We start from the raw sequence: 70,485 nt of genomic DNA on the forward strand, positions 1-70,485 counted from the left end.
TATAATTAATTGCGATGAAAGATATAAGCATTGCCTTCCTCCACCCTAGATGAAGTTAGTCTTCTATCATTTGGATTGTATCAATTTGATCTTCACCATAATTGATGAGGCATAAATATCATATTTGAAATAGCAAAAAAAAAAAAAAAAAAAAAAAAAAACCTACTTCTCTATATCTTTGTTATAACCATGAAAATTCAATCAATGCATATTTGATTGTTGGTACTTAATGATCTGTTTATTTTTCATAAAATCCTTACCCGTAGTTAAACATCTAATTTTTTGTATAATAATTACAATTCGGTCACCCTTTATAAGCGTTATGAGTCGCTCATCTCTTGAAAACATTACGGGTCGCTCACCCTCAAAAACATCACATGCATGTTTGTTTCTCCCTTAAAAGCATTGCAATTAACCCCGAGTTACAAGGAAGACATCACATTATTTGAGAGACAGATAGTTCCAACTCGTTATTATGTACTAACTTTCTATGTGAAATGAATAAAATCGCCTACTATAAAACAACTTTAGAAACCTCAATCTAAAACTAAATGCAAAATCAAGATTTCTTTCATTCATGGACTTATTTTTCTTACTAATTTGAATTCAGTTTATTTGATTTTGGTTAAACCTGTACACATTTATTAAGCAGAAACTTAAAAGCATCATTTTCAGCATAACTAATAATGATCACTTCACATTATGTAACAATGCATACTCTTCATTTGAGCTTTTAATCAAACACTTGGCGAGCATTCTCTATATGTTAATCATGAAACCAAATAAGCTCTAAATAGTGCAAGAACCAATAGAGTCATACCTGTATGTAAGGTTCTTTACACTTCCATATCACATAGAGATCATATGATCCATCTAAAACACTTGGTCACGATTATTTACTAAATTAATTTAAAAGATAATATGAAAGTGATAATTAAATCCACAATAACCTGATATTTTTCATAATCTTAATGTCTATTAGAAAGTTTATTTTGTGTGACTAGTAATAATCTAACGGTTGAGATCAACTGAATGAAAAAAAAAACGAATTAAATGAAAGTACTTTTGGAATGATGTTGGATTTTTTCAAGTTTCCCATTTCTTTAAACATTCATAAATCATAACTTCTTATATGACATTATTATTTAAAAGAAGTTATATCATAAATCAATCCATTTTTTTTAATCTTTAGCTTGACCATTTTTTCTAAAAGAAATAACGAAAGTATAGCCATATAAAATATGTCATCTGTAGAAGAGAAAAATATATACAAAAGTTGTGTGTAGTTATATGTTGTATTACAACTTTTGCGTTGTATATTTTTGTACTATAATTTTGGGCTGATTTTATTGTGTTGCATTTTTGTACAACTTTTTTGTGTCAATTTTTTTTATTGTATTTTAAATAAACAAAAGGGTGAGAGTTTGGTTTTAGGACCAAAATTCCCTTTACTATTAATTATCTTTATTCGGGTTTTTCAGGTTCGGTTGCGGTTTTTCCGGGCCAAGTTAAATTAAATTGGGCTCGGGTTATCCTTTGTTTAGGTTCACTTGTATCATTAAAGACTTATTAAGATTCAATTGCGGTTTTTGGGGTTATGTTTTAAAACATCGACCCTAGCTAGTCCAAACACACAATAAGCGAAACTTTAGTATCCAATTAATTATCACCTGACTTGGTGTAATAAATGTGTAACAATATGTACTTTTCACCTCACTTGGTGTAATAAATGTGTAACAACAGTATGTATTAATATCTGCTTATATTATTACATCCACCACACCAGCGCTTTTACTTTTCAATTCAAAGAAACAACAATTATATATTTTATTTGAAGGTACACGTGTACAAGCACATCTATACGTGTTTCTTTACACACCAACAATGACTGGAAAACTTGCACCGGGAGCACTTGAAGATGATGTAACCTTGCAATTCTTCATGGCAGACATCCCATTCTCCATCAGAACTAAGCCCGTGTTCATAGGTGAGAGGGTGCGGGTGATCTACGATCTCAACGGTTCTTCCAAATTTGACATTTAGAAACCAGAAGACAGGCTGAACATCTGGATGTTCAGATTGCTCACAATAAATTTTTAGCGGAGCACAAGCGGTATGCATAGACGATGCACAAGCGCTGCAATGATAGAACCGGCTTCTATTCGGGTTGAATTCATCCTCACAAATCTCACAAAAATATTCGTTACTATGGTTCTCAGCTGGAAAGTATCTCAGACTAAGTGAGTGTTTATCGTACTTGTGCATAATCTTTCCAGGTAAAAACAAAGCACACTTTGTATGCAGATAGAAATCACAAGTTGGACAATGGAACCCTGGTTGTGTGTTCATTGACCGGTCACACGCCCTACAATACGTTTTTCTTAGATTGGGTGAGGCTTCATTTCTTTGGAGGAGATGGTCAGGGTGAGCTTCATGTGTGATCACATCAGGTATGAAGGCGCAATGAATATCCACATTATATTTGCATTCCACACATTCATATGTGAAACCATTGGAATATAACTCACAAATACTACACCTAAACACACCGAATGAGCAACCAAACTGTGGTTGGAGAACAAGCGTATGATTTGGATGGCCATGGTGGTCTTGTATTTCAGAGGGTAGCCTTGTGCACCACTCATGAAGAACAAAACCACAATCATCTTCGGAACACTTGTAAAAGGGCAAATCCGTAATTGGTCGCACGCATCCGTCACACAATAGTTCCACTCGTTTCATGGGATCATGAAGAGAAACTGGCCCGTTATGGAGTGTTTCAATAAGAATTAGCGGGTCCGGATGACTAAATATTTCACCATCAATCTTTCTTTCTATAGTTAATTCGCCTTTGTTGATAAAAAGGTGCTTCAGAAGGTTGAAACTTTCATTAGGAAACGGACAACGAATTAGATTAGGATGGTCATCATCTTTGAAGTTTTTAGAAGTTTTGCCAAGGCCTAAAGAATGACATATTTAAAGTTAAAATTATATTGACAAGCATAATATCTAGTATTAAAAGGAAAAGAATCAAATAACTGCCCACCTGGGCGCATGAAGATAGACATAAATGCCTCACTCATTGAAGAAGCACACTCAACATGGGCGTAATATCTACATCTATCACATCTGTAATGCCAGTTGCTAGCCTCGAAACCTAAACCACAAACTTTGCACCTGGGATAGAATCTGGCCCTTCTTTCAAATTGTGGAAATGAATAAGCAAGTGTAAGTAAATGAGTATGAGTGAAACTTTCATTCGTAAATCGTTGGATAAGTAACTTGGCTGGAAGCAAAGCACAATCCAAATGGATCATGAACCAACAGGTGATACATTGGTAGAAGGTCCCACTATGTTCTTTGCCACAAGCATTACATTGAGATATTATCCTTCTGAAATAACGTTGTAACTGGTGTGGGTGACTTGGGTGGTCCATCTTTTGTTCAGCCGCGGTAGCACATATTATGTCCATGTTGTAAGCGCAAATGGAACAATGGTAGTTGTAGAACCTTTTTCGGTAAATTCTGCATATATCACAGTACACATCACCATCAAAAGTTTCGATAAATATGAAACCGGGATCTTGAAATTGAAATCCGTCAGACAACGTAAGATTGTGACCGGGATGTGATGGGTGATTTGGCTGGGTTAGGGGCAGTTGTGCACAGAATTTGTGCAGTGAGTAGTCACAATCCTTGCAAGAGTAGTAACATAGATGAAATGAATAGATCTCTTCTTTGCACATCTTGCATTTGCCAACATGACACTCTTCCGTCACAAAATCATATTTATCTTCATCTTTACCGTCATCTTCGTCTTCCGTATCAGAGTTTTCATTCTTTTGTAGAGGCTGCAACTGGACAAGGCTGAGAACATGCTCATGACTAAAATGCTGAAGCTGCTCCATTGCAACAACATTCAATAATAAAATATACATGTGTTACAATAATCATATAACCAAATATATTCCCAATATTTAATACTAATTGGTTTAGGATAAAGTCAAATCGAAGTTTTATATAATTTACTATAAAACGATTACAATAAAGTGGCAGGCAAACGGGCAACAAGCTGCGCCGCAACCCCCTTTTGAACAGCAAAGCCAATCCTGCTAAAAACGAAGCTTTGGGACCTAGAAGCTGAAGAGGTTCCGTGTACGACGCGCTGAACCCTACTCAAAAATTTCACAGCCTCTGGAGCCAGAAACCCAAATGTATCAAAGGCAAATGGTAGAAAGACATGTTGATTATCTAAACAAGCTTTCTCGTGTTTAACAACTTTGCCCGATTCAGCCTTCAACGCAGCCTGACCCACAACAAACCCATGGTCCCTGAGCCCAACAAGAAGAGACACTCCTGTAAGATCCACACAGGCGTGTTTCCCCCCTGCCCACCCGAACACAAGAATATCAGCTGGTCGTAAAGTAGACCTCCCTTCAATAGGATCCGTGAGAAAGTTAACAAGGGCCTCCTTTTTAGCAGAAATCCCTGCCCATTTAAGAACATCACACAGAACATCCCTAACCAGATCATGTCTGTATTTAAAGCCAGGCAATTCTTTGCAATGCACCGCATGGTCACCAAAAGAATCCAAACAGACCTTACGACAAATTGGGCAAGGTTCATCCGTCGGGAACATAGGGATCATTAACCAGTACTTAAGGATAGCCCGATACTCCAAACCCGACATACGTTGGCCTAATCCTTCAATGGGGATGGCCGTTAGAAAATCCTGAGCCCGAGGAGCCCGAAGGCATTCAAACACCGCCTTTTGGCGAGGGGATAGATCAAACTTCACTTCTAAACTCTTGACGATTCCACTAAATAAGGCACTCGCCACAACATGTTGGGCTTTAGGGGGGGCGGTGTCCTTATTAGAGAACCCGCTAAGATCAAAATCTGGAAGTGAAGTACGCAAACGATCCATCGCACACCCATAATCTACTTTTTTTTTGTAAGTGTAAAAAATATGCATTTATTTTGTGACGATGTCATGTACACAATACAATAATCACTACCAGAATACTTATACTATAATTTTAGAAATAATTAAATGCCCAATTTCACTTTTCATTAAACGAAAAAACATATGTATCTATCCTCAAAATGGAAGAAAACTAGACTTATGTGCGGTAATGCAATTAATAGTGGATGGCACTTCTAATTGTTATGGCAATCAAAGGAAGACGAAGCGCTAATTCGTTAAAGATGGGGACTCTAAAGCTATTCGGTTGAACACCATCTCAATTAATATCACTTGTTTAAGCTGAATTCATATTACCATTTGGCCACCCCTTAAAAGCAATATGGGTTGACCGCTCTTAATATCGCTACACGTCGCTCACGACTTAAAACCATTACAGACCACTCGTCCCTTAAAAAGCAGCACATGTCCTTTTACGCATGGCATAACTTATTATGTACTAACTTTTATATGAAATGAATAAGAGTGGTAATGTCTCAATAATGAATTCTATATTAACAAACCGTATGTCAATGACATATGCTCAAAACAGACAAGAAATCACTAGCACCCCCCTTCACATGGTGTACCAATATATACACCTCGGTTAAGCTTTTAATCAAACACTTGCGGCGCAATCTACTTTCCTTTCATGTTACATTTCTTTCAATCCCAAATTAAAATCCCTTGTTTGTATATTAACCATCCAAACGAATAAAACTCTACCACTAGAAGAAACAGAGACATACCTGTATGTGATGTTGCAGATGAGGCTTCTTCCTCTGATCGGCAGCAAATTGGGTACATAAATTGTAAAAAAATAAAGGACTGATGTTTAGGCGATGAAGATGCGAACGGGATGGAGTAATATATAGGGATAAATAAGAAAAACATTTGGCTTACTTTTCTTGTAAGTGTCTACTGTTAATATAGAATGGATTTCTTCTACACATATATAATATCAACTATACAAGTCCCAAGTTAATCAGAAGACTTACTTGAAGAAGTTGTCAGCTCAATCTTCTGATTGTTTGATGATGAGGGCGAAGCCATGACGATTCTGATTAAGAGTCTAGTACAAAGCCTTAGGTAAGTCACATCAAACTTGGTAATAATTTATATCAAAGTATTATATAACTAATCAACAACTTAAAGATGCTTAAACCATATGTAATTTTGTAATTCACATCATTTATTCAGATTTGGGGATGCTTAAACTGCAATGCCTTTGTTGATTGCGGGCATTTTGGTACCACTTTAAACGATACAGTTGTATATTTGTTGGGTTCGAAGTTATACTTTTAGAGTTTGAGTAAAATACATAAACTTTCAAAAAAATATTGAAAGTCGGGTCATGATTTTCAGGTTCGGGTCGGGTATAACCAGAAAATTATCCGAAAACCCAAGCCGCTTGACACCCCTATTTATGGGTCGCTCACGACTTAAAAACAACACATTCTATTTCTTGCATAAAAAACGGATAATAGTTATTAATAGCACCCCTTTTACATGGTCTAACAATAAATTAAATTAAACTTTTCTTGTTTAAGCTTTTAATAAACACTTGGCAATGGCATGCATTAGTTCTACTTCTACTTTCCTTTCATGTTATGTTATGTTACATTAATCTTTTCATTCCTAAATGTCTGTATATTAATTAATAATCCAAACCAATAAAACTAACTCTAAAAAGTAGAAGAACTAGGTAGAGACATATATATATATATATATATATATATATATATATATATATATATATATATATATATATATATATATATACATACCTGTAAGTTGCAGATAAAGCTCTTTCCTTTGATCAGCAGATAAATTGTAAAAAAAGACTGATATTTGTTTTGGTAATGAAGATGAGAGGACGGGATGATGAATATATAAAGGAATTAGTTTGCCACCAAAAGCTAGCATTGCTTTACTTTATTTTATTTTATTTGATACTTGGAGTGAATGAATTAAAAGCAAGTTAAATTCTTTAGTTAGCTTTACGCATCCATTTGCATACTCTCTTAATTTGCATTCATTTCCTATATTGTCGGTTGCAACTCACTGTCGTTTTTTGTTTTAGTAACACTACCTTAGGATTGAAAAAGAGTATGCAGACGAATTTTAATATAAGAGGTTTGAAGAAACATGGGACGTAATTTGTCACAGCTTGTGTCTTAGGCTACTTACTAACAAGTAATTTTATTATACCTCACCATGAAGTGGACGGGTTGGGTTAGGTAATGGGTCTGAAGGAATTCGGGTCGAAATGAATAGGTTTAAAAACTTGTTGGATGGAAGTCGCAAAATTGATCAAACTTCATGGACGAATTAGACAGTTTGTTGTATATTAATATACTTTTGTGTACGTGTTTTTAATCATTTTTATTTAGTAACAAGTGGGGCTAGCTATACTCGCATCAAGTTAAACTATAGTGGTTTTACTTATTTTTTATGAGGGCATTCCATTCATTTTACAAAGCACTTAGCAAATAAGATAACGTCTAGGGACCTTTTGTCACCAGCGTGCAAAGTTTTTTACCAACCGTGTAATTTTCAGATTTATGCAGCAAAAATCAAGAAGTAAACATTAAGGCTAAAGTGAGACAACAAGTGAATTGGTGTAGTTAAGATGATTTATTATTCTTAAACTCAAAAACAGCTAGTTAATTAGTATCTACACAGATTGGAGCATAAAACATGACCCAAAACCCAAACCATATAAATCAAAATGTTGATAATTAATCAATTAATCTTATTATATATTTAAATCAGCCCATATGAATAAAATTACAGATACAATGATTTACTTAAAACACCGAAATGCAAATATATTTAAGGTACAAGGCTAGCACTTGAACAAACAACTATGGAAATGGATGGAGGAATAAGCATCAACCTCTTTGTGTAGCGCGCGCTAGGACGCTCTCTCTTTATCAGTATATCTATCTTCAACATATATTATTTACTCATGAAAACCATATTTAACATTATAACATAAAACAAGTTGTACGTGTTTGAAACAAATATAAACGACTCTTAATGTGAAACTAGACTAATTATTATTGCTATATTTTATATGTGATAGTGTAATTACTATAGTACAATGACATTGCATTACTTTTGTCAGTTTGTGTATGTTTACGACAAAGTAATTAATGGGAAATGTTTAGCATGTTGCATAAATAAAAGAAGCATCTATGTTTTTGTGGCGGTTCTATAAAGATGTCTTAGGTTAAGGATATTCAGCCTCTTGTTTGTTACAAACGAGTTTTTCTACCCGGCGCAGTTGGCAAAACCCCATCGTTGAAACCCGAGCGTTGGTAAAACCCGAGTGTTATGACGATAAGTTAACATAAATTTGGTCGGTGTTACGTATGTTATAATATAGACACCATTGGTAAAATTTGAGGGTTATAACCCAAAAAATTAATTCGTCATTAACATATAAAAACATTAACATATAAGAAAATAAAACAATTAAGACGGTTTATATTTGTTTGACAAACCTGGGCGGTGGTAAACTCAAGCTTTGTCGGTCTTGCGCATTAAGGCGGTAACTTGACACGAATTCGATCAGTTTTGATTACGTACCTTACGGTACCAGAACTAAAATACGAAAAAAATATAAAACTTGAGGTGAACCAACAACCAATGGGGGGGGTCGGTCGGTAGCGCTGTCGGTTATGTGCTTTATATAAGGCGACGAGTCTGCGCGAACTCGGTCGGTTTCTTTCAAATTTGTTTTGGTACCATAACTAAAACAAAAAGAAAATTAACGTTTCGTCGGTTTTGATTACGTTTATTTTGGAGCAGAACTAAAAAATCACCGACTAATACGGTGTCGCCAAGTAGCCTAACAGCACCAAACTCTTTAATTATATATAGTAATAATTTTGGTGTTCATCAATTATCAAAAGTTGGGAGTGCTGAAGTATACAATATCTGGAAATTGGTCCAAAAACGAGGGGTGTTGTTCGGTTTTGTTTTTTTTTCAGGAAATGAGTTTTTCGGGCCAGGTTCTTTGGGTTTCAAGATTTTAAAACCGTATTCAAAACCCGACCCTGATCTCTGTTGGGCTTATCGGGTTCTTTCCGGTTGGGTACATCACGTTTTAGGGTTAAGATTTTGGACTGATAGAATATGTTTTGGATTGCAACAAAATCAATTTTGGGATTAAACAAAGTCAACAATTATAATTTATAAACACACACAAACCATATATTGTGACGTCGATGAACTGTTTAACACAAGAACAAAAAATTAATAAGAACGAGATTTAAGCGCAAACCTAGTTTATTCGGGTTACCAGAATCTCAAAAACCTTTACCCGAAGACTAAAAACCAGGTAATGACTTATTGGGGTGCGGGTGCGGATTTTCTGGGTCGGGTTAAATCGAATTGGGTTCATGTAACCCTTTGTTCAGGATTGGTTTAGTCGGGTAACAACTTATTCGGCTTCAAGTGCGGTTTTTCGGGTGGGGTATCAGGTTACGATTAAAAATGACAGCCCTAGCTAGTCCAAACCCAACATATTCAACGTAACTTAGGATCCAATTTATTACTTCACATGGTGTTCTTCTTATGAGATTGGATCAAATATAAATTACTTTTACTGTGAGAAGTGTACAAATAACTAGAATAATTATTCTTTTAACACTAAGTAATTATTATTACAATATAACTTTTGAACTAGAGTAATTATTATCATTGTATCTTATTTTTTATAACATAATTACTCTAATAGAAAACTATAATTACACTATCTTATTTGTATATTTAGTATGTCAATTTTGTTCATACCGGATCACACCCTATTTCTTGTTTAAGCTTTTAATCAAACACTTGAATGCAGTTTCCAAAGTAATCACTTGTCCACATATTAATATTGTCAAATTTGCTTATATTATGTTCGAATGCAGTTTCAATAGGAAAGCACATTATTCTCTGAAGTTGAAAATTTATAAAAAGAAATCAGATTCTGTTATGAGATAGATCGATTTACAGTTAAAACTAAAACTACATTGACAGTCTTATTTGGCAATGAAGATGAGAGGACAGGATGAATGAACATATAAAGGAATTTACCATCAAAAGCTAGCATTGCTTTACTTTATTTTATTTTATTTGATTCTTGGAGTGACTCAATTAAAAGCAAGTTAAATTCTTTAGTTACCTTTACGCATTCATTTGCATACTCTCTTTGCATTCATGTGGTCTTTTGTCTAACTGAACACTAACTTAGGATTGAAAGACGAAATATGAATAACACATTTGAAAATTACAATTTAATAAATCTATTATAAAGGAAATTCTCAAACTTATAATTCACCAAAAATAAATGAATAAATTAAGGGGTTTGAAGAAAACACGATATTTACCTAAATTTTAAAATAACAGGTTTGAAGAAACATGAGACGTAATTTGTCACAACTTGTGTCTTAGGCTAGCTACTAACTAACAAGTAATTTTATTATACTTGACCATGAAGAGGACGGGTTGGGTTAGGTAATGGGTCGGAAGGAATTCGGGTCGAAATGAATAGGTTTAAAAACTTGTTAGATGGAAGTCACAAAATTGATCAAACCTCAAAAACGAATTAAACATTTTGTTGTACATTAATATACTTTTGTATATGTGTTTTTAATCATGTTTATTTAGTAACAAGTGGGGCTATACTCGCATTAAGTTAAACTATAGTGGTTTTATTTATTTTTGATGAGGATATTATATTCATTTTACAAGCACTTAACAAATAAGATAACGTCTAGGGACCTTTTGTTACCAATGTGCAAAGTTTTGGATCAACCGTGTAATTTTCATATTTATGAACACCTTACCATACTACTGGACCTTCCATGTAATTAATTTTTTTCTTTTTCTTCATTTCAATCTCTTATTTTATATGAGGGGTGTTTTTATAATTTAGAGGGTAATTTAGAGAGTTATGGGTGAAAAGTTTTTTATATTTTAGAAAACGTAGTGATTTTTCTGTATATTTAAAAAACTATTATTCACCCTATATAATTTTTTAATATATTTTGAAAGTTGTTGTAAGTGAAAGAAAGAGTAAATGATAATGATAAAGTGTATCTTTATAATTTAAAAAAATCATTTAATTATTCACTCCATCCCATCCCTTATTCATGTTCTCTATCTCTAAATAATGAAAATATGCTACAGTAACTCTTCATATATGCAAAACCACTATAGCACACCCCATCCCAACTGCAATCGTACTTTCACCCGCCTCATGAGAGCATTTACATCCATTCCATCATCTCTAACCCTATAATTTAACAAAAAAACCATTACTTTTTAAAATTTGCCTCTCATTTTAAAGAGCACCTCACATCATATCCCCTATATACTATTTTTTCTCTTTCTACTCATTTACAATTTCAACTACTTCATATATTGTCTTATTATATTTTTCTTATAAAAACGTTAAATAAACCTAAACTCGGCTCAAACTTGTATTATTTTAAACCAAACATTATAATCAATATGGCCTAATTAGCTTCATTCAAAAAAGTACTTCATTGAACAATTTTGTGGTACTTGATGCAATTCCACATATGCAATTCAATATTTGAAACCATGTTATCAACCAAATACGATCTCCATCACAAATTAAAAAAAATAATAAAAAATAAAAACATATTGATTTTACTTCTTTTCCAGACTCATTTACCGAAGGTTGAGCAAGAGATTGTCCACATTCAACATGACTTTGTTAGACGAACTACCATATTTGCTGCAATTTCACGAGCCGCTTCAATTTTTTTCGGTGTTTATAAATGTTGCATTGTTGGCAATTGATAGACCTATCTGCAGGCCACTTTTCGCTACACCCTGTAATTATTACCCAATTCATAGGTTAATTGGTTAATACGCAAATAGCTAACATGACCAACAATTAACTTTAGTGAGTCAAACACTCAAACTTGCTACTTTCCGAATTTTGTATTCGATGATGAAAAATTTGGAACCTAAGGTTTTGTGTAGAACTAACGAGCTACTTGATTTCAACTCAGTAAATGCTTAAATCGAGCCAAGCTTAAACGAGCTCTAGCCTAAATAAGTTCGCCTAATAAACAACGAGCTTTACTTATCAAACTCGAAAGCCAAAACGGGCATTATTTATATGATCTTAATTTAATATATTAGCATTATATTTAAAGAAAAACTAATATAATATATATATAATTACAACAAAAATTACTAAATGATACATACTATCTTGTATTAAAAAAAACTAAAAATAAAAAAATCATATATAATATAAACACGAATAATTAGCAATTCGAGCTTGAAAACCGACTCATAAGCCAACCTTGAGCTTTAGAAACTTGCTACTTATATTACATTTTATTTGAATATATATATAAGATGGTAAATGAATATAACACACATACACAGTGGCGTATTAAAAAGCTTTAGAAGGTTAAATAGTCATTACCAACCCGTTATACCACTAAAACCGAACCAACCAACTTGCTTCGATACAACTAGTTTCAACAATTTATACCACTAAAGATTCCATCTTACGTATGGCATTTTTCAGAGGTGGGTTGATTTGGGCTCTTTTATAAATGATTTGATTTAGAATATATTTGATTGCAAATGAATGACACAAATACAAAAACGCAAATTAGAAAATATCACAGGAGCATAGAGAAGCATTAACCAGTAAAACAAAAGGTTAACAAAGTGTAGTTACATAGAGAAGCATTAACCAGTAAAACAAAAGGTTAACAAAAGCAATAGATTGTTGGGTCGGGCTGGATCGTATAGTATTTTTATCTATTATGTTTGCATATGAAAACATATTTTGGCCTACAGAGACACTGTCTGGTTATTGGTGTCTTCAAAATGAGCATTACAATCACACAACCCTTTTGTATACACTATACATGTAACTTATTTTTAATACTTCATAATACTTAGGGTATGTTTGGCAAGGAGCTTTTAGGAGTTTTTAAGAGCTTAAAGCTTTAAGCTTTTAAGAAAAAACTCATATTTAATAAAAAGCTTTGTTTGGTTGGAGTAGCTTCAAGCTTTTAGATAGGTAGAAAAAGCTCCATATTTGAACGCTAGTATTGGTAGCGTTTGAGAAAAAGCTAGCTACAAGCTTTTACATTTGAATTTACAAGTTTGACCCTTGAACTTATATCAACTTTTGTTAATTTATATAATACATTCAACCCTTATTCAAAACTAACTACCCCACGACTTTTTTAGGAGCTATAACTTTTTCATACGTTAAAATTTTTTTAAACAAATTATATCATAAAAACGAGCATTTTATTCTCTTTAATTTGAGTATGATATTGTTATATTTCTTTAACTTTAAAAAAATTAACATGCTACGTGATTATCGGTTAGGATCGGTAAAAAGTCGAGTCAGATGAGCTCGAGTCATGTGTAAGACCAAATTAGGAGTCGAGTCAGATGAACTTGAGTCATGTGTAAGACCAAATTAGGGTCAGAACGCGTCGATACAAAAAGGGTTAAATTAGTTCAATTCGTGTCGGTACGCTTTTGAGTCGAAAGGGGTCAGGTCAGAACATGTTTCAGCTAGTTTTGTTAAAAGCTTCTGCTACTCTCTGCCAAACACCTAAATATTTAAAAAGCTACAGCTAACAACTACCAGCTTCCAGCCTTCAGCTTTCAGCTTCCAGCTTACAGCTAACAGCTACCAGCTAGTTTTGCCAAACATACCCTTAATGAAACAACTTTCGTTCTATTAATAATATAATTATGTATTCAAGTAATTTATAATATGGAAGCTATTATGTACTCATAAGAAAAGCTATATTCGTATACCGCTTAGGAATCAGTAAACCATTTAAAGAGATTATGCAACTGGTCCATCATTTGAAACCAAACCGTTAATAATGGTTCAGTTTTAAATTTTAATGGTTCGATTTCGGTTTTCGATAATACATAACCGTTCGACCTAAAAACCCGTTAAAACCGGACTATGAACGCCCTTAATAAGCAGTACCTAGATTCTTAATAAAACCTCAGATATTATGTTTCAGTAACTTATTTGAGTGTTGTTTTAACTTTGGTGTTCCTAATTAAAGGACACATCGGCTATGGACTTGGAAACAATAATGCACGATAAGTTACGTGAGACGATAAGAAAGCACCATCCTTAATTTAGTTATTATTTCGGTTTAAGTATGTTTTTATTTTTGCTTTTTTATTTTAGTTGTGATTTTACTAATGTTTTAAGTTTAATTTCAAAGTGTGTTTTTTTTCTAGTAATTGTTTTTTATTATTTAATTTATTTAATATACATGAAATATTAAATAATTAATTATAAAATATATAAGAGTTAAGTGCTATTTTAGTACTTGTGGTTTGGCCAACTACGCAACTTTAGTACATATTCTTTATTTTGTGCAAATGGCTACCTCAGTTTCAAAAAACTTGCATTTTTAGTACTTTTTTTCCGAACTCGTCTATTTTTTCCGTTAAATCAGGAATAAATTAGTAACTTCGTTATTTTCTTTGTTTTTTTCTTGTCTTTTAAACGCTTATATCTTGTAAACCCTAAATCCCCAAATCATAACATCAAAATCCAAATCCTAAATCCCCAAACCTTTTCTCCATATCATCATAAGATTTGAATTTTTACGATATTTGGGGATTTAGAATTTGGATTTTGATGTTATGATTTGTGGGTTTAGGGTTTACAAGATATAAGCGTTTAAAAAAAAAGAAAAAACACAAACAAAAATAACGAAGTTACCAAGTTATCCCTAACTTAACAGAAAAATAGATGGAGTTAGAAAAAAAGTACTAAAATGCAAGTTTTTTGAAAACTAAGGTAGCCATTTGCACAAAATAAAGAATAGGTACTAAAGTTGCGTAGTTGGCCAAACAACATGTACTAAAATGACACTTAACTCAAGATATAAAATTGATACAAATTAACTCAATGTTGTAAAAGTAGGTTTACAAGGCCGAGTACTCCATGATTACTCATTACAATGTATGTCACCGAAGTGATGGTCGGTTAATTTGTATATGTTTTAGTTTGTTTATTGTTTAGTTTTAACTGTTTATTCTAGAACTATTGATACTTCATACGTGTATTATTGGATTTCAGGTCACAGGCGTTAAAGTACTTAATATGGACCTGTTGTAGCACGGAATGAAGACCCGGGATGTCCAGCACGCGAAAAGAGAAGTTAAATGATGTTTGCCGATGAGGAGACCCATCGCGATACGCGATGGGCTCGCCTGAAGACCCATAGCGTATCGCTATGGGATGTTAATTATCTTTGACTTTCTGGTCCATCGCGTAATCGCTTATCACGATGGGGGGTGCAGACGGGATTTTTGGTTTATATCTTATTTTACATCTTAAGAAACCCTAACTTCGTTTTTAGAACCAAGAGGCGATTTTCAGCAGTTCTATAGGCGATTTCCACTACCCTAGCTCGTGTCAAGACTATATCTATGATCTATATCATCCGTATTGAAGACTCGATGATGTCGCGGCTCAGCTAATCTCCTAGAATTGCACCCGGGATGTATAGTTTGTAACCATTTACAGTTTTTCTCATGTGATTAAGAATACTTATGTTTTGTTATTGATGATTGATATATGATTATTGATGTTTAGTATTTCTGTGTGTTCGGTCGGTTTAGGTTTACGTTGGTCTGAACGATCTGTTACCAGTTGCTAGATAATTAGTCATATAACTGCTTGGTTAGATTGAATACGATAAAACGTACAATTACCCTTAACTGAGTCACACTGGCAAGGACTATTTGATAACCAGTGCCGTGTGTAAAGTAATTGTTGACGTCTAAGGTTTTGTCTGGTTGATCAGTTTTTAGTTAATCGTTGATAATCAATCTGTTATGTTGCATGAGATACTGTTTTGGTTGCTTACTTGAATTCCCGGGTGTGGTTTGCTTTGTTAACTGTTTACAACTCGTTTATTTGTTCGTTGCTTAGTTCTCTTAATTCAAAATATTGCTTGTGTGATCAGAACTAAAACCAGTTACTTCATAATTATAAATCTGTTACACGAATTGCATTGACCACATACTCCTTGTGATACGATACCCTACTTGTTCTATCTATATAGTTTAATTAGGTTTTTGATTGACTCAAACGACGGTAATCACGAAGCGAGTTTCTTTAATGTAACATTTCAGTTTTTTCGTGTTTCTATTTGTATTGTAAACCAGACCGGGTTTGTTATTCGGGTCATTAATGAAAAAGCGAGTTTGTTATTCGGGTCGTTCTCATTTTATGTAAATCGTTTATCAAATACCTAACTCGTACACTTTAGTCTTATATTTCAGCTACTCAAAAATTCAAGGACCAAGTATGTCGTCACGCCGCGCAGAGGACTAGGCCTCGCCTGCTGCGTAGCGCAGGGGAGCCAGATGTCAGCGGGAATATCTGAAACACTCCTTTTTATGCCATTTTCGATCCAAATCACTATGTTTTCGTCAATCACAAACCTAGACATGTTTGTTAACATTAAACATAATTCGCATTAAAACATAAAGAGTGGCTCAGCAATCTTATTTCCGCATCCCCATCTTATTTAACTCACCTACCACTCTAAGGTGAGTTATCACACTCTATTTTTACTATTTTACATTTTGGGGGTTTTATGCGTACACAAACTTATTATTTATTTATCATACAAGTATATACTCAAACACAATTCCATTATTTTGTGTAGTTGTGATATTGCTTATTTAGTTGCTAACTATATGTGTTTACAATTTGTATGGTTGGTTGGTATCTCATCTTCATCCTCATAATATGATCATACGTCGTCTAAGTAAACATGTCCAAATCTAGTTGCATGTTGAAAAGACACTTTTATTTTATGTTATGCTAGTTGATGTAATGCACATTATCGCAAGAAATTGTCATTTTTATTGTTATATATATCTCAAACTTGTGATTACTTGCTCAACATTATGTCGACAAAATAAATCTATTTTTACGCATATCGCATGTAACTATTTGAAATGAGGTGAACTTTAAAGACTTAGTTTAGATGTTAGGTTTATATTAAAATAATGATCAAGTTATTTGTGGTTAGTTTGATGTAATGATTTTGAATTATTTGTTGTGTGAAACTCTTGTATATGATGATTTTAATAAATTAACTAGTTATTGTCACTTTATTTATTTAGTGTTTTTAGAACTATAATATAAATTATGTCGCAACTCGGCATGTTCCGCCGTTTGGTTGGGGTGTAACATTTAACTACGGCTAGTTACTAAGAATTAATCGAAGAGGGTCAACCTCAACCAGAATCGCATATAGTCGGTGAACTTGGACCAATTTTGACTTAAGAAAAATAAAACATAATTCGTATTTCTATAATATTAAAGAACACCTATCGTTTTTTTAATTAATGGTTAGTAATATTTTGATAACTACATTATTTAAAAATATATTTCTCTTATTTATATTAATATTCACCTATTTTATTATAAATATTAGTAAACTCACAAATATTTGACATATATAATATCGAAAATTAATTTCTTCATATATACCATATCCGAGTACTCTTTGTGCACACCCAACTCTTCATTCGGCTGCCTAGTGACTTTTGCAACCTTGAATTAAATTAAGAAGAGAGTAAGTGATTATGTGGTGGTTTAAAACAAGAACGATTAATAACCTCCGTAGGATAAATAAAAGTTTTTATAGATTAGTTTAAAATCTGATATGGCATGTTGACTTAGCCGTTTGAAACAAAAGCATATGTTCTGCGTTGTTGACGCTCTTGTTCGAAACATTTTCTCTCAATAGTACGTCAGTCATGCCTGGCCCATGAGGAGGGCAGGGAGGGCTCAAGACCCAGACCCAGGCCCTCTCATATGAGGCCTATAGATTTTTGTTTGTATGTGTATTTTTGCCATTTATATAAGTAGTCTGATGGCTAGATGTGAGTTTGGAAAATTCTTGTTTGCCTGAGTTCGAAACCCATTGCAAACATTTGTAAGCTCTACTCTTTTTATTAAGAGTAACTTTTTTATTAGTTACTCTTTATCTTTGTCTTTGTGTGTTGTTCAATCATGTTATTCCTATGTTTTCTTTAAAGTATGTTTTTCTTAAAAAAAATACGATAATTTAACGAAATTATTTTATTTATTTTCTTATTTCTAAATATGTTAATTTGACAAAATTAGTTTTGGGTTTAGTTTGGGTACCATAACAAACGTGGCTGATAACGCCAAATTCGCGTCAACTCGCCGTTGCAACACCTATATTTTACCGATCGAATAAACGTCGTTTTTAATATGTTATGTTTTCGTATCATGTTATATTTTTTGAGTTTGTATTTTAGGGCCTTTTAGTTTTTATGTCCCGGGCCCTTCTTATTTCTTTTATTCTCGGAGACGACCCTGAAGTCAGTCTCCTATAGTGATGTTTCTAAGTGAGGAGCGTTAAAATCAGTATGGCTGGCCGACCGGCATCATTATCTAAAAAATTTTAATATGAGTTGGGTGAAAGACGACGGACTACAGGCAGCAGAACACGTGTGAAAGAGTTTCTACAGGTGGCAATGGCCGAGACTAATGAGGGTTAGGTTAATAGGTTAGATTAGATCAGAAAGAAGTAAAGAAAGAGAGCAGCAACCAAAATCGCACTTGATCTGGTACGTAACTCTTTGAAACCCTAATTCCACTTGCTTGTGTTGTGTAGTGTAAACCAATTCATCAGTTGCTGCTGAACTGAAACATGCTAGATTCCCAAATTATGTATCATTTATACTGTTGTAGCTTCCATATTTTCGTGAATTTGGTTTTCGGGGCTGTTTGGAATTGCTTATTTTATCGGAGGATACAAAATGGAGGGATTTTTCACGTTAGTAGAGAGGCGATTTTCATTTTAGGAGAGCAGTGGTGTTGTAGCCAACCCCCCCCCCCCCCCCCTCCAAACACCCCAAACACCCCAACAACGGTTGTCATTGGTCCATTTAATAAAATAATAAAAAAATGTAACCCAATTGTCGACAAATGTATGTCCCCCCCCCCACCACACTTATCGCCCCAATATCGCCTGGGGCGGTTTTGCCGCTAAAAATCAGCCCAAATTCCTTTATATGTCGCCTCACTAAGCTCTCACATTTTAATATTAACATGAGAACGTAGAAACCAATATCTATTTAAAAAAATTGAGAACGTAAGAAACAATACCAATAACAATTATTTATAATAACAAAGGAAAAAACCCAAAAATTACAATAAAATAATCAAAATCAAGAACAAAATATTAACAACAAATACTAGTAAATACTTATAACAGCAAAAAAAAATATAATAATAACAACAAAATATAAATCAGCAGCTTGGAAAAGTTATAGATTGTGAACGGATAAGTCATAACTTTTTAACTTATGACTTATATAAGTTATTATTATAAGGAGGTTAAATAAGGAATTTCAAACATCCCCGAAGAAAAAGCAGTGGCATTTTGGTGAATAGCATAATTACACTACAACAAAACCTAAGTAATATTTTTTTATTAACTAGCAAAAAACGTTAATTGTAAATACTATAGCCTAATAAAATTACTTTAGTTGGTTTTTGTGATATATTGTAATTACGCTAGTCATATAATTACCAAATTGCCACCTCGTCGTTTTGGCCCTTCAGTTTGTATGCTTAGTACATAAGGTTTCCTTTATTTACGGGGTTTTCGTTATTGTATTAAGGAAAATTACAGGGGTTTAGCACAAAGGGTAATTTCTGCTATAATGGAATTTGATTCGGGTGATGGTAAAAGTTCTGAGCCGGTTAAACCCGAAACAGTTGAAGCAGAAAACAAGGTTGAAGAAATGGATTCTGGTGATGTGAATATGGAAGCTTCTATAAAAGCTGATGATGTAATGAGGGCAGGTGGGTTTGGTGCTAGAGATGATATAAGCAGTTTTCTTCCTGTTGCTAGTGATTCCACTGATTTTGAAGCGTCTTTACGCGATGCTCGCGAGTATGAAGAGCCGCAACAAGATGTGTGCAGACCAGGGCTGGGGTGGAAAGAAGATGGGAAGAAAGAATAAGATTAGCTTCTCTTGTCTTTTGTATACTTGAATATGTGTAATTTTGTTATGTTGATGTTTAGATTCTATGGAAGAAATGCTTAAAATGTTGTGAATTTGTGAACTCAAAAGTGGATCCAGGTCAACTTTGGTATGAACTCAAAAACACATCTGGCTAAACTGGTCATGTTTGGGTTAACCTGATGTGAGTTTATCAGGTTAACCTGATATTAACCCATTCAACATATGTGTAAAGATTAAAGCAAGATAATATTTCGGGTCAAACCAATCATGTTCTTAATCAAGAAAACTTAGCGTCGTTTTTTGGCATGTGTTGTGTTCTGGTCCATGTCAAAACCGTACCGAACCTCTCATTTCCACACTCAAAAACCAGTCCCAACTAAAACCAGTTTGACCCAAACAAACAGGTGATTTCACCTCCGGTTTGCAAAAATATACAGTCAGAACCTGTCAAAACTCAAAACACACACACACCGTCTTAGCCTATAAGACGCGATTTGACCCAAATAAGTTTATTGTGCGTTTGCTTTTAAGCATATCTGCATACATCTCTCGGTAAAAAAAAGAAAAAAACTGAAACTCGTATAAGTTCCAAAGTTTAGAACATCACTTTACTTTTTTAATCCAACAGTTCACTAAAAAAACCCCAAAAATGTCCATCACTCAACTATATTTAGATTCAAGGTCGTCACTTTAAGACGGGGCTGCAGCAGCAGCTTTCAGCTTCTTTGGAGGCGGGTTTCCACCAGATATCACCACATAAGCATAGAAGCATAGCATTGCAGCACTGTCACAAAAACAAATAGCAAACTGATTTTTAGCAAATAAACATCACCAGTTAACTTAAAATTCTTCATAAATAAGCTAATAACTTGTACCTTATGACAATATTAAATCCTGTCGGTAATATTTTCTTCGTCTGCACAACAAAATACAATTGAATTAGAAAACCGCATTCGCTTTTTATTTTGTCAATTTCATCATTAAACGATTAGCGAGTAAAACATTACTAATGAGTAGGTCTGCATGTTCTTCCAAAGGAGAGCAGCAGCAATTCCTGCCAAGTTAAAGCAGTTACGAAATATTTAAATAATGTAAATTTAATGATGATATAAATTCTAGGCAACAAAATATATATTCGGTTTGACATTTATCGCCTACCTGCTTGTCCAAGTATAAACGGAAAGCTCGAATGACCTTGGCCCCACACCTTCAAACTTAAAATGCTAAGTGCCAGTAAAACACCACCATAAAGTCCACCAGATATCAAACTATTCAAATTCCTTGTGAACAGAAAACCAACAACACCCCCACCGAAAACGATCCCACCTGAAACAACATCAATACATGTTTAAAGAGTGTTACATGAATCTTTGCAAATGAAACATAGAAACTTACCATAAGGAATCCCAAAACAAAAGTCATGAATCTTTGCTGCTCTTTTTGGCTCCGTGTCAACATGTTGTGTCGGTTCACTAACGTCTTTTCCATTGACATATTCTTCTACGTTTGAGTCAGGTTTCTCTAGTAAATCATTATCTGATTTTGATGCTTTTGTTGTGTACTTTAAACCTGATTTGCTACCTGAACCGAATGCTTTTATTGCATGTCCATCACTGTTTATAGCAGTTTGTAACTGTAAAGTAACATTTGAAATAATACATGTTAGAAATAACTGCCAGATATTCATCAAAAAAACCACTTTATAGTTACATATATATAAATATCTAACTTTATAATGCATACACTATAACTAAAACAAAAAAACATCTTTATGATAAAAAAACTGAGTCAATGAAACATATTATCTAAAAAAGAGTTAGTGAAACATGCTCGCGAAATGGTGGTGAAGAATCAAGGTGGAAAAGGAAGGTTTATAGTGAAAGGTTATTTGGTCTATACACCACTCGTTGAGGTCATGGCTGGCGTTACAGTTCCACGGCCTTGGAAGCAGATTATCAATATATCAGTTGATCTTGTAAAATGGATATCAATATAATTATGTGCATTAAGCATCATGTAAAAAGCGGGAATAACTCCCTGTTTTGGTTAGATTGCTGGATTGGAGAAGAGCCTCTTATTACTGGGTTCTCATTTCTTTTATGCTCTCGAGGCTCTAAAACAGTGCTCAGTGGCACTGGCACACATTGATTATCAGGGGCGGATGCACCTTATAATCAGGGGTAGCATCCGCTACCCCTCAACTTTTCATCGGCAGTGTAAAATTTTATCTTTTTGGGTCGTTTTCGTATTTCGTTACCCCTGAAAAAAATATTATGTTAACCCTATTTGTTTAAATGCCAACCAATTTAAAAGTTCAAATTAAATAAAGCCCAAACAAATTTATAGCCCAAAACAAATAAAAACAACTAATCTTTTTTTTTCTTTTGTTTAAACTAGAAACATTAAACAGAAACGGAAACAGACTCAAATATAAATGGGCTCAACAAAATCATCATTTTTTAAAAGTTCAAATCAAATAAAGCCCAAACAAAGTTTATAGCCCAAATCAAATAGAAACCATTAACCTTTTTTTCTTTTGTTTAAACGAGAAACATCAAACAGAAACGTGCTCAACAGAATCATCAATTTGAGGTTGAAATTTTTAATACGGTTTTGGATATACAAATTCAAGAGCTTGAAAATAGATTGAGTGAGGTCTTAACTAGTTTGTTAGAAAATGTCTGGTTTAAATCTTGAAATTCATTTTCCAAGTTTGACATAACTAAGATAGTGGCATTTTCGGAAATGTATTCGAATGATTTTAGTAATCAAGAAAAAATGTGTATTTTGGGTGATCGTACGACCTTTTATCACACTTTAAAGGAAGATGATAAATTTGCAAAATTGGGTGAATGGGTGACCTTGCTCGTGTAATGGTGAAAACCGGAAAGCACACTACTTTTCCTTTGATTTATCGAATATTAAAGCTAGCGTTGGTTTTACCGATTGCAACTGCAACCGTTGAAATATGTTTTTTTTCTAAAATGAAGCTTATCAATATGGGTTTACGTAAGCGAATGCGTGTTGAGTATTTGAAAAATGCTTTATTTGTGTAGTCGAAAGAGAAACATTCGATAAAGTAAAAGAAGATGATGTAATGGGTCGATTTCAAGCTTTAAAAAACCTAATAGGAGATGTTTGCACCATATGTATCATGTTTCTATTTTTGTTTTGTTTACATTGTATGAAATACGGCAAAAAAAATTTGAACGCTACCACTGAAATTTATGTCTAGATCCGCCACTGTTGATTATTTATGGTCTATGGTGAGATATGTGGTCAGTGGGGCTGGTCGAGATCGGTGAATTGAGAAGGCTTCTTATAATGTGTCAATCGGTGGTCCTGGAGCCGGTTGAGGATCAGATGTAGAGGCTTCGGGTAACTTCTCGGTTAGAAGTATGACGAACAGATTGATAGCGTTGAATGAAGTAACTCTCGATAATAATTTTAAGTGGAACAATTGGGTCCTGAAGAAAGCGTGCATTGTCCTTTTTGTGGGGAAGGTGATTAGACTGCCGATAATAACTTGACAGATAGTTTCAAAATGGAGTAAGTTAGCCTCGATTTATTGCTTTTAGCATTCATGACTGTTGTTGGAGTCATGGTTATATAAATCAATCCCGACTAGGCACCGATTAATTCACTAGGCCCCGCCCCACCCCCAGCTAACGCCTAGCGATTACTACAACACTGGTTGGATTTGTACGAATTTACTAAGATATCTAAAAAGCCCTAAATGAGCAGAGAAAATAAGTAATAAGTAGTGCCTACCTGGAAACGAAGGAGGTTAGGGCGTGATCGATTGGCTCTGTTGTGGATCGAAGAAAAACATGATAATTGGGACGCTGCTGCCGTTGATGCCATTAATGGTCTAAATGATGATTTTGATTTGGGGTTTGTGGCAGGTTGTTGAATTGAAACTTGAGCAAGGGTACTTTGAAATCTTGACCCTTTGTTGGTTGAACAAAATTATTAATTCAACACGCAGAAAATATAAAATATGAGCATGTTTAGATTTGGTGTTAACTAATAATAATTCATTTATGTTGTCTAAATATCAATTTTTTGAAACGTAAACCCCTCATCAAACTGAAAATACGAATTTACCAGTTAGACTGATTAACGGTTTGAATCGAACTTTTGGTATCATAACTAAGTTTATAAATTAAGTATATGTTATAACAATCTTTTGGTACCATAATTAAGTTTATCAATTAAGATATGTTGTTTAAAACAAAAAATAATAAAAGCTTGTTTTTCAAAGAAATAGCGTTTAATATAGCTATCAAATATCTCTTTAGTGAAAAACACTATCATATAGTTACATAGAAATTTAAAAGAGATAAAAAAGACAATCCAAACACAGTAAGGTCATATGAGGAGAATTCAGGGTGAGAATTTTGGCCGGTATCGATGAGGATGATTTTCATGTCAACCCGATCATCTACACGTTCTTCGTAAAATATGATATCGACTAAATAAAATTCATAGCAATCCCTCATCTTGCATTCTCCTACGTGGGTGGTAGTGGCTATAAGATGTCCTACAGCAACTTAGATAAGCCAAATAATAACAATGATAATTGGTTGTACACCCCTCTCACAAGAGTCCTTGTTAAAGTCATACGTAACATATTTCACCTACGTGTATTTCATAAAGCAATCGAAAAGGATTCGAATTAGGTCAGTCACTCTTACCACAAACTACCTTAAACTCGTCCTATATTTTTAGTTGACGCGCAGCCGTCTCCGGTGATGCAGCTGTTGTTATTCTCTTTGCTGCTTTCGGTTTTTTATTCTCTATTAAACTTAATTAATTAACGGCGCTTTAAATACGAATCCAAATGTCCTTCGTAAACAAGTCTCTCCGGTCAAATCTCATGCAAACAATTACACATCAATAGGACTATTAATATAAACCGTTATTGCTCCTCAACTGCAGGTAATCACAACCTTACATTTCTTTACTTTACTTATTTTGTATCAGTTTTGCTAATTACATGATATTGAATGTAACAGCATTTTGCAGATGAATATTATTTTTTGACCTAATTTTATTATTTGATCTACTTTCTCTCATTGTGTGATAATAATACATGTGCAGTTGAAGCTGCTTCAGATGTACAAGATGATAAGCTTCACGATGAAATCACGGCTGCACAAAAGCACACTGCTCTTCATTCAGCCTTATCACAACTTGCTGGATCTTTTGATGGTGAGTCCATGTTGTTCTTGCAGCGGTTTTTTCGTGCACGAGTGAAGCCGGTAATATCCACCGGCTCGTTAAAGCTTGATCTTGCCCTTGGAATTGGAGGACTACCAAAGGTTATAATATGAACAACCATCCTTATATTATATAGTCTCTTTTGTTTTGTTATTTATTAATAATAATCAAAGTTTATGTTATGTTATAGGGAAGAATTGTTGAAATTTACGGGCACGAGGCGTCTGGCAAGACCACACTTGCGTTAACTGTAATCAGGGAAGCTCAAAAACTTGGAGGTGTGCTAAAATACTCTCTTTTTTTCCATTAATATAAGGGGTTGTTCGGTTCGTGAAATGTGTTTGGTTCATAACTTTACTAACGAAATTCGAATGTGAAAATATTATGACAAAATTACCCCTACATACTCCACTCTTCATCGCTAGAATTCACACCTGGAAACCACCATTTTTCTTCATCTTAAACGCATTAGATTCAAAGGTTTAATCAATTTGGTTTGTTTCATCGAGTTAACATCTTTAATTTGTTGTTCGTTAGATTCACATCTTTATTGATTTTAGGTTGGAATTTCGGGTACAAAAGTTAACTCAATGGAAATTTAAATATATAGAAATTTGGTGCCGAAACCAAATCTAATGAAATCATTTGTTAATTTGGATATTTCATTTGTGTTGAGATTAAACCATTGAAATCTTGTTGAATTGATAGCAGCTTCTGTGTCTTTCAATCATTTGTTTTTTTTTTAATTGTTTTAGAATCACTTTTGTGTTTAAAATCACTTCTGGATTCCTGTTAATTTATTGGTTGAGTAACCAACCAAACACGAACTCTAATGGAATGTTTTCCAATTCCATCAGATTAAGTGAACCAAACGACCCCTAAGTTTCTGTCACATTTTAAAGTTGTAGAATTGTTATTTTTGGTAGGTTATTGTGCATATTTGGATGTGGAGAATGCACTCGATCCTAAACTGCTTGAAATAATTGGTGTAAATACCGAAAGTCTTCTCATCTCGCAGCCAAATTCTGCTGAAAATGTGCTGAGTATTGTTGATACACTCACAAAAAGTGGAGCGGTTGATGTGATTGTTGTTGATAGTGTGAGTCTTTATTTTTTATAAGCAATAATCCTAGTAGAAAATCATATTTTGTATACATTTTTTCTTCATGACATTGACTCTGTTTTTGATTTTTGTAGGTTGCTGCACTTATTCCCCAAAGTGAAATTGCAGGTTTAATAAGTGACAACAGTGCCGAGACGCAGTCAAAGATAATGACACAAGCACTCCGCAAGATTCATTTTTCGTTATGTCGGTCAGAGACTCTTATTATATTTATAAATCAGGTTAGAATATTATTTAAGGGGATCTAAACAGTTATAAATGTTTTTTTTTCAACTGATTATATATTTATTCAGGTGAGATCAAATGTAAAATCTCGTCAAGAGGGAATTAAAAATGTAAGTGAGGTGACTTGTGGTGGAAATGCGTTGCCATTTTACTCTGCTGTTCGTATGCGAATTGCTAGAAAAGGATTGGTTAAGACTCAAGAAAAGGTTACGGGTCTTGGAATATGTGTAGAGGTGATGAAGAACAAGTTAGCACCCGCAATGAAAAAGGCGGACTTGGAGATTGAATTTGGAAAAGGCATATCTCGTGCATCCGAGATTCTAGAAATGGCTTGTGAACACGGGGTTGTTTTGAAAGAGGGAAATTGCTACTTCATAGATGGAGAAGTTGTTAATGGTAAAGTAGAAGCAGAAAGTTACTTAATTCAAAATGAATGGGTTTGTGATAAGTTGGTTAAGACTTTGAGAAGACAGTTGTTTCGTGTTGAAGATTCCGAATCATGATCCTGACCCAAAAGGTTGGTACCCTTGTAGCTTTTTATTTATTTATGAAAATTTTTGGTTGGTTAAATGTATCAGTTGGACAATAATAGTTATTGGAAACATGAGTTTATTAATGTAATTTGGAAAATTTACCAGAAAACCACTCCACATTATGTCTCAAAAATGCAGTTATGATTGTTCTTTACCAGCACCAGGTCCTTTTTTAAAATGACTAAAATGCCCTCACACGGAAGTCAGCTGGATCACTTTTCTGTTAAAAATAGACGGTCATCATTCGAGGGACCTTTAATGATCTTAACATGATCTTGAACAAACTTTCAGATGTAGCCTTGTACTAAATATTGTTATATTTTCTACACTAGGTATAATATTTTTTAGTACATGGGTTTTTAGTGTACCTTGCAAAACGAGCAGGTTGGGTTTGACAGGTAACAAATCAAAACATATTTGGGTCAAAATGGGTTATGAGAGAAATGTGTGGGCTAAAACGGATTGCTTTAAAAAATTTTAATTTGGTTTCAGTCAAAACGAGTTACAGTCAAGAGACGTTTTAGAACAACAAAAGTTCCACCCGCTATATTCAATTAGTTAAGAACTTTGACCTACTTTGTTTTTAGTTAAGAAGTTGTTTCAGCCAACCAAAAGTTTGAACATGGTACACTCTACTGCACCATCACATAGCACCAGAAATCTGTCACGCCATTATTGAGAATTTGTCGTGTAAAGATTGAAATTTGCTCATCCAAAAGCCAATAGTCAAACACTAGTTGATTTGAAAAGCTTTAAAAGTTAAAGGCAATTTTGTTGACTAAATTAGTCAACTGGTCCATTTTGGTAATTCTCCCTACTTACAAAACCATATAAATTTCATATAATATATATAAAAAAATATCTAAATTTTGAATAAAAACACATGTGCAGCAAATGAAAAGTATAGTATAGTGTTGGTTGGACAGTCTAAGTGGACCCACACCTTATCCCAACAATATCCTTTCTATATTTTCAATTTAACCTTATCCTCAATCCCAAAATATCAATGGTCACAACACTATGTTACATGTTACAAAACTGCAACCTGACATCAAATGAACCAACACAACACTAAAAAGTAAAAAATGGCTGCCATTTCTCCTCTACCAACAAGCCAGCTGTCCATGGTCCCACCTTGGTACCTAGACTCCGGTCTCTAAACATGAACCGGAAGCGAGGATCACTGACCGTGGTTGCAGCCGTGGGCGATGTGTCATCCGATGGCACGACTTATCTCATTGCGGGTGCAGCTGCGGTCGCACTTATTGGAACCGCCTTCCCGATACTTTTCTCCCGCAAGGACACGTAAGTTAGTTAATATCTATACTATATCAAACAAGGGTAAATTAAGACACTCATTTTTAAGTAATTTAGTAAGAGTAAATATGTCTTTTAAACAAAATTTATTCAACTTACAAGTTTGGTCCCTCATCTTTAACCGTATTATGTTTTTAATTTAACTTGTAAACTAACTTCTCACCCATGATTTTTAAACGACTATAGCCTTTTCATACGCTAATATTTTTATAAACAAATTGCACCAAAAAAAAGAATGCATCATTTTATTCTCTTTAATTTGGATATAATATTGTTGTAATTTTTTTTCATTTTAAATAAATTAATATGTTACGTATGGGTGTTCAGTGTCGGTTTTTATGGTTTTTAAGTTAAACTTGTGAGTCCAACCGTTAATACTGATTTTTTGTCGTCCAAAACCAAACTAACGGCCTGGTTCTGGTTTGGTTTCACAGTTTAAACTTTAATAATAAATTTGTTTAAAATAATTAATAATGTAAATGTATCGTTAATGTTAACTAAAAACCAACATAATATGATACTTGAGATGATCATAAATAAAAAATGATAATTTTAGCCACATAAATGGTAAATATTAATGGAAGATTTAGGACGTGAAATAATAACAACAAATATTACCAAAGGAATCATGCTGCAATTAGGTTAATTTACAGTCTTTTCTGGTTTCATATGGTCGGTTGCCGATATAAACCGCGAACCAACCGTTCACTACGTTTTGAAAATTTTGAAACCGACCAATAAACTGAAAGTAAAAAAGAAAAAGAAAAAAGAAGTCAAACCAATGACCGGTTTAAACGATTTCAAGGTTTTAACCGAACCATAAAAACTTATATTTGTACGTGATTAATAGGTTCAAACACCCGCTGCATCGCGCGGGCACCCGTCTAGTACTAACAAATGTGGTATTCTCTACCACACATATTGCAGTTTTGACGGTTTTTAAGTCAATTCGTGATTTAAACAGTTAGTAACGGTTTTTTATTGTAATAAATCTTAATTAATGCCTGATCAACCCAAACCGCTAAGGTTTCACAGTTTGGGTTTATTGTCTCTTTATAACAAAATGTGTATAGAATACTATCAAATACGACTCTTTGTATTATATTTTATTGTATTGTCAATCGAATACGTGTAATCCAACTTAAATTAACTAAAGGCCAAAGACAAATATAAATTGTTACATAGCCTGAATTCATACGGCCTGGTTCGGTTTCTTCCATACGGTTTCAAGTATTACCTATAAACCAAACCATTCGATGTGATTTTATAAACCAGTTACCGGCTTATGTACGTAGACTTCTTAAAAATATGTTTATATTGTATTTGATTAGGAAAAAACTTATGTTTGGTTATTGTTGAAGTAATATAATTCTTGTAACCATACTAAACCAAATAAGTATTTGTAAAACAATAAAAGTTTTGAACATTGTATCAAGAGAGTAACGATTTGATGTATGCGTATGGCAGGTGCCCGGTGTGTGATGGTGCAGGGTTTGTGAGGAAAGCGAGCGGGAGGTTGAATGCCAATGCAGAGAGGAAGGACCAGGCGCAGATCGTTTGTGCTAATTGCAATGGTTTAGGCAAACTGAATCAAGTTGATAAGTAGTACATTGTCTTTGCTTGTATGGATTGAACTATGGTTTTTGTATCTAATGCAACAAATTGTTATAAAGATTCAAATTATTACTATATCTATTAAATGTGCTTGAACCGCTGGAGTGAAAACGGCCAACATAGGTCGAATAGTCCCTTGAGGACTAGTTCTTGCTCTTGCACAAGGCTGAGAAGCCATGTTGGTTGCACCAACGTTTCCCTAAGGTGAAAGAGTCGCGCTAGGCTCTTCAAGAAAGTCAAGCCTTATTGCAACCCCTTTTGTGCGCTCTTCTTTAGCGACTTTATTAAGTAACTTTCTGAATTGGAGGAAGTTTCTCTAAACACTCTCAGGAGTAAGGTCTATCCTTTCAACAGGAAGCAAAACGTTCGTATTAGGCGATAAACAGAACCCCTGAGAGGAGAAGGTGTTCTTAAGTTAGAATACTCTTGGAATGATGGTTCAACGACGAACTCTTCCAACGGGGAGTGCGTACTTGAACCATCCGGTGAAGCATGGCTAGGACCAAATTGTGAAGTGTTTGGAAGTGGCGTAGTGTTCACTTCCGGCGAAGCGTGGTTAGGACCAGCTTGTGAAGTGTTTGGAGGTGATGTAGTGTTCACCTCCGCGAAGTGTCTTCTCCAACCATGAGAGACAAAGGAGCTAAACCACAAGAGATTTTAGTTCTAAGTGGCGCAGCCCCACAGTAGGCGCCAACTTGTTGCTTCAACAAATAAATAGGCTAGAGACGATGTAGATGGCTCCAGATGTTGATAGCTTGATTGGTTCCTACAAACACGAATATTCGTTAGCTCACCAGAGGGGGGGGGGGGTCTCCTCCGATCAATCTTCGACGTGAGAATAAGTTAATATGTTCTTCGAGAGTGTTAATCGAGAGAGAGAGTAAGTTTAGAGAGGGAATTTGAGTGTGGGAAACGAGATGATAAAACCTGGACACAGGTGGGGTTTATATAGTGAGGATTGTGGTCAAGCTGAGTTGGTGTGCTAGCTCACTCGCTTGATCAGGATTGTCTTACTTTTGACTTCCTGAGCTGCAGGTTTATGTCCTACTATTTAGTGAAAGTACTAATCTCCTTTTGCTTGGATAACACTCACCAAGCATGTGTCCAACCTTCACATACTTTTGGCAGATAAAGTAAGTCAACTTTAATGTTCACGTCATATCAAGGATGAGGAGGCGATCGAGGCGGACGCGATCTAGCTCTTAAGGTGCTTGAGTCGAAGCGTTCACTGCTACTTTGGCTTTGGGGATTTAGCTACCCCCATCATCAATATTCTTAGGTCCCAAATCGATCCAAAGTATCAGACCCTTGGTCTGAACCTGTAACACCCACTAAAATTTCGTTTCGAAATATCAACTTTTAAAAGTCGAACAACCAAAAGTAAGAACCAACATAAGAAGTACGTGTGAATTTTTTTTAAACAACAAATTACATTAAAACCTACAAAACCGAACCCCTCCTACCGAGAAGCTAGCAAGGGCCGGGAACAACCTAAACAAAAATTAAAAAGAGAAATTATCCCATATAGACCAATCTATCCAATAGTTTTGCTCTATTTTTTATCCAAAGAAAACTTAACACCTTATCTCGCCGATGATAATTTCGATCTTCATAGACACATTCTCAAATATGAGGTTGTTTCGAGCTCTCCATATGCATGCTTCATATCGTCACCATCATTATCGACTTCACCATTTGCCTCCTATGCTCCTTCTCCGGAAGTTGATTTAAGGAGTTTAAAATACCTTTTATTGAATCAACTCCAAACGGGGCTAGCTTACACCATCTACTAATGTTTTTCCAAATCACCACCACTACATAGCAGCGAGAATTTAAATGATCAAATTGCTCTTCAGCTAGAAGTAGGTGTAAATATATGCCTTGTTTGTTTTCTGAAAATAAATAAATGTTTTTCATGTATTATTAGACAAACGTTTTGCGAGAGAATAAACTGTTTGAACTGTTAGATATTAAAGCGGGCGTTTTAATTATAAATACCCATCCTATCATATTAATTAACTATATATGTGTTTAGATGTTTTCGTTTTAACTACATCCAGGTTAGAGTTAAAAATAAATATATACTATTATTATAATAATATTTGTACATATTTATACATGTAAATTGAATTTCCAAAACACTTGTGAACATATTTTCTCTATTTTCAAATATGTCGGCAAATGGAATGTGTATAGATTCTAGATGTTTTGAGATAAGATTAATTAGCTTCAGAATTAACACCTACTCAAAAATTAGAGTGCCACGCTTAGCTTAAATTCCATGCCATTTTTATTTCCCTAATGTCACCATTCATGTTGTTAATAGTTTAAACCGCCTCTTTCATTAATATATATATATACACACACACGTGTGTGTGTTTTTAAGTTTACACGAAAACTAATTTTAGTACGAGAAATTAATATGGATCACTAGTTTAATATATGTTTAAATGTTTAAAAATAAATTAAAAAGATGTAAATGCAACAATAATACACTAAAGCTCTTCAATTAATACAACTATTATAACCTATTATAAATCTCTCTCAAATTAATATACCTAACTTTTTTTTTGAACGATCAACAAAAATTTTATTAAAAAAAACTAGCAAGACGCTAGAGCACCAACACACCAAAAATGAAAAGCGAAATTACAGTTTGAACCTACACCAATCCTTCCACAAAATTTCTTTCAATTTCCCTCTATTCTTTATCCATAAAAACCCCTAACACCTTTACTTCCTCGATTAGGCTCGAGATTGAGACCGGAGACCCGCTATGAACAAGGTCGTTTCTCTTTTTCCAAAGACACCAAGTCGCAACCAAACAAACCGTTTGTGAACATATTTTCCCCTCTTCATTTTATCCAACAAAAATAAATTTTATTCATATAATATTATTTCTTTATATTAAAAAATTATTTCTACTCAATTTATTAGCATATCTCAACGCGTAATTTCTTAACAATAAACATCAAAACATAATATATTTTTTTCAGTTAATATAGGGAGAAAAATTATTGTAATAAATAATAAAAAAAAATCATACAAATATGTCCATTAAATATAAACAATAAATACACAACTTACACAAATTATATAACATACACTTGTTTTGAGCAATTAAAACGTATAACATACAACTTACATATGTAATTCGACATCAACAATCATGTAAACCACACAAATATACGCATATTCTACACGTGTGTAGGTTATATGTTTTCTTATTCTTAAAACAAGTATAAGTTATATGTTTTTGTGTAGGTTGTATGTTTTTTTATTAATATTATATACAAACATGTGTACGATAGTTTTTTGTATTATTCATCACAATGTAACTACGTGTTTATGGATATTGATATATTAAGTCGGAAGAAATTGGTTTTGGACAGAAATAAGTTTTAATGTATGAATAAAATATATTTGTGTAAGATAATAGTTTCGTGAGTATATTTATGTTTTTTGTGTGTAGGTTATATGTTTTCGTGTGTATTTTATTGATGCTGAATTTCGTGTGTAGGTTATATGTTTTTCGTTTGTAGGTTATGTGTTTTCATCACAATGTAACTACGTGTTGACAGATATTCATATATTGAGTTGGAAGAAATTGGTTTTGGATAGAAAGAAACTTTAATGTATGAATAAATTGTATTTGTGTAGTATAAAAATTCCGTGTGTAAGTTATATGTTTTCATGTGCGTGTGTATTTTATTGATGCTGAATTTTTTGTGTAGATTATATGTTTTTCGTGTGTATGTTATATGTTTTCTTATGCTTAGAAGTTAGAACAAGAGTAGTTTATCTATTTTGTGTAGGTTGTATATATTTTGTTAATATTTAATACAAACATGTATAAGATAGTTTTTGTATTATTTATCACAATGTAACTACATGTTGTGAATAAAATTCTTTGTTCGGTTATGCTTTTATATTTTATAAAAATTTTGTTCGGTTCGTGTCGGTTTAACCATAAACCGCGTTTAATTGTCGTGTCTTGCAAAAATAAGGCAAGGTAAGTAAATAAAATATTTTATATTATTAAAATAAAGTATATTTACCTTTTTAAAGAAAACACTATTTTATATATTTTCATTTAGGAACTTCTTTTATGAGTTAGAACGTAAATATAGTGTAGACGCACGTCATTCGGTTTTATAAATAAAATGTGTATATTTTGTGATAAAATTGTTTCACATATATCATTTTAAGTTATGATAATTTATTATAAACTTTTAGTTCAAAAACGATAGTTTTAAATAAAGTTTGGTTCTAAGATCGGTTAAAGTTAACCGTTGCACTTTTTATATCCGTACGAACGTTCAGGCTAGCTTCCACAAGTTATTAGTATTTAACTAAGCACGTATTTCATGTATAACAATAAGTATGCAACAAAACCAAATACTCATGTTCGGTTTGTATCTATAATTGTTATTCATTTTTAACTTATTGTTCAAACAATAAATATATATCCGGTTTTACCAAACTAACAACATCGGGTTTTACCAAACTAAGCACATACCGGTTTAGTTACACTAATTAAGTATCCGCTTTTAGAGAGCTATGTAAACAAATATTTATCTATAAGATGTCAGTTTTTACTATTTGGTTAAACTTAACGAGAACTCAATCATACAAACAGCTAGTGAATAAACTAGTCGGGTTTTGAATAATATACCAAAGCACTACCACAATCGGCCCTGTACCGAACCAATACATTTGGTACAATATTTGGTATCCTGTTTTATTCAAATTTGATTTAGTATTTTTTATGACGGTACTGATACAATACTTCCGGTATAGTACCCATCTCTTCCGTAGCTAGGGTCTTTTTGACTGTTTTTTTTTCTCTTTGACTCTCTTTCCACGTTTCAATAAGTCCAGGACCACTTTCCCATTTTATTTCTTTGTTGAAGTACAAAAGAAAAACCCAACTGGATTTTGTTTTTATTCTGATCATCATCTTATTATTATTTCTAGAATTACCTGCAGCAACAAATGTTCATCAATTTTAAGTAAATAAATAATTATTAACAACATGAATTAGTGGTTAAGTAATTTGTCAAATCCAAAGTGAATTATCATTACTTGGTATGGCTTTATATTCGTTAAATTAATAACAATATTACCTTTTCAATGAAGATTTGGATTCTTTAGATAAAACATGAAGTATTAAATAAATATCTATACATAAATAAAGACCAGTGCTTTTAATCTTTTTTGAATAAGTAATATTTAACTTGGTAAATCATTTAAAAAATATTTGAATAATATTGGAATATCAAATGGTCAAACTATAATGAATAAGCAAGTTAATTCTTTTGAACAATGACAGGCAAGTTAATACATAAATAAAAATAAAACATCTAGAAATTTATTGTGCCTTCTAGAAGAACTTAAAATATAATTGTAAGTCGAAATGAATTTTTTAATAAGTATTATATTTAATTGAAAACACCATTCTAGTGAAAGACCAAAATAAATAAATAAATAAATAAATAAAATAAAGAAAAAAACTCAAATATTTGTAAAAATTAATTAGTGCAGCATTTAATAGAATCAGTATATACATTTTTTAAGCAACAAAGGCCTAGACATCATATTGTTAATTTTTTAAAAGCAGGGCACATGTTTAATATCGAGTTAAAAATTGTTTTTAACGGCTAACATTTTTTGCAAGTCTTTTTAGTATAATATATTTTTTAAGTATTGAACTTTTTTAGGTGAAAGCTTTTTGAACCATTGGTAATTGTTTTTTAAGGATTAAAGGATTTAAAGCGATAAAAAGATTGTAATAAACTGAAAGTTAAAAAGGTTTGAAAAGAGTGTAAATAATACAAAGGTGATGGTTAGAAAGGTGAATGAGGCAAAAATGCTATTTTTTTCTTTGTTTAAAACTAATTTCATCAAACTTTTAAACTCAAAATGTAATTCAAATACTTCATTATATTGTTAAAAAAAATATAATACTATAAAATTAAATTGGACATTTTATTCTATTTAATTCAAGTATAACATTGATATATGTTTAAGAATTACGTTTTTAAAAAAAGTTTGTTGGGTTGTTTGACAAATAGCACGTCTCTAATCCTCATATATATAATAGCCTGTCTAATTCATTTCCATTATGCGTCCAAAATATCCAATGTGAAGCTTAGATGAACTGTGCGATTACCGTGTCGCGCCCGACTCATTAGTACTATGTTACGTCTAGAATAATTGCAATTTAACATGCACATTTACTATAGCCTTAAAATACGTTGTCACATCTAAAATGACTTGCAATTTTTAGTGCATTTCATTACACATTTACACTTGTCATTTCTCTATATATTATTACTTAACAAAAAATATAATATACATGTATGATAAAGTTAGTGAAGTAATTATATATATATATATTTGTATTTATATTTTTTTATAGAACCTTTTCAAGTAGTTTAGTAAATATTAAAGGGAATATTTTTTTTTTCAGATATACTCATCTTCTTTATTTAGATGCGTCAAAAATTGGGTTCCAATATGTAGAAACATAGATATTACATCAATATAGCAGGTAGGCGGGCAACAAGTTGCGCCGCCACCCCTTTCTGAATTGCAAACCCTAACCTGCTAAAGACATACCCCTGCCCCTTTGGAGTCGACACATTGCTATGCACAACCTGTTGGACCCTGGTTAGAAAACGGATAGCTTCCGGTGCCAATGAGCCAAATGTATCAAAAGCCAGAGGGACAAAAACATGTTGGTTCTCTTCGCAGGCTTTAGCATGTTTATCCACCTTCTTCGTTTCAGCCCTTTTCATTGCTTGCCCAGCTACAAATAGAGGTGTTCAAAAAAACCGGTTATAGAACCGGTTTGGTCGGTTTAACCGAAAACCGGTTAATAGAAAAACCGGTTATTAAAAAACCGGTTAGACCGGTTATTGAACCGCCGGTTAGTACTTCGGTTACTCATTCGTGGACAAAAACCGGTTATTGAACCGGTTAGTAAAAAAACTGGTTAAATTTAAAAACCGGTTATTAAAAAACCGGTTAACCGGTTAACCGGTTAACGGTCAAAAACCGGTTAACCTAAAAACCGGTTAACCGGTTTTTGACCGTTATAAAACGGCCATATGATCGTTTGGGTCCTTTTTTGCCCGTTTTTTCTTGATTTCTAGCCGTTTTTTTTAACATTTTACCCCCACAAACAACTATATATAGTTTAGGTTGGCCTCCCAAAGTGCTGCTTCATCCGTCAACATGGGTGCCTCGAACACAGACATAACGGTCGTTCGGATCATCCCCACGAAACGAAACCAAGATGTGTGGCAACATTTCGACCTATGCGAACTGTCTAACGGTCGCCAAAAAGCTCGATGCAAGCACTGTTTGAAGTTCTATGCCAAAGATGCAAACTCCACTTTAAAAGCGCATATACAACAGCGCTTTTGCAAGGCCTTGAAGGACGAAGCGGGAAGTAGTTCGCAGCCGGAGATGACGAATCAAGGAGGGGTGTTTACGTACGACGTTGAAGCGGTACGTCAACAGTTTTCAAACTTTGTGATTCAACAAACACTTCCTTTCAACCACTTCGACAACCCTCAATTCACGGAGATGATGCAAAACTATGTTCAACCACGCTACCAACAGTTACCGGTTTGCCTTGTAGTTACCGGTTTGTTTATACTGTGAAAAAATAATGGTCTTCATTAAGTACAAAATATAAAAAACAAATATTCGTATTTGAAACCGCGAAATTTAAAAAAAAAAAAAACCGGTTAATAAAAAAAACCGGTTAATAAAAAAACCGGTTTATTAACCGGTTCTAACCGGTTTCTAAACCGGTCCTAACCGGTTAGACCGGTTAGGGTTTTGACAGAAAAAAACCGGTTATTAACCGGTCCGGTTATTAACCGAACCGGTTTTTTTCCGGGCCAAAAAAAACCGGTCCGGTTAATAACCGAACCGGTTTTTTTAAAAAAACCGGTTTGTGCACCTCTAGCTACAAACCCATTATCCCTCAAACCAGCTAAGGGAGATACCCCTGTGAGGTCAACACAAGCGTGTTTTCTCCCGGCCCAACCAAAGACGAGCAAATCTGCCGGTCGTAGAGTGGATAAGCTGTATTTGTTAGAATCTTTATTTGTTAATTATATAAGCTGTAACATTAATTACAATGATAATACTCGTTTACCAACTACTTATACTAAATCTTATTATGAAATATGTATAAAAGGACATATCATTATGTAATCAGATACGATACATAATATAACATATAAATGGTATGTAATCAAACCAGCCATTTTTATATTTTAAACAACTAATCAAATCTGATAGTATCCCATATTTCCATTTAATATTTACTGAATTTTCAAATGCTCCAAAATTAAAATGTAAGTATTAAAATACTTTAAAAATTATAAATCGTTACAGGCGTCGCTAATAATCAACCACGTGAGCAAAAAGCGTAAATAACTGCGTAAGTGAAGTTGCCTAAACAAGTAAAATAGAACTCGAAAACCCGTGAAAATAATTACGCAAGTGAGATTTTGCCGAAACAAATAAAAAACAAAACCCAGAACTCTCACTATCAATAAATCATACTTTATAGTTTATACTATTAAAATTAATTAGTCAGTCAATCTTGGACATTAAAAACTTTAACAAAAATAATATAAAAACATGTAACATGTGTATATGCCATCTGTACACATATATATATATATAACCATAAAGTGTGTACACACACAAAACGCCACGCCAACCCAAAATAAAAAAAAAAGACGTATTTCTCTTCACTCTGATCATCAAACAATCATAATTTCACAATACCCATATCACAATTTGCCCCAAATTCGTCTTCTTGGGTCCAATTTGAACCCTAATTGCAGGTACCCATATCCGATTCCTGTCGAATTCGGTTAATCGGTTTCAGGGTTCTCTTAAAGATTTGATTTTGATGCGATTGGTGCTTTGAATCGGAACAAATGGTTGGTTAATTATTATTTTGTGTTGCAGGGGATCATGGACAGGTGGAGAAGAAAGAGTGATAAATGTAATCAAGAATTTGGAAGGACGGATTATAATAATAATTATTATAATAATCCCTACAGAAAACCGCCTGTTGGTATGTTTTTTGTGACTGGTGTTTAAATTTTATAGAATTTGTTTGTTTGTGAATTTGTTTGCATGCATTTGGGTGTTGAAGATTGGGGGTAAAATGTGTAAAGGAATCACATGCAGTTGGTGGGTTATTAATTGTGTGTGTTTGTTTGTTCATGTCAAATTTATTAAAATATTATTGAGTTTTACCTAACCCTATATGCATGTTCAAATCAATGTTTATTTGATTTTAGGCATTTTCAGCATTACCCTTTTAAGAGATTTTTTTTTTATAAAATATGAGAAATTCATTATGAATGCCCTTTGGTTAACAAAAAAAGAGTTTGAAAATGCATGATTTTTTTTTTGTCTAAATGATTTTTTAGATTATATAATCAAACATTACATCGAAATAGAAGGTAAATGGTAGTTCTTTTTGGTTAGTAAAACTAAGTCTTTTGAAAACTACGTTCATAGATCTTGGGGTCATAGACTCACAGGCCGTAGCATTACAATGCATGACCTGTTGGACTCGACTAAGTAGTTTCATAGCCTCAAGGGGCAAGGAAATAGAAGTATGAAAATATTAATGTTGAATAATGGTGATCGCCTCTAATCCTTTGTGTTGTATTTTGTGTCAAAATCATTTGTTGTTGAACATAATTCACTATTAGCTTAATACCTTTATGTTAATAATCATTTGTTTGATTTCCCTTTTTTTGTATGATAATTACTTAAATGTAGTTAAGTAGTATATCATTAACATCATGATGCTTATATTGTTGAACATAAATCACTACTAGCTTAATAATTTTATGTTAATAATCATGTGCCATAATTTGTTTCTCTTATTTTTTTTGGACAATTTGGGTGATAGCGTAATATAGTGTTGTTATGTGTAAGAACGTTGCTTAAATACGAATGTGGTATTAGGGTTTGTAAGTTCATTTAAAGCAGAAAGCTTGTTGGGGTATCTTTTAAAATACAAATGTTGTTATGACATCAATATTTTGAGCGGGTTGCGTAAAACATTTATGAATCATGTGGAGTACTGTAAAACGAATTCTTTGATATTTTTAGTTGACGAAGTAGAAAGTAGTTCACTGTAAATTTTGTTTCTATAAAACATTATGTTAGAAATTGGCAAAATTTAGATGTGCTTAAGCGGAGCAGTTCTTGGAAACACACGTGTTATTGTTCATCTTTTCGACTTAATGTTGCATGGTTTATAAAAGGTAACCGCGTTTACTTTAACTGAAAAATATTTTATCGCGTGTTTCAGGTGGGAACCCAAATTGGCAACCAAGCGTTCCCTATTGGGAGAAAAGATTCGTCTCATTAGTCGGATCTTTCTCATGGAAAAAGTTCTTGGAAGCAAAGGAATTCACTCATCTTTACGACAACGTATTAAAGTGGGATGATTCTGCAGGAAAAGAAGCGTTCCACACCGCAAAAGATACATTCCATGCAAAGTTTCATGGTCTCCCGTGTGATGACGCGTTTCATGATCCAGATTTATACATTGACAAGATCGATTGGAACGCTGACATTGATCATGGTTTGATTAAGGATTTTGATAATGAGTATGTGGTTCATGATGACGGTAGTCCGCGTGAGCCGGTTGTTATCTTTGATAATATGCTTCCCGACCCGTATAAAGATTACTCGCCTTATGGTTGGGGCGATAGTGATGATGTGAAGAAAGATCAAAGTGCGGTGAATTGGGATGATTGTATAGATCATGGGAAGATTATTTGGGATAGTTGTAATGATAATAATGCTTGGTGGGATTGGAATGAAAATGATAATGATAATAAAGAAGGTGATCAAGGTAATAATAATAATAATAATTATGTTTGTAACAATATGAATAATAGGAGCTTTCATGGGAATAACAAGAGGAGGAATAATGGGAACTGGAGGAAGTCAACGGGTCAAAGATATGAAAGTCAAAATGGTCATGGGTCGGCTTTTCAAGGGCGTGGAAGTCAACGTGTTCGTGTGCACCAGTGAGTCCTAGGTTCAGCAGGATGAGTTGCAGATGATGTTTTTGTTTTTGGTAGTTTGTATTGAAACTCTTTTTGAGTGATGGTTTTGGTAATGATAGAAGAATGTGGGAGAGTTTAGATGGTAGTTATACATGGCTTGTTTTCAATATATCATTATTTTAATGACTAGTTCTTTTTTTAGCCTAGTTTTTGTGATTCTGTTTTAACACGAAACCTGTGGGTTTGGGTTTAGTCTAAACAGGTTCGGGTCATTTTCAGGTCGAGCCTGCGAACACGTTTAGCTAAACGAGTCGTGTCCATGTCAACCTGGCGGGTTCATGGGTCGACTTATCAACCATTTATCTGTTTTTTTTTAATTTTAATTGTGTTTTATATAATAACTAAAACTATTTTGTTATATTTTATGTAAGAAATTGAAAGTTTGAAAATAAATTAGTAAAGTTTAAACATATTTATCCGATTTTTTTAAATGTGTTTTATATAATAACTAAAACTATTTTGGTATACTTTGTGTTCGAATTTGAAAGTAATTTGTAAAGTTTAAATATAATTGCTTAAAAATAATAGATAACAAATAATCTTAAAATATATATTTTATGTCAAAATTTGGTATCACTTTGTTTTTTTGTTTTTTTATCAAATCTTCAATGATCTTGGTACCGGTACAAGTAACAAAAAAGGTGAATCGGTTCAGGTCCCAGTACATGTACCGATACGCGATAGCTACCAAAGCAAGTCTTGTACCGAAATACCCGTATCGATACTTGTACCCATACCATACCAACAAATTCAGTACGATACCCAATATTAACATTGGGCAGTTATGATACCAGTCTCAACCCTGTTAATGTGACATAACTTTTGTTTAATATGTGACATGATTTTCGTATTTGTGTAAACTTTCCCACCTTTGTGTCCGACTAACCAATAAACACAACCCGTTTAGTAGCCCTACAAATTAGTAGCTTGTTAGATATGTCATATGTTCAAAGAGTGTTTTTAGGTCCTGAAAATCGAGGTGCAAAGGCTACCTCTTCACATAGGCGTTATTTTATATATAACCAAATAGGGATTATCTACAACCGAAAGTCGCTTTTTTTCTATATGCATATCGCAGAGATTTTTCTGATCAAGCTTCTTAGAACTAGACACACGAAAGATTCAAAATACTAATTTGGTAATAATCTAGAGAAAGAAGACTGCATTAACAAAATTTATAAAGAAAATGAAGATAAACACCTACTACTACAAAAGCAACAACCTTAACAAAGTGCTAATATTTTCTCACTTCATCTAGTGATATCATCAAAACCGCACTTTGATCCAAGTAATCCGTCAAGGTTACAACTTAAGAACAAGGCCAATAGGACAATGATCACTTCCTGCAACATCCGGGAGAATGAATGCATCATGAACATTGTCTGCAATTGATTCTGATACAAGGAAATAGTCGAGCCTCCACCCTGTTCATCATTCATTACCATAACACCGAACATATAAACATAACATATTACATAATGATGATAATAATCATACATCAGATGAGCTTAAAACATACAGCAATAAAATACCTTTATTGGTTTTTCTTCCACCATGTCTGAAACCCCAATAAGTATAACCAACGACATTAGGATGCTGCTTCCGGAAGGTATCAACAAAACCCTTTTTAAGGAAATTTTCCTCGAATGATGTTCTTTCTTCAATTGTAAAACCAGCACTTCGTTTGTTTCCCTATAATATTAAAACAATAATATGAATTATAAATCTATTCATAAATATCGTACCCAATTTAGTTAAATATGTTAACTTCTGCTTATAGTAGGGATCACTTACTGCAGGATTGTAGATGTCGATTTCTTCATGAGCACAATTTAAATCACCAGTCAAGATCACCGGTTTTGACTTTTCCAGCTCCTACAGAAACAAATTCATCACGGATTTCCAACACTTCAAAAACAGAAATCATATACAAGAGTACAAGACAATAAAAAAATATTATATAACTCAGAATATTTTTAAGATTTGGGGAAATATACCTTTATGTAACTGCTAAGACTAGGATCCCAGTCGGTTATCCTGTAAGACTAGGTTCAACAAGCATATAAAATCATTACTTTAATGATAAAGAAATTAAAAAAAAAATCGATATTTTACAAGTTTGGTATATTTACCAGCCTTTTAAGACCGTCACCAGAATTAGGAACATATCCGCTTATTAAATAAAACGAATCGAATTCGGTTGTCACGAGCCTTCCTTCACTATCATGGTCGGGTATGCCAAGTCCATATTTAACAGAAAGTGGTGGTATCTATCAAGATTTGAAAATATCAAGATAATAAACAAGGTCAATGTTTATAGTAATGATGTTGCAACGAGGAATGATCATACCCTAGAGATGATTGCAGTACCAGAGTAGCCAAGCTTAGAGACACTACAAGTCCAGAAGCTATTGTCATATCCTTCTAGAAGACGTTGTTTTATTGCCTCTACATCTTTCTCCTGCTTTCACAATTAAACAAAAAAATATTAAAGAAATTATATATAACGGAAATGATAACCGTAGCCCTTATCTGGCTATGGTTAACAGCTTTGCAGTTATATTATATATTAAGGTTAATATCTTAAAAACCAATATCCTTTCTTTTTCCCACAAAAAAAAGTGCTTTTTCTAGTATCTAAACTTGCAGTATATACACGGAAAAGTCACAAGCTTGTTTAAACTGCACGTACTGTTGATTTTGTATTTTTAAATAATGACTCGTTAACTCTTAAATTGGTCCGAATTTGAAGAAGTGACATTAACATTTTTGCAAAAATAATGATGATAATAATAATAATAATAATAATAATAATAATAACAATAACTAAATTAAATTACATTATTATTTTGACCAATTAAGAGTTAAGAAGTCATTATTTTATAAGTCCTTCAAAAGTATGTGAGTTGCATACAGATTAAGGGACTTAAATATACGAAAACTAGTTTAATGACTTTTAGTGTAGTTATTAGAAGTTGCGGGACTTTAATAGATTAAAACTAGTTTAGGGACTTTGTTGTGTAATTAATACACGACTACACGCTGAAGGACTTCAATATACAAAAGTTAGTTTTGTGACTTTTTCGTGTAGTTTTTACAAATTGTTTAATATACTAATAAGATTAGATTGAGGAACTTTATCTTGGAAAATGTGATTAATATTTGAAATAAAACACAACCAAATTGTCATGGTCATAGGTAAATGGATTGAAATTGCAATTTCTAACTTGCATATCATGTTATGGATATCAAGGGAAGAAACTTGCCTGTAATTTGGTTTCTTGCAAGCAAAGTACATCAAAATCTTCTCGTTGTGCAAGTTCCAATGCAGAAAAGCTTTCCAACTTTAGTAAAGCCCGTAAACCGTTCACATTCCAAGACATAATCTTCACATGTTTTGTATCACCATTAAGAGCAGACGGCCTCATGATTTTAGGATTATAAGGTACCCATTCTTTTTGAGGTTTCTTGTGAGCAAGAACGGTCCATGGTTCAACTTCACGTTCTAAAACATCATTCTTGTTACCGTTTTCAATATCCTTAGAATCTTTCAAAGTGATGTTTACATCTTTTGTGATTCGTTTTGCTCGTTTCTTGATACCCTTATCTACAGAAACCGTGCTTGTAACCTCAGTATGTTGTTCAATGCATAAACTCTTTGCCTTCCTTTTTGAACTTTTTTCATGGGATTCTTCTTGTTCAACAATCTCTCGAGAATCTTGGTGTATAAATAATAAAGATTATTGTTAACAAATGTAGAGAGTATTTAATAATGTACAACTACAAGAGTGAGTACCATCAACTTCTTCATCAAAGATTTTCTTTAACGTGTTTATGAGATCACGTTTAGAACCTTTTGTTGAGCCCCCAATGCTCCTACAATTCAAAAACCTCAATAAAGATACTTAGGTCATAAAAATAATGTTGAAATTTCTTTCCTTTGAACTAGATCCTTACATGATAAAAGTAAACAATAATTAAAGCATACAAATTTAACCAACCAAACGGATTACCAATGTAGAAGTTACCTCAATTTTGTTTTTAGTTCTTGAACCGTCATTCTTTCAATAGCATCATGCTTGTTGCTAGGACTTGAATTTTCAGTAACTCTACCTTTTGTTATGGTTTCCTGCATTGCATTAGAATTTAAACAAACGTGATGAACACCACAACACTCTTCCACATGTACAATATATGCATTGTAAAGACAAGATTAGAAAAATTATAAGAAATTTTATGACCAACTTAATAACATTTTAAGAGCAAGTTATAGAAATCATTAAACTTCCAAAACCAATATAAACAGCATTCAGCCACATAGCATTGCACAGATACCATCATATGTATCCAAAATATGTTGTGGAATTTCAGAAATAACAACTTAGTGGTTCCCAAAATAATAAAACTCAGACGAGATCAAGAACAGGTATGTGACTGAATTATTGTGAACCAGAGAACGAATATACGACCCAAAAGAACGAGATATCAGTTTAGGCTGGTAACTGCCCCATGGACCCCCGTTCGTCAACATTGTAATAAACCGAAACAAGTGTGCACTCTGCACCTCCTGACTTGTTTGATGTATATTATGATACTTACATTGGTCGACAAGTCAATCCAGTTACATTAAAATATGTTAAAGTATTTAACAATGTATTGCAATTTCATCAACCCTAATTTCTAAAATGAATTGAAATGAGAGTTGATAATGTATTATAAGTTAGATGAATCAGTTACAGTTACCTCTGGTTGAATGCTTGATGAATTGTTCATATTTGAAGAAAGCCTTTGACACCTAATTCCTCTAGGGTTCATACAAATCAAAGCTCCTATCTTTAAGCTCTTCTGAGTTACTTCAATCCTATACACACATAACAGAACAAAACAATGTAACCTAATTATTATTATTATTATTATTATTATTATTATTATTATCCATCAATAAAACAATAATTCCAGGGTTGAGAAATGTGATTGATACCTTTTGTGGTGGATAAAGAAATTTCGAAACCCTAAAATTAAGGTTTGATTCATGGGATGGATGGAGATGACTAGATATTAATATTTAATACCACTGCTGCAATACCCAGCTGCTCATCTTCAACCTCAACTTCATTTTCATTCGATATGTTTTTAAGAGTTTTATAAAAACATATTTTTATAAATTTATATCTTTGTAATTTTTTTTATATAAAATAGTATATTGTGTGCGAAAGATGGAGCGGGATGGGATGGGACGGGACGGGACGGGACGTGGCGGGTTTTAATGGGCACGTGGTTGAGATGGAGATGACGTGGAGAGACAACCGGGATGGAGATAAGAGATGACTTGTGACGACGGAAGTCATACGTGTAAATTATTCATTTAGATTTGTTATTTGTAGTCTTTGATAGCAATTGTATCATTTTCATTTATTACATTAGAAAGGTAGAAGCCAAAATATGTGGTGGTGGATCCATGAATATTTTCAGTGGGTTCACTATGTTTTGATATTTAGATACCTGACAACTTGATTTATAGATTTTTTGGAATCCGGTTGAGTCAATTTATAGATTTATGAATCAGCTCGGGTCAATTTAATATAATTACAAGGTAATTAAACAACACAATTAGAGAGAAAAATATAACCTTTAAAGATAAATCGAAAATCGTACTCTCTATAGCATATCTCTAGTGACGTTCAATATAAAAACTAGTTAATCGTGTGCATAGGATTGTTTTATATACTAATACAATGAAAAGTCATGAAGAATAGAAGCAAACATGAATAATCTATACCATATTATTTAAGGTCGATATAAGTTGATTAAAGTTATATTAAAATTCATGAGTGTTTCTTTTGTAAGTAAAAATGTATCAATTTATTTAAGAATGTGTTTGGTCGACTCGATAAGAAAAATAACTTTTAAAAGCAAATGATTGCTAAAAGTTAAAATTTTATTTTTAAACATCATATGCATATAAAGAATTTTTTTTATGCAATTTCCTTAAATAAAATATATATGTGGATACATGAAATACAAGGTAAAACCCAAGCAAACTATAAATATTTTGTTTATTAAGATCTTAACATTGTATTTTCGAGTCTTATTTTAGAATACAAAGTAAAAGAAATAGAAGGAAACTAAAGTATATATGTTCATGAGTTTTTTTTTTTAATGAAAGAAAATGAAAATAAAGAAAAACTTTAATACTTTCCTCTCTTAACTTTCCTTCAAAATAGAATGATTTAGAGAGTAAAAAATTTTGCCTTTCTTTTTTTTTTCTTTTGAGCTCTTAAACACGAAGTTAAATAATATTTTAAAAGAATACGCACATGTTAGGATGTTACATTTAAAATGGAACCAACTAATTGTGTAACTTAAAAAGGTTGCTAATTATAAATACCCTAATTTGAAGTGTGTTTTTCAAGGAGCACAGCTTGTGTATAATTGGCTCTATAAGCAACTCGTTTTAAAAAAATTGTCTTATTTTACTTCTAATGTTTCAATTCATCTATTAGGCTAGCGGTATGACACCGCTCACTAATCCACTGTCGTTGCCTTCACTGCTACTCCTCTTTTACCTCTATGGTTCTATGTTCCTTCGCCGTTGCGTGGAGATCACATTAGTTGCCTTGTTCTCGCCAATGTGTGACCCTCATGACAGCCACAATCATCACCAACCGCAGTGATGCGGTAAATAACCATTAAGGAAAAAATACCAAGGGAAGGGCTAAGGTGAGGAGCAGAGGGCGCCTTAGGTACAGCCAGCATATGCTCAAATATCATAACCGTGAGTTATCGTATTCGATGAATATGATTCACATATCATCACATTTTATAGAAAGGAATTGCAGTTGAACACACATTCTACTTATGGATAAGATCACAATTCATCCTGTATTTTGTGTATGCAGTAACTAAAATAATCATTATAATATATAAGCAAATTTTCATATTAAGACATAAAGCTTGAAACAAACAGGGCTCGGGCTCTTTTAAGTTAAACAAGCTGAGCTCGAGCTTACACAAGCTCAGGCTATGCTCGCTTACTTCCCTAGAATCCCCAAGGCTCGACCAAAATTTTAAGCCATGCGTACCAAAATAGCATTTCCAAGAGTAAAACCATATATTCACATATACTCATCAAATAAAGATCACAGAATTCGTCCTGCAAGACAAGACGCGATCTTACATTGTATACCTGATAAAACCAATGTTGACAAATAAGCCGAGTGCATCAATATGAAACAAGAGCCGTAAATAATATCTGTGCTCAACCTGTGAATCTAATCTACGCCTAAAATGTACATCATGCTTGGTTATAGATCGGGAGCCATTCATACTAAACAATCATTCATATATCATCATCACCATCATCATATTCGGTTGGAGGTGGGAGTGGTGGAACTGCAGATAAAACGTTGTCCGATGCGTCTAGAACTTTCCTACCAGTCAAATCAACTTCTTTTGTTTTGTCACCATTCTTCCCTTCATAGGCTTTAGAGGAACTATTATTATTGTCAGTGACAAGCGACAGATGATCCGCCCCAGATTGTGCAGATGCAATTAAAGAAGAGAATGTGCCGGCTTCTCTTAATCCTTGAATAATTACCTATTGAAGTAAGAGACATGAAGAACATAAGAAACTAGAAAATGGGTACAAAACTAAAAGTCAAAAGAAACTGGACTTGCCATTGGAGCATGAATGCGGGTCAAAATTCCCTTCATGAGTTTCATGTTTAAAGTTTTATCAGTCCACACAACATGCTCACGGTACCTGCACATCAGCGTGTCAAGATATGATTAAAAAAAACTAATTCAACTTTTATAAACAATTAGTGTGCCATACATGATTAATAAATGCAGCTTTCAAATACACTAAAGTTTCTAAACAAAATGATTTAGAAGGTATTATGCATTAAAATTGAACTTTTGACATATTAAACTTGTTAATCTTAAGGTAATTTGGTTTCGATCTATATGTTTGACCCGTCTGTTTTATCTTTAAAAATTAACTCAAGTCAACTGTTCATAAGTTAATGGGTCAAAATTGTCACCTGTACTACTCAATAAGTAGAATGCAATAGATGATTGGGTTCTAAATATGGTAATGTCTATGTAAAATGTCAAATGCAAAAGCAAAAAGACTATGGAATCATTTCTAAAACATTAACACAAATTCAGTCAGTATGCAAAAGCAAACTGACTAGTTTCTTTCACATATGAAAACGACAAGCAGCTTACCAGCTTAGCATCTCCTCCTCAGTTGCAGTTGATGCAATAATAAAAGCCTGCAGCACAAATAGCGGATATCATTAATGGTATGAAAAATATAATATCGTAAACGGATTTATACTCCTTAAAAACAACAGAGCAACCCAAATATGGCTGTTTATTGAGATCACAGAAATTTGTTTAAACAGAAAGATCGAATTTTTGTTTAAACCAATAATTAAACCTAGCATGGATATGCAATCACATGGTTCTTGACAATTATAAGAAAATGCACATATATTCCAACACTTAAGATGTTCTAATGACATAGCAAACGTTTCATTATTGAGAAGTTCTCATATTAAGATTGTTTATTTGCTCATCATCAGTCTTTGGAAATAACTTAACGATATGAATTCTGGTGCACAACTTTTCATAGTTTTACCTACACGTATCTAAAACCTAGCAAGAAAAATCTTGACCTTTGAAAAAAAGAACAAAACAAGCATAAATACTTACAGATCTGTCAAAGTCCAACATGAAGCATCTTTTAACATCATCTTTTGTAGGTTTGCAGCCACAACGGTCACGCCTTGATGTCAAATCTGAAAATTTGGTGTATGTGTAATGCAGGACAGCAGCCTCATCCAACTTTATCTCACTAAACAAACGCATACAAGTTACTAAAGATACACAAGTAAAATATGCAATCAAAAGGAAAACAATGCCTTATGTGGTGAATAATAATATAAAAAGATATGGTCATTACTTTGGAGTCTTCATGTAATTGTGCCATCTGTGTGCACCATTAGGACGAAGATGATGTTGAATACGAGTTGCAGCTTTCCCATTTCCATAAGTTAAAAAGTAGTTAGGGTTACCACGAGTTGACTCTTTGTAATTGCCAAAGTATGTGTCTTTTGGAAGATGGTCGTAATTCTTCTTGAACATTGAAACCTGGAAATAAACAATTATTTCCAACTCAAAAAAAGTAACTGCTAGTTTTATAATCATTTAATAGAATGAATGACGGGTAATGAACAATATCCTACTGCAGTTTCCATCTTTCATTGTTTATTTCTTTCAAGTTTAGCTATTTCTATATATATATATATAAATATATGCATGTAAGTAGCAAAAGAATTATGTACCTCACTGAAAGGATCCTTTATGTCATCTCGCTCTACACTGCTCTCCTACAAAAGTGAGTATAAACCACTTAGTAATTAATGGATTGACTTAAATTATATTTGTAAAAAGTCAACCAAAGTGTATTTTTAACTTTGAATGCACACAACCTATTATATCATTCTATTTAAGTATTTATATTATTATAACAGCGGTAGTGAATATAACTTACATAATTTGGAAACACAACCATATCAACATATTTTGGGACATCTGACAAAAGCTTTCTGAGAGAGTATTCACGAGTGCCAGCTGGATATATCAACTCATCAGTGTCCAAATGCAGGATCCAATCCATGTCAGCTTCCTAGAAGTAAACCAGCAAATCATCATCAACTTCATCTTAATGTTAATGCAATTAGAAATATAAATAATAATCATACCCTTGCCATAACGATAGCCATTTCCATATTAAGAGATTGTTTGACAAACAATTCATAGTTGCAAGGTTTGTAAAAGAAGCTTGACAACCATGTCTCATTCCATATTCGACTGAAGATCAAAACATGGATTCATAAGCGTCTAGTAATACAATTAAAGAATAAGAAGATCATCAACACAATTAACCTCTTGGCTTGTTGTTCTTCAAGTTCTCTTGTTCTAAATATCAACTTTACATCCTGCAAACAAATTAAGTAAAAACTATTTATTGGAACGACGATATAAGTTTCTTCAAGAAGCATAAAAAGACAATACGTGACAAGAACTCACAGGGATAGACTCTAAAACTTTAGATACACCTGGAGATGCTGCTTTCCCTTCCACAAACAAAAAGAAATTTGATACACCAATAACTTTATGATAAAAAATCCATGGTAATATTTGGTCTAAGCCCGCAGAAGTGCTTGTTGTGATGCATATCTGCAATTAGAACATTGCAGATGCCATTAGTCTTATGGAAGTTTTTTTCTATTATAAAATGATATAAGTTAATTTCAATCTCAGATAAAGAACTTAACCTATACTTGAAATGAGCAAGTGGCTATTTATGTTCAAAAGATCATTAAAACAGTAATCCTACTATCACAATTTCATAAACAGATCTCATAATAAACAGCCCTAAATATTTCCAATCCCTAAATTCTAGTAAATCACAGTCAAAACCAAACCCTAAGCCATACTTCAAAAACATCCATGGTAATATTTTCTTTAAGCCAGCAGAAGTGCTTGTAGTGATGCATATCTGTGATTATAACATTGCAGATTCCATTAGTCTTATGGCACATGAACAAGTGATCTAAAACAACTATTTATGCTAACTTTAATCTAAGTTGAAAATTTTAACTTATCCTTAGGCTATGTGTTATGGGTCATTCGCCTCATTCTCCATCACTTGCCATCCTTTTCCTCCCAAAACCCTAATTTTCCAATTCGCATTCCCCACTTCAATCCCCCCAAATCAACCCAGATCCAAGTAATCTAACCCTAAACCCTTCTTCCTAGCCATTCTTTTTCCTCCCAAGTAGCCAAAAAAATAACAACGAAAAAAGAGAAAACTGGTAAAGAACCTCCGTGAGCAGTCACGCGTGACCTGAGGGACCGCAGCCCGGTATTTGCGTGACCGTCCCCTCCGTGACCCAAAATGATCCACACCCAATAGCCTTAAAATGAATCAGTGACTAATGTACAAATTTCAACAAATGCACTCCGAAAACCTCAAAACATACTACAATAGGGCACTACCACTGTCTAATTAACACATTAACTGCAATTTAACATTAAACATTTTCAACTTCAATAAAATAATACTCAATCCCTAACATGATTGATTGATTTCATAAACAGATCTCACAATTTGCATCCCTAAATTCAAGTAATTCACAGTCAAGACCAAACCCTAAGCCTCAATTCACACATTACCTGCAATTTAGCATTAAACATTTTAAACTTCAGTGAAATAATAATAATAATAATAATAATAATAATAATAATAATAATAATAAACAGATCTCACAATTTCCAATTCTTTCAAGTTCTGGTAAACCCTAAGCCCTAATTCAGTCAAATCACATACAAAGCAAATCAATCAGAACAAGAATTAGAAAGTGTAAACTACCTTAGGTTTAAGATCGGACGTATAATTAAACTTCCAATCCCTATAATACGGAAACGTAACAGAGCGGCTTTGCCCTAAGATCTCGGCACAGCTAGACGACGACGACGACGATGATTTAGTGGTAATGCGATCGGATGACGTGGAGGCATCCATACCGGGGAACTCAAGGCGGTCCTTGGGGGTCCAGCGGGTGGTGGGATCGTCGATTTCGCCGCGCCATTGAAGAGTGCGAGAGATAAGGGGAGGAGTGTGAGTAAGAGTAGGATTTAGGAATTGAAGATGTGAGAAGACGGTGGAGATGAATGTGATGGAGTGGCTCGGGTGGAGGAATAAATACCTGCCATTGATGGTGATCGATGAACAACAAGAAAGAAGAAGATGATTGTTGTTTCAAGTGTGTCTGTCTTTATAAATGGAAGGACAAGTCAGGTGTTTTGTCGTTGGTGACTTTGGTCAGTGTTTGTTGCTGTCAATTTTATATTATTATTATTATTATTATTATTATTATTATTATTTTACCAGTCTCCTTACCCTACTCTGTTCGAACTTATTACGTTGTTTTAGTCAGGTCTATGCTAGTTTTAGTGTTTGGCTTGAACGTTTCCTCAGAAACCATACAGCCAAATAGAGGTGTACAAAAAGCACAAACCTAGAACCGGACTCGGAAAATAAAACCAAAATTGGGTTTTTTAATACCGGTTTCTTACTACTCGGCCCCACTTGTAGGATACGGATAAGGTAGACATTTTAGTACCAAAATTCATACTCGGTATCGGACCCGATTTTTACCCGGTAATTTCCGAAAACCGAAACATTGTGTTATATTTTATGATCTGTTGTCTTTTTTTAGTTATAATTGTGTCTTTTGTTCATTTTCTTCATTGTGATTTTTCGTCAATTTTTTAAATCTTTTTAATTTCTTTTTATTTTTTTAACGGAAGTGATAACGGAAACATTTTATTCTTTTAATTTTTTTTTTGTTTTTTATTTATATTTTGAGTTGTAATTTTTTTATAATTTTTATGAATTTAATTTTAAGAGGTTTTTGTATAGTCACAAATCCTTCTTATTTTTGTCTCCTTTGTTTTTTAACTTTACCCCCTTCTTAGCTATTGATTGTCTCTAAACAGTTTAATGACTCATTTGTAAAATTAAGAATTGTTTTAAATAGTTACCTTTTCAAATAAAACAAGGTTATAAATGCTGGCTTATAAAAGTATTTAAAATTTATACTATTACCATATTCTTCATTATTTTATTCCATAAATGCCTATTGTGTCAAACATATTTGCAATTCCATTAAATAACATAAAAGTACTTTAATTAGAATCCTTCTTGAAGCAAATGTCCCAGTGAGAATTTTTCATTTTTTCAACAACACAACATAACAACCCAACCAACATATTGGCTTCAAATAGTTGTAACTTGTAACTTCAAAAGTATCATGACTCTTTCGACACGATCCCAAAATCTTTAAAAACCCTACGGTTGTCGAATCGAATGGTGTTCAATTTACACCCAAAAACAAGCTTCCTGGTGCGAATGTATGTCACCTCCTCAGTAGCTTTAAAACATCACCAACAAGATGCAACGATCCCGTCACAAGAACCTGTAAACACAAGTAAATGTAAATCCCAGAACCATTATCCGGACACCCCCAAACATAACATTTTCGAATGTTGCAAACATTACCTGAAGCCTAAGTGACGGGTTGTCGCGTGCAGACTTTCTTAAAAAAGAAACCGCCATAGGTAACGAAGGGAACACCGCACTGCAACTAAACTTTCCGTTTTCTGGATTGCAGTCAGAAATTTCATCATATAGGAACGACGACTCGGTTGGCGGAATAACTTCCGTTTTCGAATTATTGTTAATTCCGATGTCTGCGAGACGAATGTTATTATATCAGGATGTTAATTCTAATGGTCTGCGTAAATTGTGACTTTTAGGAAAAAAATAACGATGAAAACCTTTTTTATGAATAATTCTTTCCCAGACTCTCTGGAGGTTGAACTGCCATGCGAGATCTTTCGAAGGGGTGTTTATAGGGATGTCTGAGTTACCAGAAGTAACCTTGCTGTAAGTTGAGATACTTGGCACGAAAATTGCTTTTGAAAAATCAGAACCTACAATATATTTGGAAATGCATTGAAAAAATAAGAAAGTCAATATGTGCTAAATAGTTAAATAGTGATATGATAACAGAATAAAAATGATGGAAAGAAGATGCAAGTCAATGGGTTCATGAAACAATTTTCGATTTTTTTTATATTTTTTTGGTTTTTTAAATGTTTTTGAAGATGGGTGCAAAAAGACCAAAATGCCCTTTTTAATACATTTGCACCACGCGTAAGATAATAATGGACCAAGAATGATGGCAAGAAAACGTAAGTGAATGAGTTTGTTAATTAATGTTCAGAATTTTTATTTTTTTTATTTTTGTTTGAGGCATGTGCAAAAAGACCAACATGCCCTTCTTTTTAATACATGATGGGCTAAAACTATGGCAAGAAAATGCAGATGAATGGGTTCATATAATAATGTTCGAATTTTTAGTTTTTAAGATGTTTTTTGAAGATGCATGCAAAAGACCAAAATGCCCTACTTTTTTATACATGCGCCCAACATGTAAAATAATAATGAACTAAAAACTATGGCAAGAAAATGCAAGTGAATGCGTTCAAATATTAATGATCAGTTTTTGTTTAAAAATTGTTGATAACTGGTGCAAAATGCCCTTCAACTCCAAACTCCTACATATGACCAAATATTAGCAAAAATAATCAAACTTAACGGTGGAAATGTGGAATAACTTGATCATGCATTTGAAACTACTTGCACTAACGTGCAGTTGAAACTATTTTGTACTCAAAACGTTCAAATTGAAACTTTTGTACAGCAACAGACTTATTTATAATGAAATATTATATAAATTTACAACTTTGCCATAAAAAAGAAATACCTGCAGAGGCACATATATCCACAAGTTTTGGAAGAATAACTTCTGGATCTCTCACCTCCATGCAATTAAATAACAGAATCTGAAAGATAAAATTGTTAAAACAAAATCGGAGACGATGATGAAGTGTGATGTGAATTACTAAATTACCCTTTTGGATATTATTTTAGGCTCTTCTTTATCATTTGATTGTTGAATGTAACCATTGCAGCTATAAGACTCTTTAATGCCTTCATTTTCAGATAATAATGACACGGGTCTATGAATCTTTTCGTTGACCACATTAGAAAACCATTTGGCACATGCTTCCATGCTTTCAGGGCTATGAGCTCCATCCAAGTAGAATATCAACTCCCCGTGACGACTATCATCCTTTTTCATTTTATTATTTAAACCCAAAGAAACGTCATGTACTATTTGAGCTCTTCCAGAAAGATGTGCTGTTGAAAGACCCCTTAAAAATGCCTCTGGTAGACTATCATCTGCAATATCCTGAGCTCACATACGATTTTTAAAAAAAAGTTAAATGACTATTTTACCCTTTCACCACAGGTAAGTGGATGATAACTGAAGAAGAACCAGAAGAATCAAGGGTGTGTATTAAACAAGAAATGTTTGGTGGGTTAGGGTTTATTTTATTTTATTTTATTTATAATTGTAGGGGTAAATTGGTCATTTTCGAAAAACTAAAAGAAGATTTTAATGTCAGTTTGTGGAAATGAAGAAATTTGTGACAAGCCTTAAACGTAAAGGATGATTCGTGTAACTAACGAAGATTAAGGATGAAAAGAGTAATTTGCCTTTTGTTATTTATCAATAGCTAGTGTCGAATATGATTAATAAATCATATTACTTTGTTAATAATCCAAGTTTTTGAATAAAATTAGGAGCTTCTATAATCTATACACTAAACACACTTGGGCAACTTTTGACCTGTTCGACCCACCTTTGACCCGTTAGAACTCACATGTTTGAAGAGTTTTTCCCATTCTCCTTTAGTATTCAGCCAGCTTTTACAAAGAGAGACCGCAAGGCCCGCATTCATGAGCTGGTGATCGCCAGATAGACTTAGTTTGACACCATTTAACCTCTTGTAAGTAAGCGGTTTTGCTACTTCCAATGGAACCTTCAAATGTCACATAATTACATTTGTCAGTTTCAACCGAAAAAACAGATAAACTCTTGTATTATAATAATAATAATAATAATAATAATAATAATAATAATAATAATAATAATAATAATAATAAATAATAACAATAATAATAATAATAATAACAACAACAATAATAATAACAACAACAACAATAATAATAATAATAATAATAACAACAACAACAATAGTAATAATAATAACAACAACAATAATAATAATAATAATAACAACAATAATAATAATAATAACAACAATAATAACAATAATAATAACAATAATAATAAAAACAATAAATAACAATCAATCAATCAATCAATCATACCCAGTGAATAATAATAAGAATAATAATAATAATAACAAGAATAATAATAATAATAACAATAAGAATAATAATAATAATAATAATAATAATAATAAGAAGAAGAAGAATAAGAATAATAATAATAACAATAACAATAACAATAACAATAACAATAACAATAACAATAATAATAATAATAACAATAATAATAATAACAATAACAATAACAATAACAATAATAATAATAATGAGTACCTCCAATTCTAGTGCTCTTTGTTTAAGAACAGCCATTGCTTCCGGAAGTTGAGGTACCGTGAATGCAGGAACTTTAGGCTTGAAAAAAAAAATAACACCAAATAATTTCAGAGATTAATTTCCATGTACATGAATAAAAAAATGAGTAAAACTATAAGAAAGATATATCTACAGTAGTTTGAATATACCTACTTCTTTGTACCTTAAAAATCCCAGCTTTATGCAAAGCAATTTTTCCCAATGTATCTCCTACACATAATATATAAACAATTTAAAAAAAGTAATTAACAAGCCTTCATAAAGAGAGGTATGCATGAAATAACTGACCTAATATTTCCATGTGATCAAAGCCAAGAGAAGCGATGCCACACACGACAGGATCTTGAATCTGCAGTGTTTAAAAATCCATTTTATAAGATTAATATCGGTTTATTTTACAAAGCCAGAATAATTTAAAGATGAACTGAAGATGTGGTTACCACATTGGTTGAATCAAGTTTCCCTCCAATACCAACTTCAATAATAGCAACGTCTACCTGTAAAAGGTGTTGATTAACTTTATGTTACATTTATAAAATTGTAAACTTATAAGCAAGAGTAGCGACAAATAATAATGTAAAAACTTACCTTTTCAGATACAAATATCTTCAACCCCAATAGAGTGAGAAACTGAAATAATGGAGGCATTGGCAGGTCCTCCGTGACGTTTTCCTGCCAATTTGCATATTCAAGAACCGAACTTTACATGTGAAATTACAATACACAATTTAAGTAAAGTTTACTAGTTTTAACAATATTAAATAATACCTTCAGCTGGTTCCAACAACCCCAAAAATACAATAAAAACTGGTCTTCAGATATTTCCATCCTACATAGTTGTCGCTCGATAAAAATGTAATCTTTATGATCTTTATGAGGTAAATGTTTGTAAAAATAATAATGAGATACATACCCGTTGAGACGGAACCTTTCTTTTACATCAATTAGATGAGGAGAAGTAAATAGGCCTGTTTTAAACCCACTCTCCCGTAAGATTGCTTCACAAAACGTGCATGTTGATCCCTAAAATATAAACTTTATCAAACAAAATAAAAACATGATAAAATTTTGTCCAAAATTTGTTCATGTAAATGAATAGGAGCACCTTTCCTTTAGTTCCAGCAACATGAATAATGTTAAGGTCAGCGATTTGTTCGTTTATGCCTAATATCTGAAACTCAAATTTAAGATGACGTATAATATGTTTTTGATTAAGTGTGATTAAATATATTGAGAATGAAGTTACCTGTATATACATGGACATTCTCTCCAATTTTGTGTATTTAGTGTCTGTATTATTCAAAATTCTATCACGTTTTTTACGTGTTATTAGAGATGAAAGTGCTTCCATGGCAGCTTCGTATGTAAATGATGAATGACACTCTTGTGTGTTACTATTTCTTACGGTTATCACTGTTTGAGATGACATATTTGCATGTTGTAACCCTGAAATATTAGTTACATAAAATTGTTGTTTTCAACAACATACCATAAGATACATGTAGAGTAAAAATGTAATCTTGATATGTTTTGTACCGTTTTGTTGTATCTTCTCGAGCGATCGAAATGCTTTCAGGCCGGTGACATCAAAGGAATTGTGACAACATGAGGAATATCTATTTTCCCATGTCACTTTATTAATATGTAGAAAATCCTTAAGTATGCCTTGCCTCATGTATGCGTTTGGGTGTACAAGCATTATATAAACTGTTCCCACAAGTTCAACAATCAGCAGTCAAATTATGAACTCAAAAACATCAGAGTTTTATAAGAGAATTTTATTGACAACATAGCATAAAAACCAAAAACAAAAAGATTAGCATGAATATGACCATGAAATTAAGCGAGTGTATCTCCAATTCGATAACTATAAAAATGCAAGCTTTACAAGAATTCAAAAGTTAACTACTTTTTCACTCCAAAAATCATATCCAATCAAAAAGATTCATACCCAGGGAAAAAAAGATAAATATAATTAATAAATATGACACAAAAACCAAAAACAAAAAGATGAATATGATCATAAAACTAAGTGAGTGTATACCCAATCTTATAATAGTAAAAATACAAGCTTTACAAGAATTCAAAATTTAACTGCTTTGTAATTCAATAATCATATCCAATCAAAAAGATTCACACCCACAAAAAAAAAGAATATGATCATCAAATTAAGTGATTGTATCCCCAATCTTATAATCATAAAAATACAAGCTTTACAAATTACAAGAATTCAAAATTTAACTACTTTTGCACTTCAATAACCATAATCAATCAAAAAGATTCACACCCAGAAAAAAAGATTCAAAATTTAATAACCAAGAATACAAAAAACTCACTCCACAAGAACAGAGATTGGTTCTTGATAAAGATAACTTGTGGTGAAACTTTATGCGTTTCTGCAACTTGGTTTGTGAAACCTGTGAGGTTAGAGTGAGCAGATGGAGGTAGGATGAGATGAGTGAGTGGAATCTATAATAATGTCTGGCCGGATAATCGGATATTGGGGCTGCAAAAGTGTTCCATTGATGTTAATAGCGGTCATGTTATGTATAATATCCCATTCATCAAAGGATTTGAGTGTGTGTAATGTTTTTTTTGGAAGTTGCATAAATGGTCCTTTGCATTATTTCTCAAAGTTCTTGATATAGTATGTTTAATAAAAAAAAGAATGTAAGTCAAATTAGGGTTGACATGGGAATTAGGATTACTTTTAGGTAAAACGTGAAAAATATTATATCATGTTAATGTCATGTAGGTATCAAGGTTTTTATTAACTTTTTTTTTTATTAGAAACGTGTAATGGTTTAACTAATAATGTAATTATTATTTTATTTTTTACAAAATTATGAATGATGATTCTGATATTGGTTGGATTTGATTGTGGTCCCATCACCTCGAGCCCAGTTGTCTATTAAAGCATTAACGCCCTAAGATGTTAAACCCCATTTAACACCCCATCCTCGAAATGTTGTAATGGTGGTGGTGTTATTCATTTGTGATTGGAAGACACATGGGTTTTGACGCTAACACTCAATTTAATGATCGTAGTAGAGAAGCATCAAGCATGTGGTATGTATGTGCATATGTGTAATGTGATTTGGAAGACGTGTGGGTTTTGGCGCCCTTAACACTCAGTCTAGTGATCATAATAAGAAGCATCAAGCACGCGGTATGTATGCGCAAATGTGTAATGTGATTGCAATTGAAGGGTAACATTATACCTTGATCCAGGCGGTCTATCTTCGATATTTCGAGCGCAGTACTAAAAGATGGGCCCCTTATATATAACTGGAAATCAAAATTTTGACCACGATTGTGATAACAATAAGTGAAACAAAGTTAGCATTTTTTGCAGCAAAGCCATTGATCAATCATTCATAAATGATACTCTTTAATATATCATTCAAAAGGTTGAGATTGCTTGATTTGACTGTTTGGACCAAAATTTGTGCCCCTTGATCAAGCAAAAACCCAACAAAATTTTAATCGAACATTTAGGCTTGCCAAAAGCTTTTCTGATTGGTAATCTCCCTTTAGTAGATTGAACAATCCACTATGGTTCTTTTCCTCCCTTGATTGATTGTTTTTTTATGTATGATACCAATTGTTGGTAATCAAAGACAAATTGAAGGAACACAAGCTAATCAACTAAAAGTTTGACAAACACACTGAATTACAAATGCCGATGATTACTAATTGATTAACATCCTAACCCTATTTATACACATCAAGTTCTAACTATCTAACTACTTAATGGTGGGTAATGATAACGACCATAGCAACCTATAACCGCCTAACATCGTTAACAAGTGTTACATATTAAAGGTATTTACAATGTAATATTTGGCCCATAAACATAGTTACACTAAATAATTATACCCTTCTACTTTATAATTTATGTTTAGCTTCTAAGCAAAAATGATCTTCACAGTAGCGAACTTAAAGTTTGTCATTGTTAGAGTAGACAATAAAGGAAAAAAATGTTCAACAAATGTTTATTATTACTTTATATTAACATTTTTTAAAGGTTCTTAGCATCCAACATTCTTGAGTTCTCTAGGTTTCAACTTTCAAGTTTCAACCCTCTCTTTCTTTCATAATAATATGACTAGTATCCACTAAGGCTGAGGGGTGTGGGGGGCTCTAACGGGGGCGCGAGTGGGGGCTCCAGCCAATAATATTGTGACGTGTGGCAAAGAGAGAAACTGGATAAGGTGGGTGTTGGAGCCCCCGCTGGAGCCCCTGGCCCTGGTGTGGAGGGGCTCCAGCGGATTTTTTTTTTAGTTTTTTATAAATGTATTAAAAAAACGTATTATTAAAAAAACTCATAAATTATTTAAAAAAACACACATTTTTTTTAAAATTCAAATTACAAAAAAAAAACATACTAAAAATTAAACAAACAATAATACTTAATAATAACACTAATCTAATACAAGATCATCGGGTCGCCTCGCCCACAAATGTTCAACCAACTCATGTCGAAGATCCCCGTGTATCTCACGGCTCTTGATATTTGCTATGTTATGAAGTTTTTGATCACTGATTGTGGACGGTTGTGGCGGAATGTCACCTTGGTAGTTTTGGCAGATAGCTTTGCCCTCGTATTCTAACGTCATGTTGTGTAGGATCAGACACGTGTAGACGACGTCCGTTATCCTCTCCCGAGTCCAATAACGTATCGGGTTCGCCAGAACATAATATTGTTTTTTTATAGCTCCAAAAGCTCTTTCAATATCTTTTCTAGCAGACTCTTGCTTCTTCGTAAAATACTTCCGTTTGTCGGCGATTGGATCTGTAAAAGCTTGAACTAACAAAGCCCATTCGTTGTAAATACCATCGACCAGATAGTACCCGTACTTGAAGAGTTCTCCATTTGCAACAAAAGATTGAGGTGGTTCAACCCCGTCGATAAGGTCGTTGATCAAATTTGACTGATCGATAACATTAAGGTCGTTATTTGACCCAGCAACACCAAAAAAAGCATGCCAAAACCAAAGATCCTGTGACACCGCCGCCTCAAGTATAAGGGTCGGCCCTTCATGATCACCACGGTGGAACTGACCTCGCCAGGCCGTTGGACACATAGCCCATCCAACATGCGTACAATCGATGCTACCTAGCATCCCAGGAAAACCATGTTTTTCTGCGTGCACCTCATATATGCGTTGGATGTCATACATTGTAGGTTTACGCAGATATCTCCGAGCGTAAGTCGATATGACTCCTACGTATAATATATATTGCAAAATGTAATAAATATTTAATAAAAAATAAAATTAATGTTTTTTACCTTGGCAGAAAAATGAAGGGATTCACGTGCAACCCTTTTCGACATCTGTAAATACTCATCCAAAGCGTCCGACGAGATGCCGTACGCTAATTGACGGATAGCAGCCGTGCATTTTTGAAGAGGGGTAAAACCGGGGAGACCCCTAGCATCCTCCCTTTGTTGAAAAAAGGGATACCGTGCCTCTAAATCACTTGCTATACGCATGAACAATTGTCTGCTCATTCGGAAACGAGTTCGAAAATCCGACTCCTCATATACCGGTTGAGGGCTAAAATAATGCCTAAACAAAGTATCGTTAGCACCCGATCGATCACGATCACGAGGTGGTGCTATAACCCTAGGGAGTCGAGGTTGATGGGCTTGATTTTGCAAGAGATCGACCACGGTTGCGGTCAAAACTCCCCCTACATGAAGAAGCAAATCATCCTCTTCGGAGGAGTCGGAATCAGACAAGTACGACGACATTTTTTTTAAAAAAAAAATTGGGAAGATGGGTTGATTTTGGGTTTTATTTTGAAGTTGTGGTGATTGATATGGGTGAAATGGGGTATTTTATAGATGAAATGGGGTATTATATAGGAGTTTGGGATATTATATAAGGGTTTTAAGGTTTTTTTTAAAAAAATTATTGAGCTCCAACGGCTCTTTCTCTCGAGCCCACCACCTTTTCCTCTCTCTTCTCCCGCGACCACACTCACGCCTGCCTGGATTTCCGCGCTCGCGCCCCGCTCGCGCCCCGGTGGTGTGGGGTTAGCGCCTGGGGGCGCGAGCGGAGGGGCTCACGCGCCCAGGTTAGCGCCCCACACCCCTCAGCCTAAGGAGTCAAAGTCAAGGGTTAAATTAGAAGAGTCAAAGTCAAGAGCTGAATTAGAGGAGTCAAAGTCAAGAGGCGAATTTAGTAGAGAAAACTTATTGTGACCTTTTAGTATAAATAAAGCTAGATGCTTGTTTATTGGAGAAAATGGTATACGCCTACCAAATGGGAAAATTCCCTAAATGACCCAAAAGAAGAAAGAAAAAAAAAGATCCTTTTTGAGTCAAGATTCCCAAAACAATCCAAATAATATGGACTGAGGCGACATCTTGGAGAAATAAACGACGAGATTTTTTAACCATACAAAAGCTGACACGTGTAAGGACTCTGACACACCAGACGAGATTTTTAAAAATCTCGTCTGTTCCGACCATATTTTCAACTTAATTAACTTTTTAAAAAACCGTCTCTCCAGACGGTTTTTTTATGTTTCTCGTCTGTTCCGTTCAAATTATTATTATTCCTAAACTTAAATGAAACGAAAATAAAAAAAAACATAATAATAATAATAATAATAATATCTTTAGCTTTAGCTTCTCACATACACAATGAAGGTACTACATTCAAATTTGGTGTTTGATTCTTGTTTGAAGCTTTTGATGAAGCTAATGATGATGGTTTACTGAACGCTCTCATCGGACTTGCTAACGCCCACCCCCAGCTCCGGCTCCGTGAATGCTGCTCGCCGTGATCCGTTCCGGCACCGATGATGTCACCTTAGGGTTTGAAGCCACAAAATAAGAAGACGAAGAGGATGACGTAATCATAAACCCACTTAACAACCCACCGCACCGGACTCTCTCGTTAATGCAGTCCTGGCCGCCGGCGCGCATGGCGGCGTGTTTTGACTTTCCTTCGCGGTGTGACTCCACGCGCTGCAGGTCGCTGAGTCCGGTTGAGATTCGCTCGAATAAGTCGCCGGAGAACCTCCGGCTGTCATGAAGATGAAGAGTGTACGGTGTGACTTCCCTTTCGTTTCATGAAGATGAAGATGAATAGATGAAGATGAAAATAAAGTTATGAATAATAATATGAACGAACCAGACGATAAACATAAAAAAACCGTCTGGAGAGACGGTTTTTTAAAAAGTGAGTTAAGTATAAAATATGGTCGGAACAGACGAGATTTTTAAAAATCTCGTCTGGTGTGTCAGAGTCCTTACACGTGTCAGCTTTTGTATGGTTAAAAAATCTCGTCGTTTATTTCTCCAAAATGTCGCCTCAGTCCATATTATTTGGATTGTTTTGGGAATCTTGATTCAAAAAGAATCTTTTTTTTTCTCTTTCTTCTTTTGGGTCATTTAGGGAATTTCTCTATCTAAATTGTCTATTTGCATCGTTATTTGGAGAGCATCCCCTCTTTAATAGAGCCTATTATCATATTCTATTGAATTAAAGTAATATGATTTTCGGTTTCTATTAGATTAATAAATGCCACGCTCACATTTTCTTTCTTGTTTTGACGATCAAATCAGCTATATAGTGTGTGTTCTAAGTTCATATCATTTCAAACAATTATAAAGGAGTGAATCATGGAATCGTATGAGGTTTGTGTCAATTGTTATATTGTTTTATCACTTGCAATCTGAACCGTTCATCTAGTGTCGAGTTTTTAGATATCATATCGATTTGCTAAGAAGCTAAAAGATGGATGATATGTTGTTTTATATCCGGAACTAAAATGAAAAAAATTAAGAATAAATAAAACAAAAAGAAGCATATGAGGGTGGTGGAGTGGCTTGGTGGTTATTCACGGGTATGGGATAAAGTGATAGAAGAAGGTTGGTTCAAGTTCCACACCATTACTCATATATTTGTTGCTTTTTGTCATGCTCACATGTGACCACTTTTATTATTTCGTTATTAATTTCACATGGAAAAAAGGAATATATATATGTGTGTGTATAGAGAGAGACAGAGATTTATAAATATAACTTTTTATATGATTACTTTTTATTCAAGTATATGAAGTTACCAAGGATGTGAAACGCGTATTCTACGAGCTATATATAATACTCAAAAACTTGATGACAAAGATTTTTCCTTTTTTACTCGGCTTCTTTTAACGTTTTTGTTATTTATGATCTTGCCACCGCTACAATCTCAACCATTAAAAATGTGTGATCAACGAACCATGATCACATCGCACAAAGAATTACTACTTATGAGGTGAAAACCATATTAACACTTGTATCTTTTGCTAAAAATTTACGTCTAAGGTACCCATTTTTAGTTGATATTTATTTTTAGTTTTTTTTTTCATTTGAAAATATTAAAATAAAGAAATATAATTCCATCATCATCATCATCGTACTCAGTATATCCCACCAATAGCAAAGCTATGGTAGGGTCTGAGGAGGGTAAGATGTAGACAGCCTTACCTCTACCCCATAAGGATAGAGAGGCTGCTTCCGGTGAGACCCCCGGCTCGATAGTAGTTTTGCATCAAGCCTTGGACATAAGGCACGTAGCACTCAATCATCGGGACACCGGCTGATCGGTGCATGTACCCTTGTCTTTCGGCTATCAACGCCACTACATGATGCCTGATTAACCGTCCGTCACTTTTAACGTTATTTTCACGAGATTAGTAAAATAACGTCAAAATTAGTGCAATTTCACTTTTGCCCACCCGAGGGTTCACACATATATACATCATATGTGCGCACCGCAAGCAGGGCTTAAAGAAATATAATTCCATTGCATAAGAAATATAATTCCATTGCATAAAAACTTTCACTTTGTCTTTTCTCTGAAGTTGTAGCCTATAAACCCCCCCTGAAACAAACACAACACTATCAACTAAGCCAGAGGCAGAGAGCAGTAATGGCAATGAAAGCAAGTGTTGTGACGATTTACATTGGAATGATGATGCTTCTTCTATGTATTCCAAACAACCATGTAAGTAACAAAGATTTTATTATTTACTTTTTATCATGGTAAATACTTGTATACTCATTTATGTTTCTATAAAAATGATCAAGAGTGCTAATTCGTCAACCTAGTTTCGAAGAAATTATAAAATCAAAGGTAAATGCGGAAAGGAAACCGGTTAATTCGTCTTTGATATTTTAAATGGATTAAATTGAGTTTTAGCCTTCTAGGGTGACGAGCGACTTATACATCTGGAATGATTAGTTTTTTAAACACCCAAAGTCTTACGTTCGAGTCTCTGGAAGTAAAAGAAATTTGTCTTAAAAAAAGTTTTTTTTTTCTAAGCTAACCGGTTAATCCATCAAAGTATTAACAAGGTTTTATTAACCATCCATATATTTAAAAGCTTAAAAGATATGCAAGTATCAAATAATCAATTTTCTCATAACCGGATCGGATAGCGAACTGGCCTGGCAACCGGTCAAACCGGCCGAACGCATTTGGCTTAAAAATGCTGGAAAAACAATATTTTCAAAAAAAAATATTTTTTAATAGAAAAACCGGTTCACCCGTCCGGTTTTCAGGTCGAACCGGTGAACCGGTTCAAACCGGCCGATTTTCTGGGAACCGAGCAAGCAGCATAGAATCGGACCGGTCGGTGGACCGATTTCCGGTATAACCGGCCGGTCCGGTCCGGTCTCAACAACATTCATAATTGATTTGTTTAGACCGAATTAAGCATATAAAAACTCGTCAATAGTTTACAAAATCACAAAGGATACTAATTAATTTTATAGTTTTTAAAATCTCTTAAGTTGTAACGACTATAACGATAAATTAAAAACTTAGCCTATGTCCCTGCATGAGTTGCTAAAACATATATTTTATAATTTATTTACAATAATGTAACAGGTTTTCAGTTGTTGCTACCGGGTTTCAAGTTAAACCCGAAGCTTCAAATAACCAGGGACGATTAAAATTCTGTCACATGTAGACTCGGAAAAAACGTTTTTATTAAGTAACCTAAGTAATGTAATGTATATTTTATAATTCATAGGATAAAAAGCTACCTGATATGTTTTTTTAAACTGAAAATGTAAAATTGAGTTAATAAATTTCTCTATGTATATCATCATTTTATAATTATATAAAAAACTATATTTTAAATTATGAAACTTTAGCAACGTAACCGAAATATTGAAAGTTACGTTACAACAGAAAATATGAATCAACAGAAAACCATGAATGCAGGATGATCACATGTCAACTATGTTTGTTTGTTTATTTTATTTTTTCCTTTCAAAAAGGCACATGTAAACTATTTGCTGCATACATGTATTGCCACTGCAAAAACATCCAAGTGTTTGGAGGACTAACAATTGACTACCGTGTTTGTGTTTTGTATTTTCAAAATAAAATTAGATAGCTAGATTAAGTATTAATTTATCAACAAAATTAGAAACTGCAAGGATTTTACCCCGTGAATGGTGCGTTGTGACAGCAGGTCGGCAGCGCTAAATTGTACGAATAACACACGACAACATTGAACCACATTTGCGGGCGTTAAATTGTGAAATGGTTAGCGTCCTTGATAGTTTATTAAATAAAAAAACCTTTATGTAAGTAAACTCAAGCAGTGTAAGAAGAGTGTATAAGAAAAGTCCATAAACAAATTCAAGAATTTATATAATAAAGGGAATTAGAATAAAGAATATAACTTTTTAATAGTGTATGTTATGCTTTATCGGGGAAGGTTAACGTACAAATGAAATTAACGTGCTAAACGTGAGAATCAAGTAAAGTAATTATATATACAAGTAGAGTAATTATGTAATTACACCATAGAGTAATTACATAATTACTCTATGATGTAGTTACACTACTTGTATATATAATTACTCTATTTGATTCTCACATTTAGCACATTAATTTCATTTGTATTTGATCCAAACATATGCTTTACGATGTTATTGTAAGCATACATTTAAATATGTTTCTTACATTAAAAATGAGATTTTATTGTTACAAAGTGCTAATTGTATGATTTTATTTTTTCAGGCAAAAATAACGGAGTATTCACCAGCACCTCAACCACAGCCACCAGGCAACTTTTCCATGGTACGTTTTGATGCCTTAGGGGGTGTTTGTGATTGCTTATTTTCACCAACTTATAACTTATAAACTTTTTGAAAAGTAATAAGGTGTTTGGGATTGCTTCTATTGTGAGAGAAAAGGTTCCATAAGTTACACTTTTGTAACTTATTAACTTAATGATAAGTTATAAGACCATGTGTAGTCATAAAGTTTCACATCCAGGGGTTATGCGTCACGTGGCGCCCAGTCAGAGTTATGGTTTTGTACAAAAACAGGCTGTAGTCATAACTCTCCACATCCAGGGGTTATGCGCCACGTGGCGCTCAATCACTTTTACAGTTTTTGTTTTTTTTTAATTTTTAATAAGAATAATCAAATAACAATAATATTTTATTAAATAAATATTACAAGAAAATAAAAAAAAACTATTCGTCGTTGTTGTCGTCGTCGTCATATTCGCCCTCTTCGTCGTCGTTTTCATCGTCTTCGCCATCGTCGTCGTTGTCTTCATCATCGTCTTCATTGTTACCCTCGTTTTGATCATCGTTTTCACCAGGCAGAGGCCGATACATCCAAAGATGTTGGACCAAATCCTTCTTTAGTGCGTTATGTATCTCTCTTGACCGCACGGAATCCGAGTTTTCGAGTCGTTGCTCCATACTTGCCGGAGTCCGTGGTGGATCCGGGTCCGGTATGAAAGTTGGACATATTGCTCTTCCCTCGTCCTCGATGATCATGTTATGCATTATGATACACGCATACATAGCACATCTCATTCTTTCTAAAGACCACAGACGACAAGGATTTTTAACATAATGCCATCGTTGTTGAAGAACACCAAAACACCTCTCGATATCCTTTCTCGCAGACTCTTGCACTTTCTTAAATACTGTCTTTTTTCATTCATCGGGTCTCTGAATGTTTTAACAATTATCGCGAACTCTGGATATATTCCATCACCCAGATAGGACCCATGATCGTAGAAGTTATCGTTAGCCCAAAACGAAGCGACGGGAACGATCCCAGATATGTAACTCTCCATCACAGGAGACTGCTCTAAGACGGTTATGTCATTGTTGGAACCGGGAACACCAAAGAATGCCGACCAAATCCAAAGGTCGTATGGAGCGATCGCTTGAAGGCTGACCGTTGGTCCCTTTTGGTCACCTCGTGTGAATTGACCTCGCCATGCAGTTGGACAATTAGCCCATTCCCAATGCATGCAATCTACACTTCCTATCATGCCGGGGAAACCATGCACCCTTGTATGTGCCTCGTAAAGACGTTGTAGATCGTTAACGTTGGGCTCTTTCAGATAATGTGGTCCATATAGTTTAAATATTCCTATATTTTACAAAATTTTTATAAAATAAATGATCACAGTAAACAAGTGATAAACTATTTAAAAAAAAAAAACAAAACGTACCGTAACAAAAATACTCCAAGGTGTCCCGGGTTGTTTTTTCGGCCATCTTTAAATAATCGTCGTTGATGTCGGTCGTGTTTCCGTAGGCGAGCACGCGCACGGCTGACGTAACCTTCTGAATAGCCGTGAATCCTAGCGTCCCTCGAGCATCAGGCTTTTGCTTAAAGTAATCAAACTCACGCTCCAAATCATTGGTGATGCGCATAAATAAATTTTTAGACATCCGAAAACGGCGCCTAAAGGTCTTCGGGTTCTTGTATCTCGGCGTGTCGCAGAAGTAATCCGCCATCAACCGGTTGTTGGCTTCGGCACGATCTCGTTCGATATATGCTCTTGTTGAAACGGGGGGTGGAGAGCTAATCTCACCCGTAACGGAACTCATATACTGTGTCGCGAGCATAATCGCACTCGTAACCGCCTGTTCCTCCTCCACGTCCTCAGCTTGTTGGTCGGGCCCGAAAAACTGTTTATATATAGATGGAGGATCCATATATAGTGAATTTGGTGTAAAGGAATTTTTATAGAGTTGAAAGAGAATTTTTATAAATTTGATGAGGTTTGATTGGGAATGAAATGGTTTAATATATAGGAAATAAAATTTTTTTTTTTAATTATCCAACGGTCAAATG

General features: G+C 33.7%; 8 protein-coding genes and 1 long non-coding RNA gene across 11 annotated transcripts in view; 4 read left to right on the forward strand and 5 right to left on the reverse strand.

Annotated features, from left to right (window-relative positions):
- Positions 1-1,307: 1,307 nt before the first annotated feature.
- Positions 1,308-3,954, reverse strand: LOC143560446 (uncharacterized). The gene is made up of 3 exons (XM_077048745.1): positions 3,047-3,954; positions 1,713-2,960; positions 1,308-1,670 (listed from the first exon to the last, which is right to left on the reverse strand). Exons 1-2 carry the CDS (start codon positions 3,936-3,938, stop codon positions 1,858-1,860), a joined length of 1,995 nt encoding a protein of 664 aa, XP_076904860.1. The 5' UTR covers positions 3,939-3,954; the 3' UTR covers positions 1,308-1,670; positions 1,713-1,857.
- A 16,484-nt stretch (positions 3,955-20,438) lies between these two features.
- Positions 20,439-23,976, reverse strand: LOC143560429 (protein FATTY ACID EXPORT 1, chloroplastic-like). The gene is made up of 6 exons (XM_077048732.1): positions 23,807-23,976; positions 21,431-21,668; positions 21,194-21,361; positions 21,043-21,089; positions 20,911-20,951; positions 20,439-20,819 (listed from the first exon to the last, which is right to left on the reverse strand). Exons 1-6 carry the CDS (start codon positions 23,897-23,899, stop codon positions 20,726-20,728), a joined length of 681 nt encoding a protein of 226 aa, XP_076904847.1. The 5' UTR covers positions 23,900-23,976; the 3' UTR covers positions 20,439-20,725.
- Positions 23,977-24,410: 434 nt separating this feature from the next.
- Positions 24,411-27,393, forward strand: LOC143560440 (DNA repair protein recA homolog 2, mitochondrial-like). Its single transcript, XM_077048742.1, has 7 exons — positions 24,411-24,442; positions 24,939-24,976; positions 25,139-25,359; positions 25,449-25,536; positions 26,185-26,357; positions 26,456-26,602; positions 26,675-27,393. Exons 1-7 carry the CDS (start codon positions 24,411-24,413, stop codon positions 27,107-27,109), a joined length of 1,134 nt encoding a protein of 377 aa, XP_076904857.1. The 3' UTR covers positions 27,110-27,393.
- An 849-nt stretch (positions 27,394-28,242) lies between these two features.
- LOC143560430 (uncharacterized) lies at positions 28,243-30,140 on the forward strand. The gene is made up of 2 exons (XR_013140120.1): positions 28,243-28,444; positions 29,924-30,140. It is a non-coding gene; the product is annotated as an uncharacterized LOC143560430 (long non-coding RNA).
- Positions 30,141-38,622: 8,482 nt separating this feature from the next.
- LOC143560431 (uncharacterized) lies at positions 38,623-41,287 on the forward strand. The gene is made up of 3 exons (XM_077048733.1): positions 38,623-38,943; positions 39,071-39,179; positions 40,437-41,287. The coding sequence occupies exons 2-3, from the start codon at positions 39,077-39,079 to the stop codon at positions 41,165-41,167; spliced, it is 834 nt and encodes a 277-aa protein (XP_076904848.1). The 5' UTR covers positions 38,623-38,943; positions 39,071-39,076; the 3' UTR covers positions 41,168-41,287.
- A 992-nt stretch (positions 41,288-42,279) lies between these two features.
- LOC143560448 (DNA-(apurinic or apyrimidinic site) endonuclease, chloroplastic-like) lies at positions 42,280-46,297 on the reverse strand. The gene is made up of 11 exons (XM_077048747.1): positions 46,184-46,297; positions 45,946-46,063; positions 45,231-45,331; positions 44,999-45,078; positions 44,469-44,920; positions 43,553-43,663; positions 43,335-43,472; positions 43,200-43,247; positions 42,997-43,077; positions 42,735-42,894; positions 42,280-42,626 (listed from the first exon to the last, which is right to left on the reverse strand). Exons 1-11 carry the CDS (start codon positions 46,234-46,236, stop codon positions 42,505-42,507), a joined length of 1,464 nt encoding a protein of 487 aa, XP_076904862.1. The 5' UTR covers positions 46,237-46,297; the 3' UTR covers positions 42,280-42,504.
- Positions 46,298-48,223: 1,926 nt separating this feature from the next.
- On the reverse strand, positions 48,224-53,053 carry LOC143560447 (glycosyltransferase-like KOBITO 1). The gene is made up of 11 exons (XM_077048746.1): positions 52,646-53,053; positions 51,301-51,450; positions 51,157-51,209; positions 50,973-51,081; positions 50,762-50,896; positions 50,553-50,597; positions 50,171-50,358; positions 49,921-50,062; positions 49,432-49,478; positions 48,880-48,964; positions 48,224-48,799 (listed from the first exon to the last, which is right to left on the reverse strand). The coding sequence occupies exons 1-11, from the start codon at positions 52,796-52,798 to the stop codon at positions 48,542-48,544; spliced, it is 1,365 nt and encodes a 454-aa protein (XP_076904861.1). The 5' UTR covers positions 52,799-53,053; the 3' UTR covers positions 48,224-48,541.
- A 903-nt stretch (positions 53,054-53,956) lies between these two features.
- On the reverse strand, positions 53,957-59,109 carry LOC143560450 (folylpolyglutamate synthase-like). 3 transcript variants are annotated; one of them, XM_077048751.1, is made up of 16 exons: positions 58,892-59,109; positions 58,602-58,801; positions 58,461-58,526; positions 58,269-58,378; positions 58,124-58,184; positions 57,944-58,027; positions 57,796-57,852; positions 57,644-57,704; positions 57,519-57,565; positions 57,317-57,394; positions 56,572-56,730; positions 55,755-56,096; positions 55,608-55,686; positions 54,616-54,771; positions 54,338-54,528; positions 53,957-54,254 (listed from the first exon to the last, which is right to left on the reverse strand). In XM_077048751.1, the coding sequence occupies exons 1-16, from the start codon at positions 59,052-59,054 to the stop codon at positions 54,195-54,197; spliced, it is 1,914 nt and encodes a 637-aa protein (XP_076904866.1). In that variant the 5' UTR covers positions 59,055-59,109; the 3' UTR covers positions 53,957-54,194. The 3 variants fall into 3 exon arrangements, with proteins under 3 accessions (XP_076904866.1, XP_076904865.1, XP_076904864.1); XM_077048750.1 differs by having other exon boundaries at positions 56,551-56,730; XM_077048749.1 differs by having other exon boundaries at positions 58,124-58,378.
- A 7,141-nt stretch (positions 59,110-66,250) lies between these two features.
- The window catches only part of LOC143560432 (protein GAST1), a 5,165-nt gene continuing 930 nt past the window's right edge, over positions 66,251-70,485 (forward strand). Inside the window, exons 1-2 of the mRNA XM_077048734.1 lie at positions 66,251-66,363; positions 68,395-68,454. Coding sequence (XP_076904849.1) covers positions 66,289-66,363; positions 68,395-68,454 — 135 coding nt within the window. The 5' untranslated portion in view covers positions 66,251-66,288. The remainder of the gene's footprint in view (positions 66,364-68,394; positions 68,455-70,485) is intronic.

The sequence above is a fragment of the Bidens hawaiensis genome, unplaced genomic scaffold (genome assembly GCF_021521415.1).
Source record: "Bidens hawaiensis isolate Kalapana, Puna unplaced genomic scaffold, B.hawaiensis_p1.1 tig00020332_1, whole genome shotgun sequence".
In the NCBI taxonomy this organism is placed as follows: domain Eukaryota; kingdom Viridiplantae; phylum Streptophyta; class Magnoliopsida; order Asterales; family Asteraceae; genus Bidens; species Bidens hawaiensis.

Excerpts from the sequence above, each read along its gene's own strand:
- LOC143560431 (XM_077048733.1), top strand. The coding sequence starts at position 39,077 with ATGGACAGGTGGAGAAGAAAGAGTGATAAATGTAATCAAGAATTTGGA. Across the intron at positions 39,180-40,436 it reads CTACAGAAAACCGCCTGTTG|GTGGGAACCCAAATTGGCAA; the intron begins GTATGTTTTTTG and ends CGCGTGTTTCAG.
- LOC143560447 (XM_077048746.1), bottom strand. The coding sequence starts at position 52,798 with ATGGATGCCTCCACGTCATCCGATCGCATTACCACTAAATCATCGTCG. Across the intron at positions 50,598-50,761 it reads TGGTTGTGTTTCCAAATTAT|GAGAGCAGTGTAGAGCGAGA; the intron begins GTAAGTTATATT and ends TCACTTTTGTAG. Across the intron at positions 50,063-50,170 it reads AATTACATGAAGACTCCAAA|TGAGATAAAGTTGGATGAGG; the intron begins GTAATGACCATA and ends GCGTTTGTTTAG.
- LOC143560446 (XM_077048745.1), bottom strand. The coding sequence starts at position 3,938 with ATGTATATTTTATTATTGAATGTTGTTGCAATGGAGCAGCTTCAGCAT. Across the intron at positions 2,961-3,046 it reads GTCTATCTTCATGCGCCCAG|GCCTTGGCAAAACTTCTAAA; the intron begins GTGGGCAGTTAT and ends GTCATTCTTTAG.
- LOC143560440 (XM_077048742.1), top strand. The coding sequence starts at position 24,411 with ATGAGGAGAATTCAGGGTGAGAATTTTGGCCG. Across the intron at positions 24,443-24,938 it reads CAGGGTGAGAATTTTGGCCG|GACTATTAATATAAACCGTT; the intron begins GTATCGATGAGG and ends ACACATCAATAG. Across the intron at positions 24,977-25,138 it reads TTATTGCTCCTCAACTGCAG|TTGAAGCTGCTTCAGATGTA; the intron begins GTAATCACAACC and ends ATACATGTGCAG.
- LOC143560429 (XM_077048732.1), bottom strand. The coding sequence starts at position 23,899 with ATGGCATCAACGGCAGCAGCGTCCCAATTATCATGTTTTTCTTCGATC. Across the intron at positions 21,362-21,430 it reads TTGTTTTGGGATTCCTTATG|GTGGGATCGTTTTCGGTGGG; the intron begins GTAAGTTTCTAT and ends ATGTTGTTTCAG. Across the intron at positions 21,090-21,193 it reads GTTTATACTTGGACAAGCAG|GAATTGCTGCTGCTCTCCTT; the intron begins GTAGGCGATAAA and ends TTAACTTGGCAG.
- LOC143560448 (XM_077048747.1), bottom strand. The coding sequence starts at position 46,236 with ATGAATCAAACCTTAATTTTAGGGTTTCGAAATTTCTTTATCCACCAC. Across the intron at positions 45,332-45,945 it reads CATCAAGCATTCAACCAGAG|GAAACCATAACAAAAGGTAG; the intron begins GTAACTGTAACT and ends AATGCAATGCAG. Across the intron at positions 43,078-43,199 it reads GTCTTAGCAGTTACATAAAG|GAGCTGGAAAAGTCAAAACC; the intron begins GTATATTTCCCC and ends TTGTTTCTGTAG.
- LOC143560450 (XM_077048749.1), bottom strand. The coding sequence starts at position 59,054 with ATGCTTGTACACCCAAACGCATACATGAGGCAAGGCATACTTAAGGAT. Across the intron at positions 58,379-58,460 it reads TTGCTGGAACTAAAGGAAAG|GGATCAACATGCACGTTTTG; the intron begins GTGCTCCTATTC and ends TTTATATTTTAG. Across the intron at positions 55,687-55,754 it reads CTAAAATAATATCCAAAAGG|ATTCTGTTATTTAATTGCAT; the intron begins GTAATTTAGTAA and ends TTTATCTTTCAG.